Raw genomic sequence first — 72,089 nt, 5'->3', positions numbered from 1 at the left:
TGTTTCTATGAGTTGGACCTTTTAAGATTCCATTTGAGAGTGATTTGTGGTCCTTGTCTTTCTGTGATTAGCTTATTTCACTTAACAGAATGTCTTCTAGTTCCCTGCATGTTGCCATAAACAACATAAATTTATCCTTTTAATGGCCAACTAGTATTCTTTTTTTAGTTTGACATAATTTCTTTATTGAATCTTTGGGGATTTCACATCATGCACCCTAATTCTGCCCATCTCCCAGTCCCTCTATACTCTCCCATCATGCATGCAGTGCCCCCCAAAAGAAAATTTAAAAAAATGCCAAACAAAACAAAAAGAAAAATGAAAAAACAAAACAAATAAAAAACAAAACAAAAAACCGTCTTCGCTTCTCCATCTTTCCTGCCTCTTCAACACCTCTTCATTTGTTCTGTTAGCATTGGGAGCCCCAATGATACATATCACTTTGTATATCCTTTTGTCCAGTCAACTTTACTTGTAAATGTTAGTTGCAATGACTTAGTTGCATTGGTCTGGTTCAAGACCTCTGGTTTCTGGTACACCATCATTCCTGGATCCTCACCAAAACTTGAATATCCTGTGGCCACCCCAGCCAGTCCCTTCATGAGCTCCAGCAGGTCCTAGAAGGAGTATATGTTAGGGTGGACCAGCCCCAGGCCCAGCTGTGGGAATGGGTGGTAGTAGTTGAGTTGGTCAGTTCAGGCCACTGAAGCTGTCCCCCTCAGGTGAGGGACAGGAAACCCACTTCCCTATACCCATGCCATCAGGGTCAGTTCTCCCTTGCCCATGATGAAGGGTGGGGCCATATCTCCCAAATGCAGGGTGGGTGGATAGCTCTCCCATGAGGGTTGGGGCCAGCTCTCTTGCTACCATGTTCAGCGAGGGGCAGAGCCAGCTCAGCATGGCCCCTTGATTTCATCACACATAGTTCCTATGGCCCCTGATATGGGCCACAGACCCCAGGTGCAGCAGGACCATAGACTTGGACATGGCCCTAGGCAGCAGCTTGGGCCAGGATGACATCCTGGCTTCAGGTATAAGCACAGGCCACTCAGATTAGGATGTCTCTGGTAGCATGGCCCTGGGCTTCCATGTAACCTTTGGTGGCAACACAGGTCCCTGGCTATGGTAGGATCACAGAACCAGACGTGGTCTTCAGCAGCAACTGGGTCTGGATGTAACCATTGCCCCAGGTGGCAGTGCAGGCCACTCAGATTGGCATGGCCTCAGCGACACTGTGGCCCCCTTGGACAGTAATATGGCCCCAGATCTTGAACATCCACATAGCCTTGGATGGTAACAGGAACCTCGGACAAATACACAGACTCTGGGTGCAATAGGGCCACAGACACAGACATGGCCTTTAGCTGCAGGTCTGGCCCAGATGTCACCATGGTATTGGGTAGCAGCACAGACCACGGAGATCTGCATGGCCCCTGTTGCAGTATGGCCCTCAGCCACCAACATGGATTCAGATGACTTACCTGATGCCAGGCATCCACACTGCCCTCTGTGGCAACATGAGCCTTCAACACAGATCCAGACTGTGGTAGGACCATTGACCCAAACATGGTAATTGGCAGTAGCCTGGATCTGGATGTCACCATGGCCTCACGTGGTGGCTCCAACTTGTATACTAATGTGCATATGTACTAAAGTTTTCTTATTCATACATGTGCTAATGGACCATGGCTCACCTCTATTTGTTTTGTTTGATGATGGGAATGGGACTCAGGGACTAATGCAGGCCAGAGACAAATGTTCTTCTACTGAGCTACACTCCTGTGAATAACTATACTCCCAGCAGGGAACATGGGAGTATAGTTATCTTTTTGACATGCTGATTTTTGTATTCTTTGAAAATATACCCAATAGCAAGATTGCTAGATTATATGATAGTTTCAGTTGCTTGAGAAACTTCCATGCTGTTGTCTAATTTACTTTCCAATAAGAGTACACAAGGTTTTCCCCATATCCCTATGAACATTTATCTTTCAACATTAAAAAATAATTAGCAACTCTGACAGATGTGAGGCATTAACACTTAGGGCTTTTATTTGTATTTCCCTAATTAGAGGTGTTTATCATTTTGTCATATGCTATTGTTCATTTATGTGTCTATTGAGAAATTTTTATTCAGGTTCTTTGCCTAAACTAAAAATTTTAAGTGTCAAGTTGTTATTTTTCCTAATATATTTTGGTTATTATTCTATTATGGTTTACAAATTATTAGTATGGTTTATGAATCTATCTCCCATTGCATAGAGTGTTTCTTCACTTAGGTGATTGTTTGGGTATCCATCCCTTTGGCATATTGATTTTGTGTCTTTTGGATATTAACTGTCTATTCTGTCCCATTGGTCAATGTGTTTATTTTTATTCAGTATCTGTTTTGTTTATTATGTCTTTGTATTTGATTTAATATCAGATAGTGTAGTGCCTCTGGTTGTGTTTTTTGCTTAATATTACTTAGGCTATTTGATGTTTTTTTTTGTGTGTGATTTACAAAGTTTAGAATTTCTGTTTCTAATTCTAATAGAAATTAAACTTAAATCTCTAGATTGCTCAAGATCATATAGTTTTGTTTTGTTTTTTTGTTTGTTTTTAGATAAAGTTTCTCTGTGTAGCCCTGGCTATCTTGGAACTCACCCTGTAGACCAGGCTGGCCTCAAACTCAGAGATCCACCTGCCTCTGCCTTCCAAGTACTAGAATTAAAGGCATCCACCACCACCACCTGGCTAGATATTTTGTCAGTATTCTTTGAATGAAGAGTATCTTTTTATTGATTGATTGATTGATTGCATTTTTCCTGCATAATTTTAAGTGTACTATCTTTCATTTCTTTGTTTAAGTTCATTCCTAATTTATTTTTTGTAACAAATGGGATTGTTTTCTTGATTTCTTCTTCAGATAATCCATTGTTAGCATATGTAAATGGTACTGATTTTTAAAAGTTATTTTTGATATTTTTAATTAAATGTATGTTTGTGGGTGTGAGTATGATGAGTGCAGATATCCCCAGAGGGCAGAGGTTTTGGATCCCTCTAGAGTTGGAGTTACAGATGGTTATGAGATGCCCAATTTGGGTGCTTGGAAGTGAACTTGAGTCCCCTGGAATAACAGTGTATGTTCTTTAACTATTGAGCTGTTTCTCCAGCCCCTAAATGGTACTGATTTTGGTGAAGTTTTGTTGTTGTTGTTTTGTTTTGCTTTTCTGAGATGAGATCTCATTAGGTAGCCCGGGTTGGCCTTGAACTCATGGCAGTCCTCCTGCTTCAGCCTCTCAAGTGCCTCACATATAGACATATCATCATGTTTGTCTCTGATTTTTATAACTTGTAATTAAAAAAATAGGTTTTTAGTAATCTGTAACTTTCTTCTTGTGTAGCACTTGTTTTCTTTGTGTGTTCCTACATGTGTGTGCATATGAATGTGGAGGCTAGAGGTCAGTGTCCAGTATGGTTCCTTAATTACTTTCCATCTTACTTTTTTTTTTTCTAAAGATTTATTTATTATGGTCACAGTGTTCTGTCTGCATGTACACCTGCAGGCCAGAAGAGGGCACCAGATCTCATTACAGATGGTTGTCAGCCACCATGTGGTTGCTGGGAATTGAACTCAGGACCTTTGGAAGAGCAATCAGTGCTCTTAACCTTTGAGCCATCTTCTCCAGACCCCATCTTACTTTTTGAGACAAGATTTCTCATTGGCTTGAAGCCTGCTGATTTGACTAAGCTGCCTGGGCAGTGAGCTCGAGGAATCCTCCTGTTTCTGCCTCTCCAGTGACAGGATTACAAACATTTGCCATTACACTCAGTTTTTAAAGTGGCTTTTTTTTTTTTTTTTACTCTTTTGGCTCTTGAGGGCCTGCCACTCAGCTCTCAAATCACACAGAGGCTTATTCTTTCTTATGAATGCCTGGGCTTAGCTAGGCTTGTTTCTAGCCAGCTTTTTTTTTTTTTTTTTTTTTTTTTTTTGGTTTTTCGAGACAGGGTTTCTCTGCATAGCTTTGCGCCTTTCCTGGAGCTCACTTGGTAGCCCAGGCTGGCCTCGAACTCACAGAGATCCGCCTGGCTCTGCCTCCCGAGTGCTGGGATTAAAGGCGTGCGCCACCACTGCCCAGCTCTAGCCAGCTTTTTAAAAATCATCCCATCTATCTTTTGCCTCTGGGGTTTTATCTTTCTTATTCTATATACTGTGGTGGTATTATGTTCCCCAAAATATTGTGTACCTTAATAAACTTATCTGGGGTCAGAGAACAGAAAAGCCACTAGTTAGGCAGTGATAGCACATGCCTTTAATCCTAGCATTTCAGAGGTAGAAATCTCTCTGGATCTCTGTGAGTTCAAGGCCACATTGGAAACAGCCAAGCATGGTGACACACGCCTTTAATCCCAGGGAGTGATAGTAGAAGGCAGAACGATATATAAGGCTTGAGGACCAGGAACTAGAAGCAGTAAATCCTTCGTCCCAGGTAGCAGCATCACTGCAGTCACCAACACGATGAGAAGGAGCTGGCAACGTGGAGCAGTAGCCACTGCTTCCATGGTCCCACCACTGTTTGTGGCTCAGTCCGGGCCGAAGCTTCTTCCAAGCCTCTCAGGCTGGCCTCAAACTCGGGATCCTCCTGCCTCTGCCTCCTTCAATATACCTTTCTTTACTTCTTACATCATGGCTTGCTGTATAGTTGTGGCTGCCCCCTGGTGTTCTCTCTCCTTTTCTTGTTCCCTGATCTCTCTTCCCAGATTTCTCCTTCTATTTATTCTCTCTGCATGCCAGCCCCACCTATCCTTTTTCCTGCCTTGCCATTGGCCATTCAGTTCTTTATCAGACCAATCAGATGTTTTAGACAGGCACAGTAACACAGCTTTACAGAGTTAAACAAATGCAACATAAAAGAATGCAACACATCTTTGCATCATTGAACAAATAGTCCACAGCATAAACAAATGTAACACATCTTTAACTAATATTCCACAACAGTGGGTTGTGGAATTGAACTCAGTTCCACACGCTTGTTGAATAAGCATTCTATTGACTGAACTATCTCCCCAGTGTCTTGTCTGGATTTTTCTTTTAAAAATCAGGGTAATTCTGGCCTTTTAATAAAAATAAGTTGATAACTATCCATTTCTTGTCAAGTTTTTGAATAGTTTGAGGTGATATTAGTTCCTTTTTAAATGTTTGCTTTATTTCAGCAGTGAAGTTCTCAGGTCCTGGATTTCTTTGGTGGGAGATGCCTTTTTACTGATGCAATATTCCTTATTTTTGTTCTGTTATGGTTTTTCTTTCCCCTTTCCCTTTCTTATTTTCTTCACCCTTGCAGTTTCCCTTCTTTATCCCATCTGTATATTGACACAAGCTGGCTTGGAACTCCTGGGCTCCTTTGATCCTCCTGCTTCAGTGTTTCCAAGTAGCTGTAAGCATACTGTGCTCATGTTTTCTATTTCTCAGGATTTCATATGTTTCTGGGTTTCTTTATCCTTTTCTCTCTGTGTAATTATTCATATTAATATCTTATGATTGTTTCTATTTGATTTCATTTGTAAAGTCTTTCATTTTATTTTATTTGTGTCTTTCTAACTATTCATTTCTGGTGTGATATTTTCTTTGTACTAATGTTGGGCTTAATTTGTTCTTGTTTTTTTAACGTCTTTTAGATAATGATATTAAGTTATTTATTAGACATCTTTGTCTTTTTTTTTCATCTTTGTCTTTAAATACACTCATTATTGCTAGAAATCTCCCTCCTCTTAGAAATGATTTTTCCTGTAGTCTGTAAATTTTGGCATATTGTATTTCAAGGTGTTTTAAGTGTCCCTTTTAATTTTTTTCTCTCTTAATTTACTTGTTGGTGGTTTATAAGCACATTGTTTATTTACACATATTTGTTAGTTTTCTGAATTTCATTTTACCATTTTCAGCTTTAATACTCTGTAGCCAGAAAAGATAGTTTATATAATTTCAGTGTGCTTACATTTGTTGATTTGTTTGAGGACTAATATAAGGTCTAGAGAATATTTCTTTTTTTTATTAAGAAATTTTCTATTCACTTTACATACTAACCACAGATTTCCTCCCCTTCTTCCTTCTTCCCACCCCCAACCTTCCCCCCCAACCCATCCCCTATCCCCACATTTCCCAAGCCTGGCACACACAGCTGAGGCAGGTCCAAGCCCCTCCCCACTGCACCAAGGCTGTATAAGGTGTCACACCCTAGGCACTGGGCTCTAAAAAGCCTGCCAATGCACCAGGGGTGGATCCTGATCCCCCTGCCTGTCTCCACTCCCCCCAAATAGTTCAAGCTAAAAACCATTTCCCATATCCAGGGGCCTAGTCCAGTCCTATGGGGGCTCCACAGCTATTAGTCCACAGTTCATGGGTTTCCACTAGTGTGGCTGGTCATCTCTGCATGTTTTCCCATCATGATCTCGATGTCCCCTGCCTGAGAATATTTCATATGAACTTCACAGGCATGTCTGTTCTGTTGCTATTGGATAAGATATTCTGTAAATGTTTGTTGGGACTATTTGATGTAAGGTATGACTCAAGTTCAATGCTTCTTTATTCATTTTATGCCTGGATTGTGTCCATTTTTGAAGTTGAGATACCAAAGTATTCTAATATTAATGTATCATGTAGTCTTTTTCTATTCATATGTTGATATTTGCTTTGTATATTTATGTGCTCTGATTTTGAGTGCATATATATGTAGCTATATCTCTTACAGCTATATCTCTTGATGACACAATCTTTTTTCATTATATAATTACCTTTGCCTTAATTTACAATTTTTTAAAGTTATTTGACATAACTATAGCTATCTGCTGTATTAAACTTCAGCTTTTTTTAAAAAGTTGAGTCTTTTGAGATAGTATCTTATATCTTATATTTATGGATATTGTTATTTTTATTGCAGTTCTTGGGGATTGAGTCCAGGGCCTTAAGCATGTTAGGCAAGTGCCCTTCTACAGACCTACATCCCCAGTCCTGGTCTTGTTTTTTTTTTTTTTTTTTTTTTTTTTTTTCTCCGAGACAGGGTTTCTCTGTGTAGCTTTGCACCTTTCCTGGAACTCACTTGGTAGCCCAGGCTGGCCTCAAACTCACAGAGATCCGCCTGGCTCTGCCTCCCGAGTGCTGGGATTAAAGGTGCGTGCCGCCACCGCCACCACCACCCGGCTCTGGTCTTGTTTTTTATAAATCTATTCAGCCACTGCTTTGATTAGAGAATGTGTATGTGTATATATATGCATATGTATGTGGATGTTCCATATAACCCAGGGTTTCTACCTTCATGCTAAGCAGGCACTTAACTACATGCTAAATAGATGCTGAACTACTTCTCCAGCCTCTGGTTCAGTAATTTACATTTACATTCAATGTAGTTATTGAAAGGGAAGGACCTCCCACCACTATTTTGTATTTTGTTAAATGCTTTCTGGATGTTTTATAAGTCTCTTCCTTTCCTTTCCTCGCTCCCTTTCTCTTGTCGTGTGTGTGTGTGTGTGTGTGTGTGTGTGTGTGTGTGTGTGCGTGTGTGTGTGAGAGAGAGAGAGAGAGAGAGAGAGAGAGAGAGAGAGAGAAGGTGATCTCGATCTGTATGCATTAATTTGTTATTTCTTATCCTTTGTGTATTTAGCCTTTTTGTGAAGGTCTCAATCGTACTGGATTTGAGTCCCCACCTTGTACCCATATAACCTCATTATAGCTAATTATACCTGCAGTGATCTTATTTCTAATAATATATATTATTTTCAATAAGATCATATTTACAATTGCAAGGAATAGGACTTCAACATACTATGACAACACAATTTAACCCATAATAGTTGGTGTATAACTTATAGGCTGTTTACATGTGTTAAATTGTAGTATTATGGTGATTTGAATGAGAAATATCTCTTAATGGCTCAAATATTTGATTGCTTGGTTCCTTGATGTTATTGTTTGGGTAGGTTATGGAACTTTTAGGTCCTGTAGCCTTGCTGGAGGAAGCACATCTGTGCTATTGTATTCCCCCAAATATTGTGCATGCTAATAAATTTATCTGGGGTCAGAGACAGAGCAGCCACAATATTAAACATAGAGGATAGGTAGTGGTAGCACATGCCTTTAATCCCAGCACTTGGGAGGCAGATCTAGGCAGAAATCCATGTGTTCAAGGATACAGCCAAGCCTGGTGACTCACGCCTTTAATCCCAAAAAGCCAGCCTTTAATCCTAGGGAGTGATGGTAGAAAGCAGAAAGGTATATAAGGCGTGAGGACCAGAAACTAGAAGCATGTGGCTGGTTAAGCATTCGGCTGGTTAAGCTTTCAGGCTTTGAAGCAGCACAGTTCAGCTGGGATTCATTCTGGATGAGGACTCAGGCTTCCAGTCTGAGGAAACAGGACCAGCTGAGGAACTGGTGAGGTGAGATAGCTGTGGCTTGTTCTGTCTCTCTGACCTTCCAGTATTCACCCCAATAACTGGCCTCGGATTTGATTTTATTAATAAGAACTTTTAAGATTCCTGCTACATCTGGCACCCAATGTTCGTGTTATGAATTCATGAAAAAGCTGTTTGCCTGTGGCCTTGTGAGCCCCAGCTCAGGCCCAAGCTACACTCAGCCGGTGGTGGTGGTGGTGGTGGCGGTGGCGGTGGCGCACGCTGGTAGGATTTGCTGAAGGAGACAGAGGCAGGAGGATCCCGAGTTTGAGGCCGGCGTAGGAGGCTTGGGAGAAGCTTCGGCCCAGCCTGAGCCACAAACAGTGGTGGGACCATGGAAGCAGTGGCTACTGCTCCACGTTGCCAGCTCCTTCTCATCGTGTTGGTGACTGCGGTGATGCTGCTACCTAGGACGAAGGGTTTACTGCTGCTAGTTCAGAGAAGAATTGCCAGGACCATCGTGTTACAAGAAAGCATCGGCAAAGGTCAGTTTGGAAAAGTTTGGCAAGACAAATGGTGGGGAGAAATTGTTGTGAAGATTTTCTGTTCTAGGGAAGAATGTTCATGGTTCCGAGAGACAGACATTTATCAGACTATGATTGCTCCAAACCACAACAGAGGAGGCAAAAAAAAAAAAAAAAAGTCTAGCATTTGTTGTTGGTTATTTTGTTTATCTTTGTCATTCTGTCTGCATGGGATCAAATCTCAGAGCTTTTTTTTTTGTTTTTTGCTTGCTTTTTATGTTTGTTTATTTGTTTGAGACAGGGTCTCTCCATTATGTAGCTCTGGCTGTCCTGGAACTCACTCTGTAGACCAAGCTGGCCTTAAAGTCACAGGGATCTGCCTGCCTCTGCCTCTGAAGTGCTAGGATTACTCAGTTTTTTTATTTGCATTTTCCTAATTGCTATGGATGATGAACATTTTTTAGAGAATTTCTTAGCCTTTTTTTCTTTTGAGAACTCCCTGTTCAGAATACAGGCCAATATTTTTAATGGGTCACATTTTTATTCTGTTTTTTGGATTCTTCATTTATTCTGCATTTGATTGTCGGATGCATAGCTGGCAAAGAGGATTCTCCCCCATTTTGTGGTATACTTCTTCACCCAGCTGATTGTTTCTTAACTGTATAGAAACCTTTTAATCTTATGAAGTACCATTAGTCAATTGTTAACCTTAAGTTTTGGACAACTGGTGTCCTATACCAATATGAGTACTACTTATGTTTTCTTCTAGTAGTTTCAGTGTTTCATGTTTCACTTTTTGGTCTTTGATGTGTGACTCCCTAAACATGACCTGAACAAAGACAATAACAATAGACATGCTAACATGGTTGGGGGAAAGCTCATAAGGCCTCAATTCCAGACAGAACTACAGGCAACTAAGAAATTCTGAGAGTGGGAGAAATAGTCTTTCCCCAGGGAAGAGCACACCAATTGGTTATCCAATACCAAATGGTCATCCCTAAAAACATATACATATAAGTAACATTATACAGAGGGAATAGGTTGTATTTGTGTGTGTGTGTGTGTGTGTGTGTGTGTGTGTGTGTACGTACATTTGAGAGAAAGCAAGGAAGGGAGTACATGGAAAGTTTCTAGGGAATAAAGGGAAGGGGAAATGATGTAATTATATTATAGTCTCAAAAAATGTAGTCTTGAACGCTTTGGCATAGGAGATCACTTCCTAAATGTAACACCAGTAGCACAGACACTGAGAGAAACAATCAATCAATGGGACATCTTGACACAGAAGCTTTTGTAGAGCAAAGGATATGGTCAACAAGGCAAAGCAACAGCCTACAGAATGGGAAAAGGTCTTCACCAACCCCACATCTGACAGAGGGCTGATATCCAGAATATATAAAGAACCCAAGAAATTAGACATCAAAATGCCCAACAGTCCAATTAAGAAATGGGCTATAGAACTAAACAGAGAATTCTCAATAGAGGAAACTCAAATGGCTGAAAGACATTGAAGGAACTGCTCAACATCCCTAATCATCAGGGAAATGCAAATCAAAACGACTCTCAGATACCACCTTACACCTGTCAGAATGGCTAAGATCAAAAACACTGAAGACAGCTTATGCTGGAGAGGATATGGAGCTAAGGGAACTCTCCTCCACTGCTGGTGGGAATGCAAGCTTGTACAACCACTTTGGAAATCAATATGGTGCTTTCTCAGAAAATTGGGAATCAATCTCCCCCAAGACCCAGCTATACCACTCTTGGGCATATACCCAAGGAATGCTCAATCATACCACATGGGCACTTGCTCAGCTATGTTCATATCAGCATTGTTTGTAATAGCCAAAACCTGGAAACAACCTAGATGCCCTTCAACTGAAGAATGGATAAATAAATTGTGGCACATATACACAATGGAATACTACTCAGCAGAGAAAAACAATGACATCATGAGGTTTGCAGGCAAAAGAATGGATCTAGAAAAAATCATCCTGAGTGAGGTAACCAAGACTTAGAAAGACAAACATGGTATGTACTCACTCATAGGAGGATACTAGATGTGGAACAAGGATGACTGGACTGCTACTCACATCACCAGGGAGGCTACCTGGAAAACAGGACCCCAAGAAAGACACAAGGATCACCCAATGACGGAGAAATGGCTGAGATCTACATGACCAATCTGGACATGAGTGGGAGTAATGAAGGGCGAGGGTTGAGGGAAAGAAAGTGGGAGATCCCAGCTGGATCAAGAACAGAGTGGGAGAACAAGGAATAGGAGACCATGGTAAATGAAGACCACATGAGAAAAGGAAGAAACAAAGTGCTAAAGAGGCCCACAGAAATCCACAAAGATACCCCCACAAAAGACTGCTGGCAATGGTCGAGAGACAGCCAGGATTGACCTACTCTGGTGATGGGATGGCCAAACACCCTAATAGTTGTGCCAGAAACCCATCCAAGGACTGAGGAATCTGGATGCAGACATCCACAGCTAGGCCCAGGGTGGAGCGCTGGGAGTCTAATTAGCGAGAAAGAGAAGGGTTTATATAAGGGAGAATTGTTGAAACCAAGTTTGGATAAAGCACAGGGACAAATAGCCAAATGAGTGGAAACACATGAACTACGAACCAAAGGCTGAGGGGCCCCCAACTGGATCAGACCCTCTGAATAGTTGAGACAGTTAATTGGCTTGATCTGTTTGGGAGACATCTAGGCAGTGGTACCAGGTCCTGTGCTCATTGCATGAGTTAGCTGTTTGAAACCTGGGACTTATGCAGAGATGCTTGGCTCAATCTGGGAGGAGGGGACTGGACCTGCCTGGACTGAGTCTACCAGGTCGATCTCAGTCCTCGGGGGAGGCTTTGCCCTGGAGGAGGTGGGAATGGGGGGAAGGGGAGGGGGCAGGAAGGGGAGAACAAGGGAATCTGTGTCTGTTATGTAAAACTGAATGGTATTGTAAAATAAAATAAAAGGAAAAAATAAATAAATGAATAAGACAAAAAAAGAATGGATAAAGTGTGGTACATATACACAATGGAATACTACTCAGCAGAGAAAAACAATGACATCATGAGGTTTGCAGGCAAATGGATGGATCTAGAAAAAATCATCCTGAGTGAGGTAACCCAGACTCAGAAAGACAAACATGGTATGTACTCACTCATAGGAGGATACTAGATGTAAAACAAAGATGACTAGACTGCTACTCACAACTCCAGGGAGGCTACCTAGAAAACAGTACCATAAGAAAGACACAGGGATCGCACAGTGACAGAGAAATGGATGAGATCTACATGAACAACCTGGCCGTGAGTGGGGGTAATGAAAGGCAAGGTTCCAGGGAAAGAGAGCTTCGGGGAGCAGGAGATCCCAGCTGGATCAAAAACAGAGAGGGAGAACAAGAAATAAGAGACCATGATAAATGAAGACCATATGAGAATAGGAAGAAGCAAAGTGCTAGAGAGGTCCACAGAAATCCACAAAGATACCTTCACAATAGACTACTGGCAATGGGTGAGAGAAAGCCCGAACTGACCTACTCTGGTGATAGGATGGCCAAACACCCTAATTGTCATGCTAGAAACCTCATCCAATGACTGAGGGAACTGGATGCAGAGATCCACGGCCAGGTCCCAGGTGGAGCTCCAGGAGAAAGAGGAGGGTTTGTATGAGCGAGAATTGTTGAGACCAAGATTGGAAAAAGCACAGGGACAAATAGCCAGACGAATGGAAACACATGAACTATGAACCAATAGCTGAGGAGTCCCCAACTGGATCAGGCCCTCTGCATAAGTGAGACAGTTGATTAGCTTGAACTGTTTGGGAGGCATCCAGGCAGTGGGACCAGGACCTGTCCTTAGGGCATGAGCTGGCTGTTTGGAACCTGGGGCCTATGCAGGGACACTTTGCTTAGCCTGGGAGGAGGGGACTGGACCTGCCTGAACTGAATCTACCAGATTGAACTGAATCCCCAGGGGAGTCTTTGCCCTGGAGGAGATGGGAATGGGGGGTGGGCTGGGGGGAAGGCGGGGGTGGGGGGGAGGGAATCTGTGGCTGATATGTAAAATTAAATTATAAAATAAAAAAATTATTCTATGATAATTCCACATATTTGTACAATGTATTTAGATCAAATCCACCTTCACTCCTGATTCCACTCCTTCCAGAACAAGATAGCCAGGAGACATGTGTTCCTCCCAATTTTATGTACTTTTCTTTTTAAAAACTGAGTCTCTTTAATTAATACTTCCAATATATGCATAGGTATAGGGCCATCCACTGGAGTGTGGTCAATCTATGAGGGACAGCATCTCTGAAGAACACTGACTCTCCCTTCTCTAGGAGTCATCAACTGCAATAGCTCCTCAATGGGGATGAGACTTTGTGAGCTCCTTCCCAATTCATGATGGATTTGAGACCTGAAACTGGAACTGACTTGAAAGCTTCTTCCTACTGGCTAGCTCTTATAACACTATAAGGTGCATGCTGGGGAAGAATTGGCATCAACAGTCTCACCCAGGTGTGAATGAATTCTTCATATCTTAACATAATTCTTTCTTCTGAAATTCTCTCCAATTGTCACCTTCATTCCTCCTCTTCTCAAAGAAAATATCTTGACATTGTAATCACTTGGTTTTAACATACCAGTCTCTGCTTTCTTGGAATATGCCTCCTACCACAGGACTTTTCTATTTGCTATTCATAAAAGTATGTCTGCAGGAACTCATAGATATCTACATGGCTTACTCTTCAACTTACAGCTCTCAAATATAATTTATTATATATCCTTCACATGGTCAGCAGATGCAAATTGGCAGACTATTCCTCTCCCAACATAGACATATATCATTGGCTCTTTCCTTTGCTTGATTTTCCCCTTAGTAGTTTTAGGGTAATAGTATGCCATGCTGTTGTAGAGGAGATAACACACATTCATATTTTAGAATCACTTAACAAACCACAACAGGGTTTTGGGTATCCCAAGCTGGCTTACACTACATGATTAGCCTACTTACTAATATTAGCATGCTGTATATTTCATTTTAATTATATGTTCACCCTAAAATGTTAAGTTCCAAGAGTAGAAATTTTTGTGCAATTCTTCACCTATCTCTAGTACCTAGAACAATGCTTGGCAAATAGTATCCTAATACTACTTGCATGAATGAAACATTGTTTTAAAACTCTAATAAAATATGCCCAAATACAAAGGAGTGAGTCTGACTGCCTCATGGAGAGTATATGAGGACAAATGCCACTGAAGTTGCTATGGGTATGAGAAAAATACTTAAGAAATTGCTGTTGAAAACTATAGAAATCTAAGTGTTGAAGTTTGAAAGTTTCTCTGAAACATGCTTCATTCTGCCCTAAGGGAAAAAAAATAAGCTTTATTAAATTCAAAATTAACTCTTTCCATTTTGCCATTTTTTTGTCAGTACCTCCTTGAAATAAAATTCATTTTTTAGGGTTTCAGTTCTGTTTCCTCCTCCAATTAAGACTTAAGTTTCTACCTCTAAGGAACTTTTGGTATGGTTTTTTTTTTTTATTGTTTTGTTCTTGAGAAAGGTTCTCACTATGTAGCCCTGGCTAGCCTGGAATTTGCTTTGTGTTGCAGCCTTGAACTCACAGAGATTCACCTGCCTCTGCCTCCTAAGTGCTGGGTTTAAAGATATGCACCATAATGTCTGGTAGAACTCATGTTTTTATAAGAAAATCAAATGTACAGTAGATACAGTTATGTCATTTGATATAATATATGTTTATGGTCTGTATACAATCTCCACAATGCAAAGATATCTTAATGTTGCTTAAATAAGGTAGAGAAATTTTCTAAGAGATGATATTTGAGTTGTACACTAGTAGATTGAACTTTACTTTAACATTAGTCGAAGAAAATCACTTGGGTTCCAAGCTGTAAAAGAAAATTATACTTTTAGTGAAATTTAGGAAATAAGAATGTATCTTTTTCTTCTGTGTTTTCCTATTAATGTTTATCATGTATAGTGTTTGGACTATTTATCTTCATATTATTGCATTTTGAGAATCATTTATATATTCTAGTTATAAATTTTTAGTCAGATATTGCAAATATTTCATCCAGGTCAGTGACTTGCCTTTCCATTATCTAAAGAGTCATTTGAAAACTAGTTTTTATTTTTTCTGTCTTTTTGTGTGCAGGTGTTTATATCTGTAGTATATATACACATTTGTGCAGGTGTACATGCATGTGTGTGGGTATTCAAGTGGAAGCCAGGAGATAACCTCAGGTGTCATTCCTCAAGTGTTATCAACCTTGCTTTTTCTGAGACAAAGTCTTACAATTGCCTAGAGTTAATGAATTAGGCTAGGCTGGGTGGGCAATGAGCCATGGAGATCTGTTTGTCTTTTTATTCCCAGCACCTTAGGTTCTAGTGATTGAACTCAGGTTCTAGTGCTTTCAAGACAAGCATTTTATCAACTAAACCATTTCCCCAGTGTAACACAAATCTTAAAAGATGTTATTAATAAAAACAAACCCACAGCCAGGTATTGGGGTGAATGCTGGAAGATCAGAGAAGCAGAACAGGCCACAGCTATCTCACCTTGCCAATTCCTCAGCTGATCCTGTTTCCTCAGACTGGAAGCCTCTGTGTCCTCATCCAGAATGAATCTCTGCTGAACTGTTGCCCAAAAGCCTAAAAACTTAACCAGCTCTAGTTCCTGGTCCTTGTACCTTATATACCTCTCTGCTTCCTGCCATCACTTCCTGAATTAAAGGCATGAGTCACCATGCCTGGCTGTTTCCAATGTGGTTTGAACTTACAGAGATCCAGAGAGATCTCTGCCTCTGGAATGCTAGTATTAAAGGCATGTGCTACCACTGCCTAACGTTTAATATTATGGCTGTTCTGTTTTCTGACCCCCAGATAAGTTTATTGGGCTGCACAATATATCAACCACACCCCAGCCCCTCAATTTTGATTAAGTTATACTTATTAGTTTTTAAAACTGTCTAGTATGTTTCCTTTATTTACATTTCAATTTCTCACTGGAAATGTAGTTTAGTGCTAGATTGTTTGCCTAGTGTATATGAGGCCTGGATTTTATTCCCAGAACCACAATAAATAAACTAAATGTCTTTATATATCCCTATTTGGTTTATTATCTCTTCTCTCTCTACCAACCCCTCAGTTTTTGAGACAGTGTCATGTATTCTAGGCTGGCTTTAAACTTACTGTGTAGCTGAGACTGACCTTAAACTCTAGATCTTCCTGCTTCCATCTCTCAAGTGCTGGAATTGTAGGCATGCCCCAAGATGTCAAGTTTTCTATTTAGGTAGGAAGGAGGGGACTGGACCTGCCTCAACTGAATCTACCAGGATGAGCTGAATCCCCAGGGGAGTCCTTGCCTTGGAGGAGGTGGGAATTGGGGGAGGGTTGGGAGGGAAGGCTGGAAGGTGGGAGGAGGGAGGACAGGGGAATCCGTGGCTGATATGTAAAATTAAATTAATTATAAAATAAAATAAGAAGTTTTTATCTTAGCTCTTTAGTTCTTATTCAATTTCTGTGTATGCTATGAAGTAAAAGTCAAAGTTCATTTATTTGCAAAAACATTCTCAATTCTTCCAGCATTATTTTTGTTGTGGTTTTGTTTTTTGTTTTTTAGACAAGGTCTCTATTTGGCCCTGGATGTCCTGAAATTCTCTCCTTAGACCAGGCTGGCCTCAAATTAATAAAATCCCACCTGTCTCTCCCTCTTGAGTGCTGGGATTAAAGGCATGTACCACTACACCCAACTTTCAGTGCCACTTATTAAAAGTATTATCCTTAAATAAAACATGTATCAGCAAAAAATGGGGTTGATAGAAGAATAAATTTGGGCTAGAATCTTAGATCTTGAGTTTTCATTGCTATCTTATTAGGGTTTCTATTGCTGTGATGAGACACCATGACCCTGATACCTCTTATAAAAGAAAACATGTAATTGGTTCTGGCTTACAGGTTCAGGGTTTTAGTCCATTGTCATCATGGCAGGAAGCATGGAGGCATGCAGGCAGGAACGGTGCTGGAGAAGGAGCTAAGAGATCTACATCTGGATCATAGGCAGACAGCAGGAAGAGAGAGAGCCACTGGGCCTGGCTTGGGCATTTGAAACCTGAAATCCCACCCCTAGTGACACACTTCCTCTAACAAGGCCATACCTCCTAATGCCACTCCCTCAGCAATCAAATATGAGTCTATGGGGGTCATTCTTATTCAAACCACCACAATTGCTAAAAATATATAGTATTATTTTCTTCCAGTAATAGCTGAATGTTCCATCAAATATTTTAGAAAATTTAAGTCAAATATTTTTATTAAAACAACTTGCAATTTTGGTGTTCAATGTACAGCGCAACTTCCAATAATGAAAATTCTCTTTCATATGTTACATTTAGATCTACAAATATTAAAATTTCAGAACATGAATTGTTTAATACTAAAAAATACTATCTTTTCTGCTAATCTCTGTCAATTTTAATGTGGAGGCATGCAAATTTAATGTAGAGGATTTAATGTAGAAGATTTCACTGTGTCTTTTTCACTGAGTAAAGACAAATTATATGGAGCAATGTTGCAGAATATTTGTTTACACTGTAAAGATGTCGTTTTGCCAAGGTGCTTTCTAATTGGTTTAATAAAGATCTGAATGGTCAATAGCTATGCAGGAGATATAGGTGGGAATTTCCTGGGCAAGAGAGGAAGAGTAGGATGAATCTAAGCACATGGGAGAGACATCAGGAGACACAGAACAAGCAGGACGTACAGGAGAAGAGGTAACAACCATGAGCCATGTGGTAGAACATAGATTAATAAAAAATATGGGCTAAGTTACAAGAGCTAGTGAGACAAGCCTAAGCTAATGGCCAAGCTTTCATAACTAATAAATCTCTGTTGTTATTTGGGAGCTGGCTGGGGGGACAGAGAAAGATTGTTACAGAGCAAATATTTGAGACATTGAAAAGAAAATATCAGTGAAGTATCATGAGAGAGCAAGAGAATCCCCAGTACTTTGGAACTTTGCTGTGAGCTTCCCACTTTTTCTTTTGGTCTTTCTATCATGTGGCAACCTGACATGTCATGGCACAACCAGGTAACTAAAGTTCTGGATATTTTTTTTTTCTGGAGTTCCCAAAGGAAGCCTAAGGAAAATGGAGACTACCAGGGAAGGGAACATTGGGAGAAAGTCCGGAAAATGACCCCATTGTAGCTAGAGTTTTCCTGCCTGGCCCACAGTCAGGACAAATCTCTCTAACCTGCCAGTCCCACAGCCACTCAGACCCAAACAAGTAAACAGAGACTTATATTGCTTACAGACAGTATGGCCGTGGCAGGCTTCTTGCTAACTGTTCTTATATCTTGAATTAATCCATTTTTATAAATCTATACCTTACCACGTGGCTCGTGGCTTACAGGTGTCTTCACATGCTGCTTGTCATGGTGGCGGCTGGCAGTGTCTCCTCTGCCTTCCTGTTCTCTCAAATCTCCTCTCTGTTAGTCCCACCTATACTTCCTGCCTGGCCACTGGCCAATCAGTGTTTTATTTATTGACTAATCAGAGCATTTAACATACAGACCATCCCACAGCACCCCATAGTGTTGATTTTGAACTCTCAGGCTCCTGTCTGCACTATAAAAGTTTAACTCTATTTCTAGATTCTAAGAACTAAACCAAAAGATAGACTACTGCCCAGTTCCCAGACTGGCCACCTGATGGTGAGCCAACACAGGGAAGAGCTGAGTGGCTTTGAAAGTTGAACTGGCATTGGAATCACAACCCACAAAGGATCTAGAAGACTTAAATAAGAATCATAATCACATAATATGAATACATTATATTTAAATGTATGGAGTATAATAAAAAGTGCTTGGCATATGAAGAACCACAGAAATATATGAGTTTATGTAAGTAACATAAAAATAAATTATAATTCAGGAAAAGCAAAACTGTTAAGACCAAGAGCTGGTTCTTTGAAATTATTAATTAAAAATAAGTAAACCTTTAACAATGCTGAATTATAAAAACACAAATGAACAACATGAAAATGAAAGAAATTTCTATCTACTCAATTTATTTTAATTACACAAAGTATAACTGTACACCACATTTGAAAATTTACCTGAAGTAGATGATTTTCAAGGATGATATATATTACTAAAATTTACTCATGAGAATATATGCATTGACAGGCTACATAATGCTTTTGTAATCATTCCCAATCCTAGTGACCACATGCCCACTCCAAGCCAAGAGTGTCTTTGCTTTTTGTTAACTTCAGAATCCATGTTTCTGCTAGAAAACCAGTTAGCTGGGGAATTGTCAGCCTACATTGAAGCCTGCCTCATAGGAGAGGTAATCCTACTCCAGGGAAGAGGAATGAATATATGTGAAAAACAAAATGTTATCTTATTATTGAAAACTGATATTCTATAAAATACAGCTTTTGCCACAGAAGTTGAAGAGATGCTCTATAAAATTGCATGTAGATGGGGAGCTCCAATCTAAAATAGTGTGGTCCTACAGAATACTATTCACTCTGTTTAAACTATGTTTTTCCAAATTTATTTACTTGTGCAAGCCTCCCCTACGATTTCTCTTAGTTGCCATGGACTACATTGCTGGAAATACTGTTATGAACCAGTCACAAACATGACTATAAATGTAAATATCATAAATGTTATTGAATAAAAATCAGGCAGTATTTTGAAAAGGCATCATGACTTTGTAAGAAGTGTGCAGTCTAAGAATGTGAAGAAATGTTTTGTTTTGGTTTGGTTTTTGGTTTTACAAGACAGGGTTTCTCTGTGTATAGCCTTGGCTGTCCTGGAACTTGCTCTGTAGACCAGGCTGGCCTAAAACTCAGAGATCCTCCTGCCTCTGCCTCCCAAGTGCTGGGACCACTTCCCAACAAAGAAATGTGTTTTAACATGAACAACTTTACTGAAATAATTACATTGACAGGTTAATGGTTAAAAGCCACTTGGTCCTCTCAATGAATAACAGAAATACAATTGAAAACCTCAACATAAAGTCTTCTTCCAAATACTTAGTAGAATAGTAATATGGTAAATATATATATATATATATATATATATATATATATATATCATAATAATATAATTCAAGGTTAAAATGAGAGAAGCAGGAGAAAAGACAAAGACATCCACCATCACTGCTGTTACCATGTTAGTTTGATTTTAATCAGTGTAAATAAGAAAAAATGAAATGTAGATATTAGAGAAAGAAAACATGTATGGATTATAATGTCTGCCTAAAAAGTAGAAGAAAACCATTGAAAAATTAGTTAAATAATAGAGAGTTTAATAAGGATTTTGTTATAAGCTATAAATATAAACAAATCTACAAATTTCCTACATGCTAGAAATGATCAGTTAGAACAATTGGAACCAGTATAATGACACAATCCATTTAGAACTTAAAAAAACAACAACCTTGGAATAAACAAAAAATGGCTAAAAATGAGAAAACAATAAACAGTTACTAACGGACACAAAACATTAGATGACATATTATGTAAAGTTTGCAAAGATAAAGTGTGCCTAACCATCTAGCATTGTTACTGAGTGAAATTAGTTTCGATCAAAATCCCAACCCTGTCTCAGGGAAAAGTTGACACATTTATGCTCAAGTTCTAATATCCCGCATAAAAGTAACAAAGACAAATTTGAGGAGACAAAAAGTAATTTGAAAAATCTGACTGAGTTACTCAAACTAAAAGAATGTAGTATTCGCCTAGGAGTAGAAAAATAGATCAATGGCCAGACATGATGTTTCCCAAAGAAATCTGAAATCCATTATAGGGATGGAGATGTTTTCTAGGTTTTAGGCAGAGAAGACCTATCTGCACCAAACATTATTGCTACAAAATATCAAGACAAAATACTGTGTAAGAAATATTACGTAAATTACATGATACAAAAATCAAGGCACATGGGGGAGGGGGGCTAGAGAGATGGCTAACTGGTTAAGAGCACTTGCCGCTTTCAGAGGACTGGAGTTCAGTTTCCCCAACCCATATCAGGTGATTCACAACAGCATGTAGCTCCAGCTCCAGGGGATGCAACACCCTTTCTTGGCTTCCATGGGCACTGGCACAAACGTATGTATGTATGTATGTACATGTACACACACATACACAATTAAAAAAAACAAAAACAGATATTTACAAAAATCTTTAAAATTAAAAGATATAAACTCTTATCCAGTGGAAAGTAATTCTTACTCCCAGCATGTCTTCCAGCTATTTGGTTCATCAATTCTGAGACAAAGGTTGTTTCCAGTTTCTTACAGATAATAGATTTTATTGCTAAATATTAGAGACTTCTGTATTACCAAACACCAGAATTTTTTTAATTAAAATTTTTTTTGCCACATATGTAAAGCAGAGAAGAAATTTCTGTGTATAAGGCAGTTTTACTGATAAGAAAAAGGTCAGCACTCTTATTAGTTGGAACTACTTTTAACTTCAAGCACGGAAATTCAATAATCAAAGATATGCACATTTAAAAATATTGGTGTGAGGCAGGAGAATTTCCATGAGTTTGAGATCAGCCTGTATTATATAGTGAGTTTCAGGGCAGCTTGGGCTACGGAGAGAGACTCTATGTCACCTGTCTCTCACTAAAAATTAAAATGTTGATATATTATTAACCTCTCAGAGTTAAAAATTATAGTAACACTTAATATAGATATTACCATACACTGTTCATGAATGTTCAGTAAAACATTTCTAGAAAATAATTTAATGAATTATAAAAATTTTAAGTAAGCATCATAAATTTCATTTCTAAGGATTTTAACTTGGCATAGTCAAATATACAAGATATATGTACATATATTTAATGAGACGTGATTAAATAAAATATCACGTGTTCATGCAGTGGAATGTTATTGTGCCACTTAGGAGACTTTCAACTATAAGAGTGGGTGAAAGGCATAAACCAAAAAGAGATTTATTATCTAATGTTTCAAAGAATCTTAATACAGGGTGGCTCCAGTGTAGGGAAATCTATGATTAAATTATATTGTCAAGGACCCAGGTTTCTTGAGTCTCTGCTCTGCCATGTTTTAACTATCTCTTCTTTTGATCACATTCAATAAATACGTACTTGCACTGATTGACTGTAGTTATATAGTAATTATCAAAGCTGGACATAGTTTTTGCCCTCATGTAGTTCCAGAAAATATACTGTATAAGAAAAAAATAAAAAAAACCAGAACAGTGTGTTACATGATACCACTTGTGCAAGAGATTCATTTATGTGCAAATATGATACTCATCATCTTATGACTATTATGACCAAGTGCTTCTTTATGGATTGTCTCATTTCATCCTTACCACAACATTATGAGTTAAATATCATCATTCAATTTTATATATGTATAAAGTGGGACTCAGAGATAATGAATTACACTTAATTTCTGGCAGAGTCAGAATCTGAATTTGTTTGTCTCAATAAATAAAATCCATACTCTTACTCTTTTGTTAAACAACATTTGGAAAAGCAAATTTAAAAAGTCTCAAATGAAATAAACAAAAAAAATAAACATTTTTCTTTAGGAATTGATAATTAAATGCAGTTGACTACAAGAGCCAAGAAAAGGAGGAAGAAAAAGGCCTATATTGATACACTAGTAGTGCACTATGGTTGATTGCCTAAAGTCATAACAGAATTTTAAAACAGGCCTTGTAGGAGACAGTGACAACCAGATCTTATAATCAGATAATTCCAGAGGCTACAGAGCAGCAGGATCATGTGTGTGTTTTCTGGAAGAGTTAAGTTTATTGGATTAAATTAGGACAAGAAAATCATTTAAATATTTACTAATTATTCAAGTATATATCTGCTCTATAGGTTGGAGAAACTCTGGTGAAGAAAGTAAGATTACTATTTTTATAGAACTCACAACTGGACATACCAGATGATGGAGAGCCTTGTGGCCATGTTACAAAATCTAAGATTTATTTCAATTTTGTTAAAATGTGAAGAAAAATCATTCTTTTGCTTGATGCTTAAAAGAATGGGCTAAATTACTTTGCAAAACAGAGAGTATTTGAAGTTATGGGAGTAGATTAGATTGTCCGGGAAGGAGAGATTTTGAAGAGCAAAGGAAGAGTATTGTCTTTCCACATAATTTCCTGAGAGGCTTAGTGAATGCAGAAGCTATTCTACACACAAATCCTACGAGTACAATTTGTTTGTTTCTTTCTTTTTTCTAAATCCACTGCTGCATTATGACATTACCACCTACTCTCCAGGATTTCCATGATCTCCTTTTAGGTCAGTGGTTCTGAACCTTCCTAATGCTGTGACTCTTTAGTACAGTTCCTCATGCTGTGGTGACCCCCAAGCATAAAACTATTTTCATTGCTACTTCATAACTGTAATTTCACTACTATTACAAAACATAATACAAATATCTGTTTTCTGATGATCTTAGGCAACCCCTGTGAAAGGGTTGTTCGACCCCCAAAGGGGTCACTGCTGTTTTACGTTTTTTTTTTCCTTTTCAGTATTACAAAATCTTTGTTGTTCCACAGGCAAGGCTAAAGAGCAGGACTCTGGCCTGTCTGTCAGCAATGATATCTGGATAGATGTGTTCCCTAGTATCTGTAAGTTATTCAAAGATTTGGGAAGCTGCTTGTCCTATAACTTGATGGACATGAAAAGCAATCCATGCAGCTGTCTTAGAAAGGAATTACAAATAAGTGTAGAGCAAGCACAAAAGCCCCAAGGTGGGAATGCTCTTGGAATGTTTGAAGAGCAAAATAGGAGGGGCTGGAGAGATGGCTCAGCAATTAGCAGCACATACTGCTCTTGCAGAGGAACTGAATGCAGTTGCCATATCATGTGGATCACAACTTCCTGTAACTCCAGCTCCAAGTGATCTGTCCACCTCTTCTGGCTTCTGAGGAACAGAACACATACCCACACATAGACTCACATGTATATACATAATTAGGAATGAAAAATAATTTAAAAGAACAAGAAAGGAAACTATAACTGGTATGAGATGAACAAGAGGTCAGCTGTAAGAAATGAGGTTGCAGAGATGATGGGATGGAATTCATTTTTAATGATTCTTCTGCAGACTATTGGAAGGACTTTGTGCTTTAAGTTGAGTGAAATTGATAACCACCAGGAAATTATGAGTAGGTCTTTGTTTTCAACTCATGCTTCATCAGGCTCCCTTGGGCTGCTATGTGGATAATAGACTGTAGTAGGGGAGGGGTAGCAAGAATGGCTGTAGGGAGACAAGTTTTATTACAATAACTAAGGTGATAAGTAACATTGGACATCAATGTGGTAACATTGAAAGTGTTGAAAAGTTGTCAGATTGTTGTTTTACTCTTATGCCAACATAATTTTCAGATGGCTCAAATGTGGAGTAAAAAAGAGAAGGAAAGAATGACTAAGCTTTTGTCAGGAATACATAGGAGAAAGTTACCATTTACCCAGGAGAAGGTTATGTCATGGTTTGAAGTAGAAGATCAGGAGCCTGATTTGGGACATTTAAACTTGAGGCACTAATGAACAATCAAATGAAGACAATAGGTAAGTAGTTGGTTATAAAAGTCTGAGTCCATGGGTAATAAATGGAGCTGGACATATCAGTTAAGGGCTTACTGGCTCACATATGGCTCTTAAAACCACAGAATGGCTGATGTCACCAAGGTATATAAATGAATAAAAGATGACTAAGCCTAGAGAAAGTTTTAAGAGAGTGGAAAATTCTATGAAATGCTGCTTCATTGTTAATTTTTTATTTCTTCTTTCTCACTCCCCTACTTAATTTACTTGACTGCAAAAGTGGTAAAGCTGTGCTGAGATTAGCCTGTGTATACCTAGATGTAGAATCAAAGATTTCTCTTGTGTTTCTCTCAGATATGTACTATCCACCTTAGAAAATGTGCTACATGACCATGTTCCAATCTGGTCTGCACACTTGCAATGTTCCTCACATTATACAGTGTGCTACAGTCGTTTTGAAAAAAAAAAAAACAAAAAAAAACCAAACAAAAACAGGGCAATTTATCTTGGAAAAGACTTTCCAGTGAAGACAATAGTTGTAATTAACCACTTGCCTGGTGAAAGAATTATAGCTCTTGATTAAAAATTATAATGCTGAAGTTTTAGGCTTCAGATTCAACTTTTTACATAGTGGTTGGGGCTGAAAATGAAGTAATGAGATTTCTGTGGTTTTCAACATGAGAATCATATGCTTTTAAGAAATTGTGTCCTCTCTTTGGCTTTCAGATACTGATGACTCTGTTTACACAAAGTAGGTCATATCATATTAGTATACACTACAGTATCTGATTGGTATCTTACTGGTATCCTTGTTTGCTACAATGAAAGGACACATTCTAGAAATAGCTACAACACACATGTGGAATCTCACAGTCACATAATCAACCATTTTACTAAATACAAGCATTTTCATTCACATACAGCTAAATAAAGAATTTTTCACATTTCATTACAGTGCACAACAAAGTGAGGCAAGGTATACAGTACATTTTGTTCTGGAATATAAGACAATCTAATCCAACATGCAGTTGTGATCATTGTTACAAGTTAATCTTTTCTTTACCTATGTAGTAAAATAGCTTCTAACGCTTTATCCTCAGTATTCTATTTCACACTTATTTTCTAAAACCCACTTATTGCAGTGACAACAGGACTGAATTCTACTAAAATGATTTTTAAGATTTTTCTAGAACTTATTTAAGCAGTTAAGTTCAGCCACCTCTGCTGCATCTATGCTGGGTGTTTTGAAACCCACGTTAAAAAGCCAGGAATGAGAAAGTATATAATGTATTTTAGTCAAGAAAACTGTAGACATGTTTTATTTCTATGCGCCCCCTTTTGAGTTGACACGAATCTAGTCAACTCTTATTTATCCATGGGATAATCTTGGCTTTGGAACCATCTAGACATGAGTATAGTTGTTGAAATTTTGTGTTAACCCATAAAAAGGTTGTCTTCTACAACCAAGAAGCTGACAATTTAAACTGTATGAAATGAATATAGAATAAATGATCACTTCACCTGCAGTTGATGATGTGAAGTGGTCCAAGATGATTTGCTTATCCAAGTTGGAGCAAAGGTGGCAGAAGGGTCTTCTATAATTTTTATTATTTGGTTTATTTTAGCTGAAACAAATTCCCAGATTTTCTGATTCAAGCATATTCATACTGAACTTGAACAGGATATTGCAAAAACAATTTGCCAATCTTTCTACCACAATGGATATGAGAAATTTGACTCTAATCGGAATAGTTTTCTTACTGTGAAAAGTATGGCTTTTGCCTAGCTGAACTGGCTACAATCCAAAAAGTAATTTAAAGCATCACTTCTTTTCAAGAAGATAATGAAATTTTCATGTCAGCCATTCTAATTTGCTGATGTGGTTAGCTGTCTGTTCACCTGAGAATTAAAAGCTGACTCTCTTGGGTAGACAGGAGCCAAGTGTAGGTACATAGCAGACAGGTAGCCAAGGTCATTGTGGTGTGAGTACTTTATCCCTATCCCACTCCCTATTGTTGTATTTGGTTCCTTTCAATAAAATGTTCATAGTGTTTGTGAGACAAACACTTAGAAACCCACACAGTTTTAATGTTTTTTCAGTTGTGTAGTTAATCCCTTATTTAATGCCCTCCTGTCAATAATAACTGAATGGGCTTTACCTTTGATTCATTCCTAGATTCCTGCAGGGTTATAGCTGAGCTGTAAAACAACAAGGAAAACATATCCTATCATGTAGAGAACATTAATTTATAATCACATGACTTCCAAAGTTACAAATTATTTATTCATGTGACAACATTATGATCCAGTGAAAAAAGTTAGGAATCAGGTAGACTTGGTTCTTGCTTTCTTATTCTGTAAAATGGGGTAAAAAATCTCACAGGCCTATTATGGTGATCAAATAGGTAAAGTAAATTAATATGCACAATTTTTAAGGGTTTCAGGGCCACATGTTGAACAAATATTCAGCACAGAACCAATGATCAAGGGCTTGATTAAGGGTTTTCTGTAGACAATCTCTATGTTGTCACCATCAGGTACCTAAAGAAGCAGGCAGTATGCTTACTTCCAGATTGTGGTTCGCTGATGCAGTGAAAGCCAGGTATAGTTAGAGGACAAAGAACATGGCCTTTGAGTTACAATGTTTCTTTCTTCTCCTCACATGGTCATTTTACATGGGACAGTTTCTTTCACACAGTTGGTAACTCTATCATGAGAGTGTACACTTTCTCAAATGTGATTAATAACAAGGTGTGAATGACTTCCCTTTTAATATTCACAGCATTTTTACTAGAATGCTCGACCTTGAAAGGGCCTTACCAAATAGCTGATTCATATGGGCCTTTCATTTTACAGTTGAACTGTTAGAAGTGAATTAGTGTGTTTGTACCAAACTCAGAACACATCTGGCATGGTATTATCATTGAATAAATTGATACCATACTCTTTTTTCAGTTATCTTAATTGTCCCCAATTTGATACTTGATTTCCTTCTACATGTTCTTTATGGTCACCACCTCTGAAAAGTTGAAATATCAAGGAACAGTTTTTTCTCTGTAGGTATGTTTTCCTGGAACCTAACCTCCAAAACCCCACACCCTTAATATGTGGTCCACAAAGGGCACACAAAGCAATCATTGCTGAGCCTGGGCCACAAAACAATGTCTGATCTAGCCCATGTTAGCAATTTAGTCCCTTAATCACAGCACCCAGGCTCCTTATCTACCCACACAAGAGCCTGTCAGAGCTCCACCCCTAGGAAGAAGGCTCACTCATTTGTTATCCAAAGGTTGAGTTCTCTTCAGTCACATAAGGATTCTACTTATTTCGATAACTTTTAAGTTCAAGTGGGAGAGTATGTTTTGAAAATGGAAGGGTTGACTAGCACAAACATCTCCTCTCTGATTTGATAACCTCTTCTGAAGAGTGAACCACATTTGGTACAAATCCACTCTTCACCCCTTCCCAACCCTCCTGGATTGTAATCTCCCCCCTTTTAACCAGCTCATATATGTCTCTTGTCAGGTCTGTGAAGGCTTTCTCCACATTAATGGCATCTCGGGCTGACGTCTCAATGTACTTCATGCCGTATGCAGCAGCCAGTTTCTCGGCCTCGTGGCGAGTCACTTGCCTCTGTGTATCCAGGTCACACTTGTGACCCACCAGAACAAATACAATTTGGTAGGGCTGAACGTGTACTTTGGTCTCTTCTAACCACTCATGGACATTCTGGAAGGACCTGCGGTTGGTAATGTCAAATAAGAGAAGACCACCTACTGAATTCCTGTAGTAGGCGCGAGTGATGGATCTAAAACACAAGAAAGAAGTAAAGAATAAAGTTCGTGCCCAAACTCCTTCACTCCAATGAACTCAGTGTATGCTAGTGTTCCTGATTACTGACAGTCCTTCAGTAAATATAAATGCCATTCTATAACAATAATGATAAATTTTCAATTGGCTAAAATGTTAAGATGGCCCTTCCTAGAAATGAATGGTCATAAAGTTTCAGGTGTTTTCCCTTGATCCAGCATGGAAAGAACCCTTAGGAGATGATTGAGTTCTATTTTCCACCACAGCTAACTCTCCCACTCCAAGTCTCAACAACTAAAACACAATTCCTCTTCTGCAAAATAAGACATCTGAGTTACAGAGTAACCATAAAGCAAAACAAAATAATAGGCAATAAAGTGTTTTTTTTTGACATGGCAAATTCATTGCAAGTGCTAGTAGTTTAAAAGAATTTTCAGGAATAAGATGATTTTATTATAATCAATAGAGATTATAAATATAATTGACAACAGCAGAAAAATATCTTGTAAAATATTTCATTTTTTCATTTCTTTGTTTCCATTATTGCTGTTTTTTTTTCAAGCAGGGGCCATCAGTCACTTTTGTGAAAAGAAAACACAATCTTGTTTTGTATTTCCTAAGCTACATGGGAATGGGAAAATGGGGATGGTACAATGTTCTGGGCCAGGGATGCAGAGATGGCTCAGTAGTTAAGAGCACTGACTGCTCTTCTAGAGGACTAGAACTTGATTTCTATCACCCACATGGTAGCTCACAACTGTCTTTAACTCCAGTTCCAGGGGATTTGACATACTCTTCTGGCCTCCATGGTCATCAGGCACTCACATGATTCATAGACACATATACAGCCAAAACACCCATACACATAAAATAAAATAGTAAATTTAAAAATGTTATGGAGAAAAATGCCTATCATCTCTACTCATTGACAAAATCCAAAGGGAGTGGCTGAGGAAGCACTAGCTGGGAGAATCTGCCAAAATAGTCAAAGCATTCCCATCAAGTTATATTATTTAATTTGATTCATGTAATTAGGTTATTTCTAAAGCCTACTTGTACATTTATTGTACTCAAACAGAAGAAACATCACATATTTTAATTTCCTGAGTTTAATACATATTATAAATATGTATTATGGTACTTTGCTTAAGAATATAGGAGCTTATGAAAGGATGTAGAACAATTTGCCCATATAATCACTTGCTTTAGACTACAATTTTTGAAATATATGTCTATTTTTAGGATTTCTGTCTTCTCAGATGGGTATGATAAATAATGAAGAGATCTATAGCTGAAAATTTAAGGGAAAATGGCCAAGTGTTAATGGTGAAATGTCTAGGGAGTTGCAGCCCAAGCTAAAGGATGGTATGGGTAGGCCTTACAAATGAGTTCAAGTTCTCCAGAACTAGGGAGATTAGCCCTGGGGAACAAAAATATTCCTAAGTCTTTTATGTTTGAAGATTCATGGAGAATGATAGTTATATCAGAAAATGTTCTATTTTGTGAAACTGTTGATTTGAGAAATCAATGAGCAATCTATCAAAGCTCTAGAATATATTTATGCATTAGTGGTTTATATTTAGCACAGAAAGTGTCAAAATATTTTAAGCATAACATAAAGCTACATAGAAGTAGAAATCTTCCCCAGATAAAAAGAAATCTTAACATTAAAAGATTAATGACAAACTGGGGAAATATTTTACAACATATATGACATAAAAGGGTTAATTTTTTTTTATTAGACAGAAGTCCAGGTTGGCCTTCAACTACTCATCATCCTCTTGCTTCAGCATTCAGAGGGCTGAATAAATGTGTGCCACCACTGTTGGTGTTGGGGTTATTATTTTTAATATGTAAAGAAGTCCTACAAATCAATACTGCATAATACATAATGAGTAGTAAGTATGAACAAGCTGTTCAAACAAAGACCCCAGCAAACATATACAAGATACTATTATTTATTTATGAGAACTTGTATAAAGTATTTGCCAAAGCTTTGTACAAGTGGTAAGTTAGAGGCAACTTAAGTTTGTATTTATTACCTGTATCCTTCTTCAACGACCTAACCAGTATCTTCTATGCTCAACTAATGTTCACTGGAGAATGAATAAAAGTTCATAAATACGGGGTATAGAGGTCTTTTGTTCTGGTTCCTGCTGCTCTACCATACTTTAGTTCAAACTGTTCTCTGCAAAGTTTTTATGTAATTTTGTTTCTGTCACTTCTGTTTTTATTCATGCTGTTTCCCATCTCTGGGCATTTCCTATCTTTGCTTGAGCTTCATCTTCTCCAGTTAAACTTCTCTCCTCTGTATCCATACATAAAATCACAAATACATACTAAAAGGAAGAACAAAGGATTGTGAGAGAAAAATAAACATACTCACTGATTACCCAATAAGTGCCCAGTGGTACAGTAGGGAGTGGCATATAAATACAAACAACAAAACACTCTTTTGTGTGTTGGCTCTGTATGTGTTTCTTCCGACCATACTAGTACTGAAGTTCCAAGAGGTCAGGGGCTCTGTCTATTTAAATTATATGGCATTCTCTTTGTGAGTAACATCACACTGTTTCCTCGGAAACAATTCTACTCTCTGGCAACTGAATGTATGGGGGTTCCAAGAGAGAATCAATTAATCAGTCTCTAGTTCCTTTATATTAGGGCATACTTCTCTCTCTCTCTCTCTCTCTCTCTCTCTCTCTCTCTCTCTCTCTCTCTCTCTCCTCTCTCTTTCAATATAAACAGAGATATAGCAAGAAGTCAATATATATCTATCTAGTTTATCTACTTACCTACCTACCTATAACTTCCAGTTACATTAAGATGACTGGGAAATATCTTTTTTTTAACTATGGAACATAGGCTCTGATTTTGATGAATTATATAGTAGTCAATTCCAGATGATTTATTGGCTATCAAAAAGCAGGTTGATGGAGTTGTGGTGCAAACAATGTGTTAATGAATGGCCTTCCCCTGCCTGGGCGGTTCTTTTCCTGCACTGAACTCCTAGCTAGCTTAAAGTGAGCTTGAGCAAAAGCCCCAGACCCTTGTTTGTCACCTGGGTGGCATCACGAAAAAGAACCAAGGAAGTCCTTTTTTCCCCAGGGACCGGATAAGCCCCAAAGACCCTCCCACTGCTCGCGCGGGCCCGTGCTGCACTCCCACCTGAACCTCTCTTGACCCGCTGTATCCCAGATCTGGAGCTTGATGCGTTTTCCTGGCTCGATCTCCACCAAGCGGGAGAAAAAATCTACCCCGACGGTGGGGTCTGAAACCTGAGCAAAGCGGCCCTCGGTGAAGCGGCGGATCAGGCAGGACTTGCCCACCGTGGAATCGCCGATGACAATGAGCCGGAACTGGTACAGCCAGATGGCCTCCATGGCCGTGGCCTGGCAGGACTCTTCGGCCCGGGCCTGGGGAGGCGGAAGGGGGCGCCCCACCAAGGCCTTAGCTCCGATCAGCCCTTATCTGGCTCAGCCGTGAGCTCATCACTGGCCTGGTAGACTGAAGCAAGGTAGGCCCAGGCGCTGGGGGAGCAGAGGGATGGATGCCGTGCTCGCAAAGGTGATGAAATGGCAGCAGCATCAGCACCACGCACTCTGACTCATCACCAAAAAACCGGGTTACTGTAATTCTTCGCGTAGATGCGACACTATCTCCACCACACTGTTTGTAAGAGGAGCGCATACAAAAACGTACAGGAAACTAGAGTATTCCCTTCTTAATTACATAAAATACTCTCTTAATTTAAATATTTCTCTGCATTAAAATTGCAAATACAATTCATTTTCATTAAATCTAGAAAAACAATACAAAAAAGTCCGTAATTAAATAATTGTCTACATGTTTCTATGCTCAAACCTGCAAAAATTATTATTCATGCATATTCATGTGCATTTATTACTATTTCTTTCTTAAAAAACAGAAAAAAATTTACTTTTAATTTGATACTTTTTGTGCAAATAACAAAGTATCATAGACATCTCTCCATTTCCAACTCATTTTTTAAAAACCATCCACACTGTTTTCCCTAATAGCTCTCCTAATTTAAACTGTAACCAACAGGGTGCAAGGGTTCCCCTTTCTCTACATCGGCACAGGCACTTGTTATCTTTAGTTTTGTTCTACCCCTCCCTCCCCTCCCCACTATGGAAGAATGTGAACTCAGTGCTCTCATTACCGCAAATCATTACCACAAATTATGCAGTTGAGTTTCCCTGCATTTGAGGAAATCACAGGGGGTCAGCACATCCTGAGTGCAGTTGATAAGCCTCATCTGGGTAGACCCCCATAGTGATCATGGTATCTCCTCTGCCATGTAAGTATCTCTTTATCTTTTTGATAATAGTACTTCCTATCTTGATGAGGTGATATTCTGTTGTGATTTGCGTTTTCTTCGTGATTAATGATATTGAATATTTTTCATATTCCTTTCATGACCATTTGCATACATTTTGAGACACATCTGTTGGATTTAATGCTTATTTTTGAGTAGTTTTTTTATTTTTCTACTGAGTTTTTGAAATTCCTCCTGTGTTTTGAATATCAACTCTTTGTCAGATGTATGCATTATAAATATTTTTTCTATTCTACATGCTGTCTTTGCACTCTGTTGAATGTTTCCTTTCTTATGAACACTTTTTAATTTTACATAACTGTTTTGTCTGTTTTTATTTTTATTTTCTGTTCTTTTGGAGGCTTTAAAGAAAAACATTGTTCACTGCAATATTCTGAAGCATTTTCCTTGTATTTTCTTCAAGGAGATTAATAATTTCACGTGCTTCATGTCAGTATTTAATACATCTCTGTAACATGTAAGGAACTGGAGACCAGCTTCATTCTTTTTCATTTGAATATCTAATATTTCAGCACTAGTTATTGGGAAAAAAAACTTTTTTTTCCCAGTGTGTGTCCTTACCATCTTTGTCAAAATCATTTGGCTTCAGATGCATGGGTTTACATCTCAGTTCTCTTTTGTTCTATTGCTATATGTGTTTGTATTTAAGACAATACCATGGTGTTTTAATCATTATAACTTTTCAAAGTCAGGTAGCATTACACTTCCTGCTTTGTTCCTTTTGCAAAAAGTTATTTGTCCTATTCTTTTTGTGGTTCCATATAAAATTTAGATATTTTTTGAAATTTGTGAAGAATGTCATTGGTATTTTAATTTTTTCTTTATGTGTATATGTTTATCTCTGAGAGTGAATGACACATGTGTGTATGTGCTCAAGGAGGCTGAAAGCTCCTTAGGAGCTGGAGTAACAGGCACCCAATGTGGGTTCTTGGAACTGAAATTCAAGTCCTTTGGGAGAGCAGCAAGTACTCTTAACCACTGGGTCATCTCTTCAGATACTTAGAATGGCATTAGTATTTTGATGAAGATTACATTCAATCTGTAAATCTCTTTGGTTAATGTAAACATTTTAACAATACTGATTCTTTCAATCCAGGAAGGTAAGATGGATTTCCGTGTGTTTTGTGTTCCGTATCAACTTCTTTCACTAATGTTTTATAATTTTCAGTTTAGAGCTCTTTTACCTAAATTTGTTACTAGGTATTTTACTTTGTGTAGATGTTGTAAATAAGATTTCTTTCTTGATTTCTATTTCAAGCAATTTACCATTAGTATGTGATAATTTTGATTGTCAATTAGATTGGGTTGAGAATTGCCTAGGAGATTAATGAAACATATTTTAGAGTAAGATTAATGAAACATATTTTAGAGTAAGTTAGAAGGGTATTTTCAGGCAGGGCTAACTAGGAGAAAAGCCAGCCCTGAATGCGGACAGTACTACTCAATGGTTGATGATAAACAGAAGATCTTCTAATAGAAAATTTCATCTCAATTGCTAAAGCTGAGGAGGTCACAGAGAAAGGGCATGGTAGGGAGCTCTCTGGGTCAGAAAAGGGCCATGAAGCCTCAAGACTTGTGGGCTTTGTGCCTTATTGTTTCCCATGGAAACCATTCTGAGGAAGTTCAGGAGAAAAGCATTTCAGAGCTTGCAACTTTTCCTGTTTAGGAACCAACCCACATAGTATGAGCTCTAATAATTTGTACCTTCTTTTAGAGGGAAGAACTTGCCCAAATGCTTCTTTGAGTCTTTCCAAAGTATTTTGAAAGCTGAATGAGATGGCTTCAAGTGCTTGTTTCTCAATGTCAAATGTATTGATTGGCTCTCATTCAGTTCAGCCATTTTCTGCAGTGTCTGGATGGTCCATCTTTGTGAGTTACAGGGTTTATGGATGCCTCTGTAAGTTATGTTTTTCTTGTGTACTGAATTTTAGCATCTGAGTGATGGAGATGATTGAAGAGCCCCATCCATCATTGAAGATTTTGCTTTTCTTCATTAGTTCTTCTTTACTGCTGCTTCAGCACAGGCTTTGTAGTGTTTTAGAGTGCTGCGAACAAATTATATATCATTTTGATATTTAAATCAATGAATTTAAACTACTGCATAATGATTGCTTTCAATTTGCCTTCACTTGAGAAAGATGATGTAATTAAAAATGTTCATTTGATCAGGTCTTAAAAAATGAACCCATACATTTGCACTATCTCCCTATGAAATAAATTAATTCTCTTGAGATTTTTATTATTTATTGTGGTGCTACTTACCAAATACAAGGACTTACATATCCTAGGCACTCTACCACTGGCCTACAACCCTAGCACATTTTGACCTTTAAAACCATTGGAAGAAGCTATCAATTGTGACTAAGAAAATGATTTTCCTACTATTCTCATATCATCCTTTCTTTAAACTTTCTTCCATTTTTATACTTCTTTTGTTATCTTTATCCTTACATCTACTTTCCACTCCCATGTCAAGAATGCTGCTAAATGTGAGAATAAAACATTAAATAACTAAAAAAAAGAAAGGAAGAAAGAAAGAAAGAAAGAAAGAAAGAAAGAAAGAAAGAAAGAAAGGAAGGAAGGAAGAAAGAAAGAAAATTTCATCTCTTCTCTGTCTCCTCACATTCCCCTTCTCCTCTTCTCTTCTCATCTCTTTTCTCTCTAATTTTCCTGGTCATTTCAATGTGATGTGAGCTGCTCTGCACTGCCACCCCACCCCCAACATGATGGAATGGAGAAACTTCTGTAACTATGAGACAGAATAAATCTTTCCTCCCCCTTTTCTTCCATCAGATAGTTGTTAAAGCACTGAAAAGTGTGACTAACACTATATAACAACACTACCATTTTTGTATACTGATTTTATATCCTACAACTGTAGGATATAAACAGCTTATTGGAGGTTCCTTGTTTGTGTATCCTGCTTTTGGTGTAAACAGCTAGGATGCAAGAATGTAAAACATCTGTAGAGAACTTCTGCCCTCCAGGGTTCTCCCACTGTGCTATAAGCCTGTATTTAAGGCCTCCTCCCTCCTTTAATAAACGGCATTCGGCATTCTACTGAGATGAATGACCCACTGTCTTGTCTCTGTTTTTAATCCTCAGCCCCTCACTGGGACATGGTGAACATGGTAGTGCGGGTGCTACATACAACTTTGATGAATTCGCCGGTAGCGCACGCCTTTAATCCCAGCACTCGGGAGGCAGAGGCAGGCGGATCTCTGTGAGTTCGAGGCCAGCCTGGACTACCAAGTGAGTTCCAGGAAAGGTGCAAAGCTACACAGAAAAACCCTGTCTCGAAAAAAACAAACAAACAAAAAAAAAACTTTGATGAATTCATTTATTGCTTATTGGATGACACCCCCTATTCCTGATTGATCTGGCTAGGCCTTCAAGCACTATGCTGAATAAAAGTGAAAGTAGGTATTTTTGTTTTGTTCCAGGTCTCATAAAGAAAGCTTTCAACTTTTTTCCAATTCAATGTAATATTAACTGTTGGCTTGTTCTAAAATGGCCCTAATCATGTTAAAGTATATTACTTGTATACCTAATTTGTTCAACAGTTTTATAATGAAGATGTTGAATTTTATTGGGTAACTTTTCAATTGAGATGAGCATGTAGTTTTTTATTTTCAATCTGTGGATGTTATTTTTGTGTTCATTGATCTGTATATATTGGACCCTCCTTGCATTTTTGGATGAATCCTATTTAGTTATGGTGAATAATCTTTAAATTCAGTCCACAAGGCTGGATGTCTCAGCTGGTCTTCAGTATATACCAGAATCCCAAAGAAGTAGGCTCCAATACCAGTAAATGAATGGACTTGCTATCTAGAGTAAGGGCAAGCAGAAAAAGGACAAAGAATTTCCTTCTTCTATATCCTCTATATAAGTGTGGCCCAGATTAAATGTGGATCTTCCCACCTCAAAAGATACAGTTTCAAGGTGGGTTTTCTTATTTCAAATTATTTAATTAAAAAAATCCCTCACAGGTGTTCCCAGATGTTTAGATTTTAGTTAATTCCAGATGTAGTCAAATTGACACCAAGAATAGGCATCACACCTTCATTGAGTTCCTTCCATGCTCCCCCACTCTCAAAGTTGTAGCCTCTTTTGTTATTATTGTTACACATATACAAATACAACTTGCTTAGTCCATTTTTGTTGTTTGTGTTTATGATTTCAGGTCTGACCACTTTATGTTGGATAAACAACAAGAAGGCTCAGTCCTGGGAGAAGCTAGTTCTTCCATGCCCAGCAGTCATTAGTTGTCTATAGTTCTTTGTCTAAAGGTGCGATGCCACGAAAATTTCCTCCTTCCAAATTAGGATGTCTATTGATATTATCACTGTTCTATTCATGTTTATGCAGCCAATTGTAGGAGAGTCTGTTCTACATTAGACTTCCTAGTATTCTGGCAGTTTTTTTTGTTCGCTTGTTTTTTTTTAAGGTTTCTGGTAATCTATATTTTTAAAAAATTAATATACTTTTTATTTAATATTTTATACAATATTTATTTGTCATATTTTTTCCTTCCCCAGATCCTCCCCACCTCCCCAACCAACTTCAGCATCTCCCCCACTCTGTCTCCAAAACAAAATAAAAATTCAAAACAAACAAAAACCCTAAACAAAGAAACTGAGAAACAAAACACCCAATAAGACAAAAAATACCAAAGCAAAATAAAAGCACACCAAAAGCCATGGAGTGCGTTTTGTTTTGGCCAAATTCTCTTTGGCATGGATCCTTCCCTGGAGTATGGTTGATATACCCAGTGACATTCCATTGGAGACAACTAATTTTCCTTTCCCAGCAGGTATCAATTGCAAACACCTTCTTGGTTAGGCATGGAACTTTGTTTCATGTCCCCTTCTCAGTGCTGAGATTTTGTCTACTTTGAACTCATGCAGGTTTTGTTCATGCTGTAGCAGTTGGTATATATGAGTTCGTATATATGTATATACATATGCTGTGTTGTGGCTGGATGATGATGTTTCCTTGTAGTCATCCACCACCTCTGGTTCTCATAGTCTTTCCACCTCCTTCTGTATAGATTCCTGAGTCTGGAGGGGAAGGGTTTGATAAAGGCATCCAACTTTAGAATGACCACTCCAAAGTCTCTCATTTGCTTTACATTGTCCAGTTGTGGGTCTCTTTATTAATTACCATCTACTCCATAAAGACACTTCTCTGATGTGGAATGAGGGAGGTACTGATCTGTGAGCATGGCAATATGTCATTAGGGATTATTTATTGCTGTATTCTGTTATCAGACTAATAGTGCTAGGTTTTCCCTTAGTCCAATGACTCATCTGGTCTCAGATTCTTGGCCACTTTAACAGTGTTAGGTATGGGTTCCATCTCATAAAATGGGTCTTAAGTTCAATAAAAAGTAGTTAGTTGCTGTGGGATGTTCTATATGCCAAATGTGTTGCTCTGATTGGTCAATAAATGAAATACTGATTGGTCAGTGGCTAGGCAGGAAGTATAGGCGGGACTAACAGAGAGGAGAAAAGAAAGAACAGAAAGGCAGAAGGAGTCACTGCCAGCTGCTGCCAGGACAAGCAGCATGTGAAGATGTCGGTAAGCTATGAGCTACGTGGCAAGGTATAGATTATGGAAATGGATTAATTTAAGCTATAAGAACAGTGAGTAAGAAGCCTGCCACGGCCATACAGTTTGTAAGCAATATAAGTCTCTGTGTTTACTTGGTTGGGTCTGAGCGACTGTGGGACTGGTGGGTGACAAAGATTTGTCCTGACTGTGGGCAAGGCAGGAAAACCCTAGCTACAGTTAGTTACTCCCATAAATAATGTTTGTGCCACTGTTACACCAGTATATCTTGCAGACAGGTTGTTGCTGTAGGTTGCAACGTTGATACTGATGATTACCTTTCTCCTCTGGTAGCATGCAGAGTACCTTCCAGCATCATGAACTCTAATCAGTAGAAGTGAAGCTTCTAGTTAGGTACCAGCTCAACTTCGCTGTGTTTGATGACATAAGTGTTGTCATCTTTAGCAGTAGGGCATTACCATCAGGTTGTGAAGAGCAACCAACACCTTTGGACATAGCCTGTAATAGTTGGGGGTTCTATGGGACCCCTTTGACCTACAACTCAACAAGATGTAACCCATCCTATCACTAGAGGTTTTATTAGTTGGGGCATTCTTTCCCCCATTGTGAGAGGTCCCTGCAGGCTTTATAGCTGGCAGGGAAAATGATCCAAGTGAGGGAAGAATGAAACTTGGTTCAGCCTGATTTAGGTAACTGGTGGTGAGGCAAGACTTCTTGCAGTCAGACATCAGTTCATTTATTTTTGCACATTTAAACATACCACAGTTTTGGAAAAAAGTTTTCAGATAACAATTAACTCTGTCCCATGAGTACAACAAAGCTTAAGACATGTTTACATTGAAGCTCTTTACAAAGTATATGTGGCTTCATCCATAAGATGGGTTGTTGTTGACTTAGAAACAACGCTCAATATAAGGGTCTAGGGAGAATTACTGAGGTAAACATAATCCCTGTGGGAGTCAGGATTTGGCCTGGTCCTAAAATAACAAAGAAGTCACTTAGGCTGATGTAAAGTACAAATGACATCTCTCACAAGGATGAGTTTTATGGACTAGAAGTAATGCTCAAGGTTTTAGGGGAAAGGGGTCTGAAGAAGTAAAACAAATTCTGGAAGATATAGGTGGAGCCTGGTTCATCAGACAGCAAGGGATCACCAGGTTGTAATCTACATCCATTCCCAGCATTGTAACACGAATCTTAAAATGGACTTTTAATAAAAAAAAAAAAAAACTGGAGCCTGATATTTGGGTAAATGCTGAAAGATCAGAGGGACAAAGGAACAAGCCACTTACCTTTAGGACTCCTCAACCCGAAAAGCCTCTAGTTCCTGTCTCCTCATGCCTTATATACCTTTCTCTGCTCAACCATCACTTCCTGGGATTAAAGGCCTGTGTGCTTCCCAAGCAAAGGCATGAGATCTCAAGTGCTGGGATTAAAGGTGTGTGCCACCACTGCCTGGCTCTGTTTCTCTCCTAGACTGACTCAATCTTATGTAGTCCAGGGTGGCTTTGAACTCACAGAGATCCAGACGAATCTCTGCCTCCCGAGTGCTAGGATTAAAGGTGTGTGCCACTACTGCCGGCTTCTATGTTTAATCTAGTGGCTTGTTCTGTTCTCTGATCTTCAGGCAAGCTTTATTTGTTATATAATATATCACCACACAGCATTCCAGGAGGAGTACAGGTTAAATATCTCTTTCCTTTGAAGGATGCCTGCTAGTTTAATATTCCTTGCTTCTCCAGTGCTTATCTGTGTACACAAGAACTTTTTGACCTCTACACTCCATATATTCTGACTCCATTTAAATAAATTTCATATATGTATATAGTTCAGGAAGCTTCTATGAGTTCCATATGGCTTTTCAAAAGGCCTTTAGTGTTAGTTATCCCTCCACATATTCCCTCTTTTACTCTTCTTTCCCAACCCTTCCCCATTTAATCCTCACATTGTAGTTTCCCCTTTATCTCTTTATACAGTAGATTCTATTTTCCATTCTTGGGAAGATTCCCCCACTGCCACCAGTCCCTTACTGGCTGACTAACCTCTGCAGTTATTTGGATTGAAACGTTCATATCTAAATCATAAAAAGCTAGCATCCATATATAATAGAAAATATGTAATATTTGTCTTTTGGGGCCTGAGTTACCTCACTCAGGATGATTCTATCTAGTCCCATACACTTACCTGCAAGTTTTATTGTTTGTAACAGATGCACAATGTTGCATTGTGTAAATGTACCACATTTTCATTATCCATTCATCAGATGAGGGATATTTATATCACTTTCAATTTCTGGCTATTATGAATAGAGCAACAATGAACATGGATAAGCAAATATCTCTGTAGTAAGATGTAGAGTCGTTTCAATATATGCCCAAGAGTGTGTAGCTGTATCTTGCTGTAGATGGATTTTCTGCTTTTTGAGGAACCCCTTGACTGATTTCTATAGCAGTTGTACCAATTTGTACTCCTACCAGCAAAGAATAAGTGTCCCATTTTCCTATAACCTTGCCAGCATGTGTTGTCATTGGTTTTACTGATCTTGGCCAATCTGACAGGGGTAAGATGAAATCTTAAAGTGGTTTTAATTTGATTTTCGTAATGGCTGAGCATGTTGAACAATTTTTAAGTGTTTCTTAGCCATTTATATTTCATCTTTTTAAGAATTCTCTGTTTAATTCTATATCCAATTTTTAATTGGGCTATTTGTTTTCCTGATGGTCAGTTCCTTTAGTTCTTTATATATTCTAGATGCTAACACTTTATCAGATATATGATTGGTAACCTTTTTTTTATTTATTTTTATTTTTTTTAACCACTGTGCATGTTCCTGCTTTGCTCACATTTTGGTATCCTTTGCTATATAGAAGCTTTTTAGTTTCATGAGATCACATTTATTAATTGTTAATCTTAATGCTTGTATTATTGGTGTTTAGTTCAAAAAGTCCTTTTTTATGTCAATGAGTTCAAGCATATCCCTTACTTTCTCTTCTATTTCATTCAGGGTATCTTGGCCTTATGTTGAGGTCCTTTATGCATTTGGAGTTTGTTTTTTCTCCAGGGAGATAGATGTAGGTCTCCTTTTATTCTTCTATATGCAGCCATTCAGTTTGATCAGTGCCATTTGTTGAAAATGCCATTTTTCCTCGTGTGTGTGTGTGTGTGTGTGTGTGTGTGTGTGTGTGTGTGTGTGTGTAGTGTTGTTCCTTCTTTGTCAAAAAGTCAGGGATCTGAAAGTGTGTGGGATTATGTATGGGTTCTTCATTTCTATTCTATTGACCACTGTGTTTGCTTTTATATCAATACCATGCTATTTTTATTAATAAATCTCTGTAATACAACTTGAAATCTGGAATGATCGATCATTCCTCTAGCAGTTCTTTTATTATTTGGGATTGTTCTAGATATCATCCTGTTTTGTTTGTTTGTTTTTGTTTCCAGGTGAAGTTGAAGATTGTCCTTTTTTTAATTTTTGTGAAGAATTGTGTTGGAATTTTGATTGTATTGAATCTGTAGATTGTTTTTGGTAGTATGGTCATTTTGACAATATTCATTCTACTGACCTATGAGCATAGGAGATCTTTCCATCTTCTGGTGTCTTCTTTAACTTTTCTTCAATGTCTTAAAGTTTTTTGTTACAAAAGTATTTCACTTGCTAGGTTAGAGAGTTATCTTAAGATATTTTATATTTTTGAGACTACTGTGAAAGTTACTGTTTCCATGACTTCTTTCTTAATATGTTTATTATGTCTATACAGGAAGGATACTGATTTTTGTACTAATTTCATATCCTGCTACTTTGCTGAAGGTGTTCATCAGCTATAGAATTTTCCTGGTGGAGTCATTAGTGTCTTTTATGCATAAAGCCATATCACCTGAAAATAAAGATACTTGGACTTCTTCTTTTCCTATTTGAATACACTTGATATCCTTCAGTTGCCTTATTGTTCCAGCTAAGACTTCACATACTATGTTGAGTAGGTATGGAGAGGGTTGACCCTCTTGTCTCATTCCTGATTTTAGTGGAAATGCTTTGAATTTGTCTCAGTTTAGAGTGATGTTGGCTGTGGGCTTGTTGTAAGTTGCCTTTATTACATTGAGGTATTTCTCTTATATTTCTTGTCTCTCCAGGACTTTTTTTTTTATTAAGAGATTTTCTATTCATTTTACATATCAATCACAGATTCCCCTGTCCTCCCTCCTCCCACCCCCCCAGCTTCCCCCCTAACCCCCCCCCCATTCCCACCTCCTCCAAGGCAAGATCTTCCATGGGGAGTCAGTAGAGCCTGGTACATTCAGTTGAGGCAGGTCTAAGCTCCTCCTCCCTGCACCAAGGCTGCACAGAGTGACTCACCATAGGCACTAGGATCCAAAAAGCTGGCTCATACACTAGGAACAGGTCCCGGTCTCAATGCCTGGGGGCCCCCTAAACAGTTCAAGCTAAACAACTGTCTCACTTATCCAGAGGGCCTAGTCCAGCACCATGGGGGCTCCTCAGCTATTGGTCCACAGTTCATGTGTTTCCACTAGTTTGGCTAGTTGTCTTTGTACTTTTTCCAATCATGGTCTCGATATCTCTTGCTCATAGATAGAATCCCTCCTCTCTCGGTTGGACTCCTGGAGCTCTGCCTGGGATCTGGCCATGGATCTCTGCATCTGCTTCCATCAGTCACTGGATGATGGTTCTATGATGTCAGTTAGGGTATTCAGCCATCCAATCACTAGAGTTGGTCAGCTCAGGCACCTTCTCAACCTTTGCCAGTAGTCTATGGTGGAGTCATCTTTGTGGATTCTTGGGAACCTCCCTAGTAGGACTTTTATCATGAAGAGTTGTTGGAGTTTGCTGTGGGATATTCTGTATGTCCTGTGGGAACCCGTTCTTGGGTTCCTCATGGTTTTACCCAGCAGGTCCGCATAGAGGATGATTAGGACCATGGGCCTGAGTGCAGGTGTCTGAGATGGTCTGCACTTGGCTGTGCTGGGGGATGGTCTGTATGTCAAATTGCTCTGATTGGCCAATAAGTAAAACCTGATTGGCCGTGGCTAGGCAGGAGGTATAGGCAGGACTAACAGAAAGGAGAAATAAGAGAACAGGAAGGCAGAAGGAGTCACTGCCTGCAGCCATCGCCAGGACAAGGAAGATGTAAAGTACCGGTAAGCCACGAGCCACATGGCAGGGTATAGATTTGTAGAAATGGATTAATTTAAGCTATAAGAGCAGTTAGTAAGAAGCCTGCCATGGCCATACAGTTTGTAACCAATATAAGTCTCTGTGTTTACTTGGTTGGGTCTGAGCGGCTGTGGGACTGGCGGGTGATAAAGATTTGTCCTGACTGTGGGCAAGGGAGGAAAACTCTAGCTACAGGAGTTTATTGAAGGCTTTTTAGAAATCTAATGAGTTGATCATATGGTTTTTATTTTTAGTCTGTTTATGTGGTGGATTAATTTTATGGATTTATGTATGTTGGACCATGTCTGCATCTCTGAAATGAAACCAACTTGTTCCTGGTGGATAATTTATGATATGTTCTTGAACTCAGTTTGTATGTGTTTTATTGAGAAGTTTTTCATCTCTATTCATAAGAAATATTGTTTTATAATTTTCTTTTTTATGTGGTATTATTTGTGTGGTTTTGATAACAGTGGCTTGGTAAAAAGAACTAGGGAATGTTCCCTCAGTTTCTATTTTGTGGAACAATTTGAGGAGTATTGGTGTTAGTTCTTTGATGTTCTGGTAGAATTCTATGCTGAATCTATATGGCCAACGCCTTGTTTTGGTTGGGAGAATTTTAATTAATTCCCCTATTTCAGTGGGGGTTATTAGTCTGTTCATCTTGTTTATTTCATCTTGACTCAGTTTTGATATGTCACATATATCAATAAATTCATCCATTCCTGTTAGATTTTCCAGTTTGGTGGAATACAGATTTGTAAAGCATGTCCCTATGAGTCTCTCTCCTACTTTTGGTTAGTTTTTTTTTTTGTTGATTTTCTCAAAAAATCAACTATTCATTTCATTGATTCTTTGTACTTTTTGTTCTTGTTTGTTTGTTTCTGTTTCATTGATTTCAGCACTGAGTCTGAATATTTATTCCCATCCACTCTTTTGGGGCATTATTTTATCTTATTTTTCTAGAGCTTTCAAGTATGTTACTTAGTTATCAGTGTGAGATTTCTCCAGGGTTTTTTTTTTTTTTGTATTGTTGTTGTTTGTTTTTGTGTAAGCATTTAGTGCTACAAACTTGCTTCTTAGAACTGCTTTCATTGTGCCCCATGGGTTTGGGTATGTTGTGTTTTCATTTTAATTAAATTCTAAAAAGTTTTTAATTTACTTCTTGATTTCTGTCTTGACCAAATTTTCATTCAGTGGTGCGTTTTTCAACTTCCTGAGTTTGCATATTTTCTACCATTTATATTGTTGTTGGTATCCAGCTTTATTCCATGGTACTTATACAAGGTTCAGGGTGTTATTTCAATTTTCTTATTTCTGTTGAGACTTGCTTTGTATCCTAATATGCAGTCAATTTTGGAGAAAGTTCCATGAACTCCTGAGAAGATAGTTTATTCTTTAGTTTGGGGGTAGTTCTGTAGATGCCCATTAGGTTCATTTTATTTAAGTGGCTGTTTAACTTCAGCATTTCTTTGTTTAGTTTTTGCCTGGATACCTATCTATTGACTATAGAATGGGTTATTAAAGTCACCCACTATCATTGTGTTAGTGTCAATATGTGAATTTTAGCTGTAGTAGTCTTTCTTTTATTAACTTGGGTACCCTTGTGTTTGATACATGAATATTTAGAATTGCAATATTCTAGTGGTGAATTTTTCCTTTAATGAATATATAGTGTCCTTCCCTATCTCTTTTTATTAGTTTTGATTTGAAGTCTATTTTGTCAGGTATTAAAATAGCCACAATGGCTTGCTTCTTGGTTCTTCTTCATTTGCTTAGAATTCCTTTTGCATCCTTTTACCCTGAGGTGATGTCTATTCCTGATAGTAAGGTGTGTTTCTTGGATGCAGCAGAAAGATGGACTTTGTTTTCTGATCCAGTCTGTTAGTCTGTGTCATTATTGGGGAATTAAGAATATTAATATTGAGTTATTATTGAGCAGTGCTTATAAATTCATGGTTTTTATTGTTATGGTGTGTGTTTCCTCCACTGTTTTGATTAAATATTTTGGGATTATTTATTTCTTGTGTATCTTTGGGTATCATTAACCTTCTCTTCAGACTGAAGTTTTTCTTCTAGTGCCATCTAGTCTGGAGTGGTAGGCATAAATTGCTTAAATGTGTTTTATTGTAAAGTACTTTTCTTTCTCTGTTGATTGTGATAGATAGTTTTGCTATGCATAGTATTCTGGGCTGGCATCTGTGGTCTTTCAAAGTTTGTAGAACATCTGTCCCTACCCTTCTGGCTCCTACAGTCTCCATTGAAAAGTCAGGTGTTATTCTAATGGGCCTGCCTTTATATGTGGCTTGGTGTTTTCCCCCTGTGGCACTTTTATTATCCTTTCTTTGTTCTTTATACTTAGTATTTGATTATTATGTGTTGTGGGAAAGTTTCTTTCTGGTCCTGTCTATTTGGTGTTCTTTATACCTCTTGCACCTTGATAGGCATCTCTTTAGATTGGAGATTTTTTTCTTCTGTGATTTTATTAAACATATTTTCTGTGCCTTTAACCTGGGTTTCTTCTCCTTCCTCTATACCTATTATTTGTAGGTCTGTCCTTTTGGCAGTGTCTCAGATTTCCTGAAGCTTTTATACCTGTGTCTTTTAAAAAAGGATTTAACATTTCCTTTGATTGTGCTATCCCTTTCTTCTTCCTTTGAATTTTGTCTTCTACTTCTTTTTTGTTAGACTTACTTCTAAGCTTTTTGACTTCCTGAATTTTTCATTTCCAGTTTTATTTCAGTTTAGCTTTTCTTTAGTGATTCTATTTCTTTGCTAAATTCTATTTTCATATCTTGAATTGTTTTCATTATTTTACTCAACTATTAGTTTTTGTTTTAATGATCTTCAAAGAAGCATTTATTCATATCCTCTTTAAGATCCTTGAGCATATTCATAAGTGCTATTTTGAAGTTGTTTTCTTGGACTTTAGCTAAATTGCCTTTCTCAGGGCCTATTACAATAAGGTTGCTGACTTCTAGAGGAGGTTGTTCGTGGTTTTGTTTGTTCTGTGATCTAGGTAATGGAGCTATGATGTTTAAAGTGTTTATTGATGTCGATATCTGTTCCAGTATTATTTGGATGGGTATTCATTCTATTCTTGGTTGCTGTTGCCCACTCTGGGTCTTCACCAAGTGTGGCAGCAGTGGAATCCCAGAGTCCCAGCCAAATGTGGTAGCTGTGGGGTCCCTGGTAGAAAGCTGTTCTGCCAGTTGGCAGAACAAAGGAATGGAGATGGGCTAGAAGAAAAGTCTAAGAGAGGTGGTGGGAAAGAGTTAAAGAGGCCCTGGGTTGTAGGGAAAAGGGGCCAGCCAAAGAAATCCACCCTGGTCCTGAAACCGGGGCTAGTGAGAGAAACACACCCTGGCCCTGAGACCCGAACCAGTGAAAGAAACACTTTATCCCTGAACCCAGAACCAAAGAAACATGCCCTGACCATGAAACCAGAGCCAAAGAAACACACTTTGTCCCTAGAATCAGAGCCAGTGAAAGAAATATGTCCTGGCCCTAAAACTAAAGCCAAAAAGCTAAGAAGGGCCAGGGAAAGAAACACAGTTTGGCCCTGAAATCAGACTCTGTCCTGACCAACAAAACTAACCAATCCCTGAACAGGAAAACTAATCAATCCCTGAGCAGAAAATCTTCTCCCTGGAGAAATTCAGCCCCTAAGAAGCCCTCTATAAGTCCCTATGCCTGTTCAGTTCTTGGCTGTGCTTTCCCACCCTGGCAGAAGAAGCCACTCTCCTGGACTCCTTCCTAAATAAATCTCTTTCTTAAAAGAGTTTTGGGTGAAGATCTTCATTTGCCGGCAGAAGTGAAGAACAGAAAAAACCTTAGGGGGCTGAGCAAGGTAGTAACAACTTATCACTGGAGTCTGAGGAGATTGCTACATTTCTGCAGAGGTTACCCCTTTAGCCGAGTGCAGTGGAAGAAGCAACATCATTGGGCCAGAGAGAAGAAGCAGAGCTCTACTGAGAAACTCCCTTAAGGCGTGGAAGGGCGGAGCAAAGCTCAGCTGTAATGGCTCTGTCTAGGAGAGGAGCAGGATTGCTATATCCTGTGGGAAGACCATCCCCAACCACAACCCAGCTTCAGGTATTGCCTGGCTTCCTGACAAGTCACGATACTGAGTTTACTGAGATTTATATTGCTTACAAACTGTATGGCTGTAGCTAGAGTTTTCCCGCCTTGTCCACAGTCAGGACAAATCTCTGTCACCCACCAGACCCACAGCCGCTCAGACCCAACCAAGTAAACACAGAGACTTACATTGCTTACAAACTGTATGGCCATGGCAGGCTTCTTGCTAACTGTTCTTACAGCTTAACTTAATCCATTTCCATAAATCTATACCTTGCCACGTTGCTTGTGGCTTACCAGTGTCTTCACATGGTTCTTGTCATGGTGGCGGCTGGCAGTGACTCCTTCCACCTTCCTGTTCTTTCTTTTCTCCCCTGTTAGTCCTGCCTATACTTCCTGCCTAGCCCCTAGCCAATCAGTGTTTTATTTATTGACCAATCAGAGCAACAGATTTGACATACAGACCATCTCATAGCATATAGCCATGGCAGGCTTCTTGCTAACTGTTCTTATATCTTAAATTAATCCATTTCTATAAATCTATACCTTGCCACATGGCTCGTGGCTTACCGGCATCTTCACATGCTGCTTGTCATGGCACTGGCTGACAGTGTCTCTCTCACTCAGCCTTCCACCTCCCACAATTCTCTTCTCTGTTAGTCCTGCCTATACTTCCTGCCTGGCCACTGGCCAATCAGTGTTTTATTTATTAATCAATCCACAAAGAATGGATAAAGAAAATGTAATATACACAATGGAATATTACTCAGCTGTAAAAAAAAACACAATGACATCATGAAATTTGCAGGCAAATGGATGGAACTAGAAAATATCATCCTGAGTGGGGTAATCTAGACTCAGAAGGACAAACATGGTATGTACTCACTCTTAAGTGGATACTAGATGTAAAGCAAAGGATAACCAGATCACAACCCACTGCTCCAGAGAAGGTAGCTAAAAAAGAGAACCCTAATAGTGATGCATGGATCACCTTAGGAAGGAGAAATAGGTGAGATCTCCTGAGTAAACTGGAGGTGATGGGGGTTAGTAGATGGTAGGGGATGGGTCATGAGAACAGAAAGGAATGAGATGGTCAAGCTGGAACAGGGATGGAGTGAGAGACCAAGGAATGAATACCATGATAGAGGGAGACATCATGGGGATAGTGAGAAACAGGGTGCTAAGGAAGTTCCCAAGAACCTACCTTAGACTATTTGCAATAGTGGAGAGGGTGCCTGAACTGGCCTACCCTGGTAATCAGCTTGGTGAATACCCTGTCATCATAGAGCCTTCATCCAGTAACTGATGGAAGCAGATACAGAGATCTACAGCCAAGCACCAGGCCAAGCTCCAGGAGTCCAGCCAAAGAGAGAGAGAGAGAGAGAGAGAGAGAGAGAGAGAGAGAGAGAGAGAGAGAGAGAGAGAGAGAGAGAGAAGTGGGATTCTGTGAGCAAGAGGCATCAAGATCATGATGGGGAAATGTACAGACAATGAAACCAAACTAGTGGGAACTCATGAACTGTGGACCAATAGTTGTGGAGTTCCCATGGCACTAGACTAGGCCCTCTGCATAGGTGAGACAGTTGTGTAGCTTGACTTGCTTAAGGGGCCTCCTGGCAGTGGGATCAGGATCTGTCCCTGGTTCATGAGCTAGCTTTTTGGAACCTAGTGCCTATGGTGAGACACCTTACACAGCCTTGTTGCAGGGAGGAGGGGCTTGGACCTGCCTCAACTGAATGTACCAGGCTCTGCTGACTCCCCATGGGATGCCTTGCCTTGGATGAGGTGGGTATGGGGGGAGGGTTGGGGGTGGGAGGAGGGAGGAGAGGGGGATTTGTGGTTGATATGTAAAATGAATAGAAAATTTCTTAATAGGAAAAGAAGGAGTAGAAGTTCTTTTAGAAAGTATAAAATATATTGATTTATTAATCTTTGCTCCATATATTTTAATTTTATGACATCCTCAGAAAGAGCATAGTCTTCTCATGATTATAAGCATATTTCACCATACTACTTTCATAATTTCACTTGTCATATTCAGTTTATTATTTCTCTGTTTAATAGTAAGACACCTGTTTTAGTTTTTCAAGTATTTAAACTAATACATTTATTAAGAAAAATTAATCTTTTCACCAAGTAGTCAGAAAGACTACTTTATCAGATAGGAAGTTTTGACACTTATCTCTATGTATACATTCTCTATTTTATGACTCTGAAATTTTCTGCTGAGATTCTTTTTTAATAAATTTACCTTCCTTTCATTAAAAAAAGGGTGACTTTAATGAACAAGGAAATCCTTTCCCATATTGAGTAATTTAAAACAAGAAGGAAAAGGTTTCTGGAACTAATTTAATCCTGGACCATGATTTGAAGTCATGTGTCTGCCTACATTGGTCAAAGTGTGTAGGAGACTTATTTACCTGGCCATGAAAATGCATATCTTAAAATTTTCATAGAATTTGTATTATTCAGACTGTATGACTGTTGGAGCCAAACCTAGGTTTCCTAGTGACTTTACCTAGCAGGACTGCATTAAGAGGATGATTGGACCATGGGCCTGACTACTAGGAGCTTGGAAGGGTCTGTACTTGCCCCTCCCCTTGGCATTGTTATAAAAGCCCTTTGTAATAAAGTTTTGGGCTGGTAGGTTTTGACCCAGGCACTCCTGAGGCTATCCTGTGTTTCTGTCTTTCCTCTCGTCATCTAGGTATCTCTTTCTATCTAATATTTCTCATTTCTCCCTACTTAAGAGTACCCTGGGTCATAAAAGTGGGGGCTAGTCCACCACATATGACCAAGTGGAGCTTGTTTGAGATCACACTAAGGGAACACAAAGGAATGTAGTTCTAGTATGTAACCTTATACCTATATTTTCATAATGTATAATGCATTTGTTGGAAGTGCATAGCTAATTGGCTGACTCCATTATTGAACTATTCATTTTGGGGGAATAGGTACTATTTTTCAAGTTTGAGGCAGAATATTTTTATGACTAAATATATGGGATCAAATCATAAATCTGCCATTTAATAGATGAATAGGGTAAAAGTGGGCTAGATATGTGACTGTAGATGGATGAATCTCTCCTGCCTGCCTGTTCCTGAATAACCAGTCAGAGGCTTATTAATTACAAACTGTTTGGTCTATGGCTCAGGCTTATTGCTAACTAGCTCTTTTATCTTAAAATTTTCAAAAAACCCATTTCTATTAATCTATATTTTGCCACATGGCTGTGGTATTACCAGTCTGCTGGCATCTTGTTCCTTGAGCAGTTGAATGGTGTCTGCCTCTGACTCCACCCTTCTCCCTCTACCTGGCTATAACCTGTCTTGCCATAGGCCAGAGAGCCTTCCTTATTAACCAATGGTAGCAACACATATTCACAGCATGCAGAAAGACCATCCCACAGCATATGACTTCTATGAACTTCAGTCTTTTTACTAATAAAAATAAAATAATAATTATTAAACTACTGGGATTTTGTGATAATAGTTGATTTTGAAATAAAAAACAATTATCCTGAACCTAACAAAATAAAAATAATGCTATCAACATTTTGCTGTTACATTAAAGTATTTTCTGATAAAATTTATTCACTTATTGGAGAATCTAATTTTGTTGTCACAGCATATTTGACTAAATATCCACGATCACTAAAGATAAATAATTTAGAATCCTGTAAGGTTAGTACAGTAAATATGCAAGACTTGATTCTTGCAATTTTATAGCCACATGGAGAACTTAAACCTTAAGAGAAATATCTTACTGTTCTTCAGGAAGTTAGCCATCAGTTAGTAATCAGTTGTGAGTATCCCTTTTTTTGTCTGGTTTTTGGTTTTTCTTTTGAGACAGGGTCTCACTCTGTAGCCATGCCTGACTTGGAATTCATATATAGCTCATTCTGGCCTTGAGCTTGTGATCCTTCTGACTCAGTCTCCCAAGTACTAAGATAACATGTATGAGCCATCAAGCCTGGCTTAGCATTTCTCTTCTGACTGTTATCAATCTCTGATCCTCTGATTCTCTTCAGATGGGTAACTTATCTTCATATTAGTTTTCTTATAAGTAAATAATAGCATTTGAGAATTGTGTTTTATTTAATTCATAGATAACTGTACTTTTATATAATTCACAGAGTTTTTGTGGGGATTAAATAGCAAAATAATAACATAGTAAGCATTCATTAAATAGCTGCTGAATTGAGCCCTGTTAATATCATTTAAGAAGATAATAGACTGGGAAACTTCTAGGATCCACTTCAACTGGCCCCGAAAGCCCCAAACAGCCTAATGGCAAAAGATATTTTTTTTTTGTCTAAGAGTAGTTGGGTAACCACTTCCTTGTCATAAATTCCCATTCTGTTATATTCAGGATTTTACTTTATCACTAAGCTGTAAAAACAGTTTGAGCTAATAAATTTCAAGTTGTAACAGAAACTTTGTTGAGAAGATTTGTGCCTTAAAATCATAAATCTTAAACAAATTTACCTTTTGAAATCATATTAGTAAAAATGGAAATGTCAAATATGTCCAGAGAAGCCACAACTCCACCAGATTATAGGTGCAATTTATCAAATTAGAAGACTTCCAGTGAAGAAACAGCTTGACTTTATATAGTTACTTTGACTGATTATCAAAGACAGTACATTGTACCATTTATATGCCTAGACTTGATGCTGACTCCTAACTCACTGCCTCACTTTTCTTCAAATCTATTAAAACACTACGCCATTTAAATTTTATCTAAACTACATCCTGTTCAAAGCATATAATAACCATGTTTTTCTTTCTTGAAGCTTCCTATTTTCTTGTTTCTCCTTCAAAGGAGCAAGTTCAGCTTTTGTTGCTAGATTTGAATGATACATTGACATGTGACATACAAGGTATTTATGAATTTTAATATATATGGTACTTTTAAAAATTCAATAGAAAGCTTTATAATCATTTCCATCTACATTATAATTTAATTGATATTTCAAAAAACTTTGTTAACTAAGCTTCTTCATTTTCTTATTTATGTGAATGAAAGATCCAATTGACTTTGCAGCTTTGCTATGTATTTCCTCCTCATCTCTTTTTATAAAATTAAGTTTTCCCAAATGAATACCTGCTCATTTAATAAAATGCTCACAAAGGCCATAGTCTCATGTCTGTGATGTGATCATATTTCTAGGTATTGAGTGCTCTTATATGACTAATTGGTCTTGATCTCGTTAATGATTTTTATTTAGTTATTTATTTGAAACAGGGTCTCACTGTGTAGCTCTGACTATGTACTTGATATGAAGACCAGGCTGGCCTTAATCATAGAGATCTGCCTGCCTCTCTTCCCAAGAACTGGGATTAGAGAAAAATTCTACCATCCTGACCTGTTTAATAATTTTTAAGAAAAAAAATCATTGTTTTGGAATTCCTGTCTTTGAAGTGGTCCTGCTTTGATGTCAGTTTTCATTTCAGAAACAGACTAATGTATGTATTAACCAAATGTAAAGTAATTTAGATGGAATTTTTTCTAAGTAGCATTTAAATTGTGGCTCTACTTACATAATTTGGAACCTCGACATGTGTTTTATTTTCATTTCTTTTTTGGATTATACTGGCTATTATTACAACTCAAGAAAACTTTTCAAATCTTCTCATTTCCATTTTTTCACTTTTGGGACATAAACAATAAATGTTTTCTTCTTCTCTAATAATACACACTCATATTATTTTTATGTACAGTTACGTTAGAATGCATAAGAACACTAGGACTTATTTCATACCTAATTGTAACTTAATACCTATTGATCAAGTTTTTCACCATTTTTCTTTGTACTCTCCCAGCCTTTGATAAGTACTATCTTAGCTTCTGTGACATCAATTTTTGAGTTTACAAATGAGTGATATCATACAGTTTTTGCCAATCTTTACTTCATCCACATATGTTTTATCTCACTTGTTATGCATTTTAGGAACTCAAAAACAAAAGATGCTTTCCATGTTTTTAATATTCAATGATTTGTCATAGGAATAAGTGAAGTGAAAATATGACTATCTGTAAAATACAAAGAGGTCAGATTGTTTATGGCTAACTAGATAACAGAAAACTTAAAAGAGTTTTTTTCCCATTACTGAGTTGATTAGAGGAAATAGTATTTTACATGCTATTATTTCCAATAATATTTCCAATAAGGTACAAAGTGAAATTTGATAACAAAGAGAAGTTTTTCTCCTGAAAGAGTTGTCTTGTCTCTACTGTTTAGCCACACTTGCATACATATTTTCAATTTCTTTGTCTTCAGGACATATGTAGGCAAATTCTTCATGGGCATAGGCATTGTGGAGATAGCACCAGACTCCTGAGAATTCTGCTGGAATGTCAAAGTCACAGTACTTCTTGACAGTAACCTAGGGTTTTAGAAAAAAAAGGAAAAAGTTGATAGTAAAATATATCATTTATGTTCTCCTATGTAGAAACACACCTCAAAGGCCAAGTACTACAAAATAAAGTATAAAATAATCATAAAGAATAGTGGATTTACTGTTTTAATGTTTTGTCTAGAAATGTACAGACAGCCATATGTTTACCTTACTAGAAGGTCACTGTGATATATAGTACCAAGTCACAAACCCCTCACTCTATGCAGCCACTCATACTCAAACTTACTTTAATAATATTCAGTTTGGATAACAGACTGCAGTCAGCCAGTGTTAGTTGATCTCCATCCAAGAACAGACTTCTGGAAACTGTGTGCTTCCCAGCACTGTCTTGATCAATTTTGTCCAGAAGTGGAATATTTAAGTTGTCATTCAGATGTTTAAATTCTCTTAGCAGAGATTTTTTTTCAAAATTTGAGGCAATGAAGTAATAAGGTCACTTATAAATGTATTATCTTGATAACTAAATATGTTCTTAATAAGCTTTCATGGTGTACATGCTGCTTGAACTAGCTCTTTTCCACTAATACCCTGATGAGACAGAGTCAGCTCAAATGGTGAGTGAAATATCTTGGACATAAGGTCCAAGAGAGGAGACTATGTTTTTATGACTCAGAGGAAAACAAACCTATTCAAGAATGTTTATTGGAGATGCTAGGTCCTTGGGAATTGAACTCAGGACCTCTGGAAGAACAGTCAGTGCTCTTAACCTCTGAGCCATCTCTCCAGCCCCAGTTTAAAGAACTTCAAAGGCATAGTTCTTCAGCTAGTTCACAGCTAGTCAACAAATGTTCGATTTGTTTTTTTTCTTTTATATTATTATTAACTTTTAAAATTTATTTTACATACCAACCACAGTTTCCCCTCCCTCCTCTCATCCCATTTCCTCCCCCACCTCCTTTCAACCCCTTCCATCAACTCCTCAAAAAGGGTAAGGCATCCCATGGGCGTCAACAAAGCATGGCATATCAAGTTGAGGCAGAACCAAGTTTTCCCCTCCCTAGATCAAGGGTGAGCGAGGCATCCCAGCAGAGGGAGTAGGTTCCAAAAAGCCATGAATTCTGTATTTGAACTGTGTTGGTAATTAATATATTGAATCTTGGATTCTAAATATACTAAAACTCAATGCAAGCGAATTTCAGAGGACAGAACAGAAAATGAAGGGGGAAGTGGGCTGTTCCCTAAAATGCACTATATTTTTGTGAAAATTCTGTTTTAGTTGAGTGATGATGGGAGAATGAGCAAGTATCTGAGAAAAATAGAGTTTGAAAAAGAATTCTTACTCTTATTTGCTTTCTTTTTGTATATTCTTAATATATGCAGAAAACTTGGCAAAGAGATTATAGCCCATATCAAAAGATTCCTTGTACTTGGGACTCAGGTGAGGATATCTTAAAAAGGAATGCAGGTGACTATAATTCCCAAACTGTATCACAGATCCATAGTGTCCTAGACTTTACAAAGAATAGAAATTTTCTAAATTTCTAAATTGTACTGAAAATTTAAGGTATTCAGAAACCTCTCAGTAGAAATATATTTTTCCTCAAACTGAGAATATTTTAGTTTCTAAAATTCAGAGGAAATTATGGCCTGGGATTTAAACCTTATATACCTATAACAACGATGCTTTAGATTCTTGATTATGTTCCTATTTGGTGCAAGGAACAAAAGCAATACATTTTCAGAAAGTAGTTGGGAAACAAGCAGGTATAATGTCTTGCTTGTAGACTCAAGTACATAAAAGGCATGTTCATCTCATTAGGCACAGAAAAGACCTTTGACAAAAATCCAAATCCCTTCATTATTAAAGTCCTAGAGAGACTAGAGATAGAAAAGACATAACATAATAAAGGCAATTTACAGCAGCTCCATAACCAATATCACGCTAAATAGAAAAAAAACTCAGTATATAACAGTTTAATCCAGGCAGGATGACAAAGGGCATAGAACCTTTAGGAATGGAGGTATGGGTCACTGCTCCAGGAAAAGAACCAAGGTGTAGATGTAACCAACTGTCTTATTAAATAAGAAACACAGAACCAATGTAAAAGAGAAAGCCAAGAGGTCAGAGCTCAGAGCTAAAATCTCATCCTTCCTCCTGCCGTGGTCCTAGCTTCCCGAAAGTGAGCTACTTCCTGTGTGTACGTCTTTTCATAGTCTTTTTGTTCTGCCTTCTCATTGGTTGTAAACCCAAACACATGACTGCCTCATCACTGTCTGTATGTACAGTCCCCCAAGTCTTAAAGGCATATGTCTCCAATGCTGGCTCTATCCCTGAACACACAGAGATCTACCTAGATCTTCTACCAAGTGCTGGGATTAAAGGTGTGTGCCACCACCGCCACATTCTTGCTATGGCTCTAATAGCTCTGACCCCTGGGCAACTTTATTTATTAACATACAATCAAAATCACATTTCAGTACAATTAGAATACCACCACACCAAGACCTGCTGGGGTGCTTGCCAAGGGTGAAGGAAATACAGAATGGGGTAGTAGAGGAAGGTAGTTCTAAATACCAACTAAAGCTATGTGACCAGTTGCAGAAACAAGGATTAGAATGGACATGAGTGTTTCTTTCATATTTTGTTAAGGATATGTTTGCACAGATATTTGTGTTTTCTTTCCTCAATTGCCTTATCATGTAATGTAACATCAATTAAGAGAATACCAGTGATTATCATATTTAAATTTTGAGATACCAAAAGAATGTCCCTCAAGGGACATTGCCACTTATTCTAAAACTTATAATGTGTTGGTGGTTGTACGTGGGATAGTTATATCATGTTAGGTGTAATTATGACCTGGATATTGTTTTCATTTGAAAACAAAGCATGACATAAGAATATTGGTGAAATTATTAAGGCCACTCAACGTAGTTAAAAGGGAGGCTTATTTTGTGGGGTAACTTACAAGTGAATGGATAGTTTACAGAGTCTGGGAAAGGGGTAGCACAGTCTGGCGGTGTTCTTTCGAGAACTCCAGCGTCCAGGGTCCAGGAACCAAACAAGAGAGCTGGCGCATCTGGATCTCAGGTCTTCAGGCTCCTCTCTTGGCCCTGCCTTGTAGGCGTGACAGTTACCGAAGCTTCAATGGGGGTTGGAACTTCCAGATCAAAGCTGGAATGGCTACCCACTACATAAGAAGATATGATTGTGTGTCATGTTTACAAGAGGTGGACTTGTAATAGCTATTCTTGGTGTCAATTTGACTACATCTGGAATTAGGTAAAACCCAAGCAGCTCAGTACACCTGTGAGGGATTTTTCTTATTAAATCATTTGAAATGGGAAGACCCACCTTTAATCCAGATCCACTTTTAACCTGGGCCACACCTTCTGCTGACAGCCTATATAAAGGACACAGATGAAGGAAGCTTTTGCTTTTTTCCTACTTGTCCTCACTCTCACTGGTGAATTCACTCCTTCGCTGGCACAAGAGCTTACTCCTCCAGGATTCTGGCATATACTGAAAGTTAGCTGAAGCATCCAGCCTCATGGTCTAAAACCTACTGGATTCTTGGACTTTCCTTTGATATACAGCTATTGTTGCAGTAGTTGGACTACAGCCTGTAAGCCATGCTAACAAATCCCATATATTCTGTCACTTCTGTTCCTCTAGAGAACCCTAACTAATACACCCCTGAATAATCTATCTCTTTGCCTCTGTTAGCTCTTTCCTCTTAGCTAATGAATACATTCATGTCCTGTTAAACCTAAAATCATCTTCCCTTCCTCTCCAAATATCCTCTCTTAAAGTACCATTGGGTCTTATTCCTTTCTATGCTGCAAGTTTCTTCACAGGGGAACCCTCTCTTTTCTTGCTCTGCTTATTCTCCTAAGCTGATTCCATCCATTTGCACATCACCAACAATTGTGACATTCCTTTGTCATCTATTCCCAAGGTGCTTCCAACATCTCCAGTTTTATGCACATATACCAACCAAAGAGCATGGTGTTCCTCCATGAACCAGCTAGCCTTCCTCCTGTCCCTCTTCAATGCTGGATAATGCTGTCATAACATGCAATCTGCCACTATGCCTTTGCTCTACCATCATCAACTCTAACCCTCTGAACTGTAAGCCCAATTATATATGTTCTGTAATAAGTTGCCTAGGTAATGCCATTTTGTCACAATGGTAGAAAACTAATTAATATGGAGGACAGTTTCATATAGAGAGGGATGGATGAGGGATAAAAAAGAAATGATACTTGGAAAAGCCACTGGGGAAACCTATTATATTTATATTGTAAGATTACTTAGAAGTAGTTATTCTATGTGTTAGGGTAATGGTCTCCCCAGGAGTGATGGACTGTCGAACAAAAATGTCTGTGCTAGGCAGATGATTAATACTTCTCTTCAACTTGTTGGTCACAGGAGTCCAAAATACTCTCCTAAGCCAGATGACTAGCACTCATGAATTATACAGTGTTAGTACTCTGTCTCCTCACTCCCATCCCATGAGTTCTTTATTTCAAGTTTATAGAAAATTTCCTGTTTTGAAATATGCTATGAATTTAAAAAATCATTTGGATCATTCTATCTATTATGTATTTGAAGTTGAAGGAGGAGGTTTATGTATGTGTCTTATTGTAATCCCAGATTCCCAAACCACTTTCGAGTTAGCAAGAATCCACAATCTGGAACTGGTAAGATGGCTCAGTGTATACAGGTACTTGTCACTGAATCTGAGGACTCGAGTTTGATCCTTGGGACCCAATTGATGGAAGGAAATATCCGACACCCACAAGTTTTTCTCTAGTCTCCACACATGTGCTATGGCATGCATGTGCATGTGCACAAAAACATGCACACACACACACACATACACATCAATTAATCAATCAATAAGTGTAATTTTAAAGATGAGAAAAATCAATCTGGAATAAATAGACCAAAAATTACCATAAGCATAATAATATCCTATAACATGTTGTACCTTGGAGGAGCCAGTGTCTGCTCTAGAATTTCCTCATTTTTAATGAAGTCTGTTTTCAACTCCTTATTATATACCAAGAATGGAGGATTGGTACCTGGGGCTAAGTTCTTCAGTTCTTCAGATTTTCTATGATCATTGAGAATAAGAAGAGTTATATCTCTATCAAATACTATCAAATACCAACATTATATTGTTGTCTATCAATATCAAGCACTAGAATCCAATATATCCTGATTTATCTTACCTGGTCATGTCAATAGTAGTCACATTAAATTTAACTCCTTTAAGCCAGAGTATCATAAAAAGGCATTGGCAAAAGGGACAATTTCTGATACTTTCCCCATCACTTCCAGCCTAGTAAGATAAAGAAAGTCCTCAATGTACTCATTTTCTTATTACACAAGCATGTATTAAGTGCCTATTGAGAAATTGGAAGTGCTTAATCTCCTGGATTCTGATAGAGACAATAAATGAAATAATATAAAATTTTCAAATGTGATCTTATACTACCATAATTTATATAACAATTTTCCTACTGTGTATTTTAGCAAGAAACATGAGCATATAACTTGTCTCACTTTTGAGATTTAAGTAAAAATATACATTTTCTTATAGATCCTTTCTAATTTTCTTCTTGAAAAGATTCTTTCAATATTTCTAGTAACCATTTCATTTATTTTTTGTGTGAGTTATTTGTTCATAACATTTTTCCATTTTTCTTTTTTTTACAGCATAACATTTTTATTTTTTATTTTTTATTTTTTTGTCATTCAAGCAAGAGCACCAATTATCTTTCTTTATTGATACAATTTCAATGGATTGTATGAACACTTTTACAACCAGTTTTACTTCATTTTTCCCTTTTTCTATTAAGGTTATTTTTTCCAGATCAATAAGGAAAATATTATACACATGAATGAAACTGTACAGCAGCTAAATAAATAAAAATAATGTTATTTAAAATTTAAACTTACTCTATCATGGTATCTCTTTCATTGCTTTCCCACTCAATGCCTGTTCCAGCTCGACCATCCTGTTTCTTTATGTTCTCATCCCCTATCCCCTACCCTCTATTGCCCACCCCTCATGCCCAGTTTACTCATGGAGATCTCATCTATTTCCTGATAGAGGGAGATATCATGGGGATAGAGAGAAACCGGGTACTAGGGAAGTTCTCAGGAATCCACAAGGATGACCCCAGCTTGGACTACTAGAAATAGTGGAGAGGGTGCCTGAACTGAACCGGCTTACCCCAGTGACCAGATTGGTGAATATCCTGTCATCACAGAGCTTTTCTCCAGTGACTAATGGAAGCAGATGCAGAGATCCACAGCCAAACACCAGGCAGAGCTCCAGGAATCCAGTCAAAGAGGGAGAAGAGGGATTCTATGAGCAAGTACATCAAGAGTGTGATGGGGAAACCTGAGGAGATGAAAAAACCAAACTAGTGGGAACTGGTGAAATTTGAATCAACAGCTGTGGAACCTTCATGTGACTGGGCTGGCCTCTCTGCATAGTGAGACAGTTGTGTAGCTTGATCGGCTTAAAGGGGCCTCCTGGTGTAGGATCAGAATCCATCCCTGGTGCATGAGCAGGTTTTTGGAGCCCACTGCCTATGATGGGACACCTTACACAGCCTTGAGGCAGGGGGAGAGGCTTGGACTTGCCTCTTCTAAATGTAACTCTCCATGGGAGGCCTTACCTTTTTATAGGAGGTAATGGGAGGTGGGTTGGAAAGGGGAGGCTGGAGGGGCAGGAGGAGGGAAGAGGGGGATCTTTGATTGGTATGTAAAATGAATAAAATTTTTTCTTAGTAAAAAAATTTAAATTTACATAAAATTTATTATTATCTATTTCTATACAGCCTGTTTTCCTGATCTGCATATTGAAGATTTAAAAAACTTCATAGTCTTACCTTGTTTAACCATAAGTATCTTCTATGATATTTTCCTCTAGGAACTTTTATTGTTTAATTTTACATGTGCTTTATCTATTTAGAATTTTTGGTGTAAGGCATAGCGGGACTTCTGCTGTAGTTTTTTTAATTATTTTATATTTTTTAATACAATATATTTCAATTATATTCTTCCCCTCCCCCAAGATCTTCCCCACCTCCCTATATCCACTCAACTTTGTGTTACTTCTCTCAAAAACCTCCCAATCTCCCAAACTCCAATAAAACCAAGACTGAAAAGACAACAAACACCAAATCCTATCAAAAATAGGCACACACAAAATACATGGAGTTTGTTTTCTGTTGGTCAACCACTCCTGAGTATGAGCCTGCCCTGGAGTGTAGCTGATATACCCAGTGCCACTCCACCACAGAAAAATAAATTTTCCCTTTCCCATTAGGTATAAATTATAAACAGCTTCTTGGTTAGGGATGGGACTTTGAGCCCAGTTCCCCTTCTCCATCTGGGTATTTTTGTCTAGTTTGAACTTGTGCAGGTTTTGTGTGTACTGTCATAGTCTCTGTGAGTTCATATATGCACCAGCCCTATTGTGTCTGAAAGATGCTATTTCCTTAAAGTCATCCATTACTTCTGGTTCTTACAGTCTTTCTACCTCTTCTTCTGAGTAGATGTCTGAACCTTCAAATGAAGGGTTTGATAAGACATCCCATTTAGGATTGAGTTCTCCAAGGTTTCTCATTGCATGTTGGCCATTTGTGGATCTCTGTGTTAATTACCATTTATTGCAAGAAAAAGTTCTCTGGTGTGGGTTGAGTGATGACTGGTCTACATGTAAAGCAATATGTCATTAGAAGCCAGATTATTACTATGTTTCCTTAGCAGAATAACTGTAGCAGGAATTTTAAAAGTTCTTATTAATAAAATCAAATCCCGAGGTGAGTAATTGGGGTCCATGCTGGTAGATCAGAGAGACAGAACAAGCCACAGCTATCTCACCTCGCCGGATCCTCAGCTGGTCTTGTCTCCTCAGACTGGAGGCCTCTGAGTCCTCATCCGGAATGGGTCTCAGCTGAATTACTGCTCAAAAGCCTGAATGCTTAACCAGCCAAAATCTTAACCAGCCAAATGCCTCTAGTTTCTGGTCCTCACGCCTTATATATCTTTTTGCTTTCTAGCACCACTCCCTGGGATTAAAGGCTGGCTTTCTGGGATTAAAGGCGTGTGTCACCATGCTTGGCTATTTCCAATGTGGCCTTGAACTCACAGAGATCCAGAGGGATTTCTATCTCTGGAATGCTAGGATTAAAGGTGTGAGTGCCACCATTTTCTAGCCTTTGTATCTAGTGGCTGTCTGTTCTCTGACCCCAGATAAATTTATTAGAGTACACAATATTTTGGGGAACACAATACCACCACAGAATAACAGTATCAGGTTTTTCTCCAAGGCCCATAATCTATATAGTCTTCAGTGAAAGATGTGAGTTCCATCACACGGAGTGGTCCATAAAATTCAATTTTATTTGTTGTATTCTTTTTTCATTTTTTTATTATTAAGAAATCTTCAATTCATTTTACATACCAACCACAGATTCCCCCACTTTCTTCCCACCCCCAGCCTTCCCCCCCAAACCCTCCTCCCATTCCCACCTGCTCCAAGTCAAGGTCTCCCATGGGGAGTCAGCAGAGCCTGGTACATTCAGTTGAGGCAGGTCCAAGCCCCTACCCCTGCACCAAGGCTGCACAAGGTGTCACACCTTAGGCACTAGGCACTAAAAAGCCCACTCATGCATCAGGGACAGATCCCGATATCACTGCCTGGGGGCCCCCTCAAACAGTTCAAGCTAAACAACTGTCTCACGTATCCAGAGGGCTAGTCCAGTCCCATGGGGGCTCCACAGCTATTGGTCCAAAGTTCATGCATTTCCACTAGTTTGGCTGGCTGTCTCTGTACTTTTTCCAATCATGATCTCAATGTCCCTTGCTTATAGAATCACTTCTCTCTCTCTCTCTCTCTCTCTCTCTCTCTCTCTCTCTCTCTCTCTCTCTCTCTCTCTCTCTCTCTCTCTCTCTCTCATCAATTGAACCCCTGGAGCTCAGCCTGGCACCCGGCCATGGATCTCTGAATCTGCTTTCATCAGTAACTGGATGAAGGCCCTATGATGACAGTTAGGGTATTCATTAATCTGGTTACCAGAGTAGACCTGTTGAGACACCTTTCAAATATTGCCAGTAGTCTAAGGTGGGGTCATCCGTATGGATTCCTGGGAACTTCCCTAGCACTCTGTTTCTCCTTATTCCCGTGATGTCTTCATTTATCATGGTATCTCTTTCCTTGCTCTTCCACTCTGTCCCTGTTCTAGCTCGAACCTCCCATTTCCTTATGTTCTCATTCCCCATTCCTTGCCCTCCATTTACCCCCTCATCCCCCAGTTTTCTCATGTAGATCTCATCTATTTTTCCTGTGCTGTGCTACATGTTTCCCTCTTAGGGTCCTCCCTGTTAGTTAGCTTCTCCGGAGCTGTGGGCTATTGTCTGGCTATTCTTTGCTTTACATCTAGTATCTACTTATGAGTGAGTACACACAATATTTGTCCTTCTGAGTCTGGGTTACCTCACTCAGGATGATATTTTCTATTTCCAGCCATTTGCATGTAATTTTCATGATATCATTGTTGTTTTTTTTTTAACTGATGAGTATTACTCCATTCTGTATATGTGCCACATTTTCTTTATCCATATTTCAGTTGAGGGCATCCAGGTTGTTTCCAGGTTCTAGCTATTATGGATAATGCTGCTATGAAAATAGTTGAACATGTGTCGTTGTGGTATGATTGAGCATTCCTTGGGTATATGCCAAAGAGTGGTATAGCTGGGTCTTGAGGTAGGTTGATTCCCAATTTTCTGAGATACCACCATACTGATTTCCAGAGTGGCTGTACAAGTTTGCACTCCCACCAACAGTGGAGGAGTGTTCTCCTTGCTCCACATCCTCTCCAACATAACCTATCTTCTGTGTTTTTGATCTTAGCCATTCTGACAGGTGTAAGATGGTATCTCAAAGTTCTTTTGATTTGCATCTCCCTGATGACTAAGGATGTGGAGCAATTCCTTAAATGTCTTTCAGCCATTTAAGATTCTTCTGTTGAGAATTCTCTGTTTAGCTCTGTAGCCCACTTTTTACTTGGATTGTTTGGTATTTTGATGTCTAGTTTTTTGAATTATTTATATATTTTGTAGATCAGCCCTCTGTCAGATGTGGGGTTGGTGAAGATCTTTTTCCATTCTGTAGGCAGTCTTTTTGTTTTATTAACTGTGTGTTTTGCCCTACAAAAGCTTCTTAGTTTCAAGAGGTCCCATTTATTAATTGTAGCTCTCAGTGTCTGTGCTACTGGTGTTATATTTAGGAAGTGGTCTCCTGTGCCAATTCGTTCAAGGCTACTTCCTATTTTCTCTTCTATCAGGTTCAGTGTAACTGGATTTATGTTGAGGTCTTTGATCCACTTTGGCTTGAGTTTTGTACATGGTGACAGATATGGATCTATTTGCAATCTTCTACATGTTGACATCCAGTTATGCCAACAGCATTTGTTGAAGATGCTTTCTTTTCTCCATTGTACAGTTTTGGCTTCTCTGTCAAAAACCAGGTATTCATAAGTATGCAGATTAATGTCAGGTCTTCATTTTGATTCCATTGGTGCACATGTCGGATTTTATGCCGGTACCAAGCTGTTTTTGTTAAATAGCTCTATAGTAGAGCTTGAAGTCAGGGATGGTGATGCCTCAAGAAGTTGCTTTATTGTACAGGATTGTTTTAGCTATTCTGGGTTTTTTGTTTTTCCATATGAAGTTAAGTATTGTTCTTTCCAAGTCTGTGAAGAACTGTGTTCGTATTTTGATGGGGATTGCATTGAATCTATGGATTGCTTTTGGTAAGATTGCCATTTTACTATGTTAATTCTACCTATCCATGAGCATGAGAGATCTTTCCATTTTCTGATATCGTCTTCAATTTCTATCCTTGGAGACTTAAAGTTCTTATCATACAGGCCTTTCACTTGCTTAGTTAGAGTTACCACAAGGTGTTGTATATTACTTGTGGCTATTGTAAAGGGTGATGTTTCTCTGATTTCTTTCTCAGCCCATTTTTCATTTGTATATAGGAGGGCTACTGTTTTTTTTTTTTTTTTTTTTAGTTAATCTTGTATCCTGCCACATTGATGAAGAGTTTATGAGTTGTAGGAGTTCCATGGCAGAAATTTTGGGGCCACTTATGTATACAATCATATCATCTGCAAATAGCTAACATTTGACTTCTTTCTTTCAAATTTCTATCGACTTTATCTCTTTTTGTTGTCTTATTGCTCTAGCTGGAACTTTAAGTGCTATATTGAATAAATAAGGAGAGAGTGGACAGCCTTGTCTTGTTCCTGATTTTAGTGGAATCACTTTGAGTTTCTCTCCATTTAATTTAATGTTGAATCTCAGCTTGCTCTAAATTGCCTTGATTATGTTTAGGTATGTTCTTTGTATTCCTGATCTATCTAGAACCTTTATCATGAAGGTTTGTTGGATTTTGTCAAAGGCTTTTTCAGCATCTAATGAGATGATCACATGGATTTTTTTCAGTTTGTTTGTATGGTGTATTATATTGATAGATTTTCATATGTTGAACCAACCTTGTATCTCTGGGATGATGCCTACTTGATCATGGTGGATAATTTTTTGATGTGTTCTTAGATTTGGTTTGCCAATATTTTATTGATTATTTTTGCATCAATGTTCATGAGGAAGATTGGTCTGTAATTTTCTTTCTTTGTTGCATCTTTGTGTGATTTGGATATCAGGGTAACTGTAGCCTTATAAAAAGAGTTTGGGCCGGGCGTTGGTGGCGCACGCCTTTAATCCCAGCACTCGGGAGGCAGAGGCAGGCGGATCTCTGTGAGTTCGAGGCCAGCCTGGGCTACCAAGTGAGCTCCAGGAAAGGCGCAAAGCTACACAGAGAAACCCTGTCTCGAAAAACCAAAAAAAAAAAAAAAGAGTTTGGTAATGTTCCTTCTGTTTCTATTGTGTGGAACAATTTGAAGAGTGTTGGTATTAGTTCTTCTTTGAAATTCTGGTAGAATTCTGTGCTGAAACCATCTTGTGTTGGGCTTTTTTGGTTGGGACACTTTTAATGACTTTTTCTATTTCCTTAGGGGTTATTGTTCTATTTAAATAGTTTATCTGGTCTTTATTTAACTTTGGTATGTGGTACCTATCCAGAAAATTGTCTGTTTCTTTCAGATTTCCCAATTTTGTGGAATACATGTTTTTGAAGTATGATCTGATGATTCTTTGGATTTCCTCATTGTCTGTTGTTATGTCTCCCTTTTCATTTCTGATTTTGTTAATTTGGATGCTCTCTCTCTGCCTTTTGGTTAATTTGGAAAAGGGCTTGTCCATCTTGTTGATTTTATCAAAGAACCAACCCTTGGTTTCATTGATTCTTTGTATTGTTCTTCTTGTTTCTATTTTATTGATTTCAGCCCTCAATTTGATTATTTCCTGCCATCTATGCCTCCTGGGTGAGTTTGCTTCTTTTTGTTCTAGAGCTTTCAGTTGTACTGTGAAGTCACTAGTGTGAGACTTCTCCAACTTCTTTATGTTTGTGTTCAGTGCTATGAAATTTCCTCTTAGCACTGCTTTTATAGTGTCCCATATGTTTGGGTATATTGTACATTCAATTCTAGGAATTCTTTAATTTTTTTCCTTTATTTCTTCCTTGACCCAATGGTGATTCATTTGAACATTATTCAGTTTCCGTGAGATTGTAGGCTTTCTGTAATTTTTGTTGTTGTTGCAATCTAACTTTAAACTATGGTGGTCCAATAAGATACAGGTTATTTCAGTGTTTTTTATCTGTTGAGATTTGCTTTGTGACCAAATATGTGGTCGATTTTAGAGGAGGTTCCATAGGTTTCTGAGAAGAATGTATATTCTTTTTTGTTTATTCTGTAGATATCTATTAAGTCCATTTGAGTCATAATGTCTGTTACTTCTCTTATTTCTCTGTTAAGTTTCTGTCTGGCAGAACTGTCCATTGGTGAGATTGGAGTGTTGAAATCTCCCACTACTAGTGTATGGGGTTTGATGTGCAATTTAAGTTTTAGTATGTTTATTTTACAAATGTGGGTGCCCTTGTATTTGGGGAATAAATGTTCAGAATTGAGATTTCATCTTGGTGGATTTTCCCTGTGAGAAATATGTAATGTCATTCCCAATCTCTTTTGATTGATTTTAGTTTGAAGTCTATTTGATTAGATATTAGGATAACTATACCAGCTTGCTTCTTAATTTCATTTGATTGGAAAGTCTTTTCCCAGCCTTTTACTCTGAGGAAGTGTCTGTCTTTGAAGTTGAAGTGTGTTTCTTGTATGCCGCAGAAGGATGGATCCTGTTTTCATATCCATTCTGCTAGCCTGTGTCTTTTTTATAGGTGAATTGAGACCATTGATATTAATGGATATTAATGACCAGTGACTGTTAATTCCTGTTATTTTTTGGTGGTGGCGTTGTGTGTTTCCCTTCTTTTGTATTTGTTGGTTTGGGATTATCTATTGCCTGTGTTTTAATGGTTGCATCTAATATCCTTAGGTTGGATTTTTCCTTCTAGTGCTTTCTGTAAGGCTTGATTTATGAATAGGTATTGTTTAAATCTGGTTTTATCATGGAGTATTTTGTTTACTCTGTTTATGGTGATTGAGAGTTTTCCATGGTCTCTTAGTGTCTGCATAATGTCTGTCTAGGAATTTCTGGCTTCTAGAGTCTCCACTGCAAAGTCAGGTGTTCAATGACAGCCAATGTTGGAGAGGATGTGGAGCAAAGGGAACACTCCTCCACTGTTGGTGGGAATGTAAACTTGTACAACCACTGTGGAAATCAGTATGGCGGTTTCTCAGAAAATTAGGTATGGAACTACCTCAAGACCCAGCCATCCCACTCTTGGGCATATATCCAAGGAATGCTGATTCATACCATAAAGATACATGCTCAGCTATGTTCATAGCAGCACTATTTGTAATACCCAGAACCTGGAAACAACCTAGATGCCCATCAACGGAAGAATGGATGGAAAAAATGTGGTACATATACACAATGGAGTACTACTCAGCAGAGAAAAACAATGAAAGCATGAAATTTGCAGGCAAATGGATGGAACTAGAAAAAAATCATCCTGAGTGAGGTAACCCAAACCCAGAAAGACAGTCATGGTATGTACTCACTCATAAGTGGATTCTAGATATAAAATAAAGAACAATCAGACCACAACCTGTAGAACCATAGAGGCTATATATATATACCATGGAGGTCCCTAGGACGACTGTGGCTTATAATAAATTTTGGTTTTACTCAATTATTGAAAAACAACAGCCAAATGAATGGAAACACATGAACTATGAACCAAAGGCTGAGGGGCCCCCAACTGGATCAGGCCCTCTGAATAGGTGAGACAATTGATTGGCTTGATCAGTTTGGGAGGCAACTAGGCAGTGGAACCAAGTCCTGTGCTCATTGCATGAGTTGGCTGTTTGAAACCTGGAGCTTATGCAGGGACACTTGGCTCAGTCTGGGAGGAAGGGACTGGACCTGCCTGCACTGAGTCTATCAGGTTGATCGCAGTCCTCGGGGGAGGATTTGCCCTGGAGGAGGTGGGAATGGGGGGTAGGCTAGGAGGGAGGGGAAGGGTGTGGGAGGGGGGGAGAATAGGGGAACCCGTGGCTGATATGTAGAACTGAATGGTATTGTAAAATAAAATAAATAAAAAAAAAACAAAAAAAAAACCCACAAAAACAAACAAACAAAAAAGTCAGGTGTTATTCTGATGAGTCTGCTTTTATATGTTACTTGGCCTTTTTTTTTGCAGCTCCTAATATTTTTTCTTTATTCTGTATGTTTAGTGGTTTGATTATTATGTGGCAAGGGGACTTTTTTTGGGGGGGAGGGAATCAAGTCTATTTGTTGTTCTGTAAGCTTCTTGTATCTTTATAGGCATTTCCTTCTTTAGGTTCAGAAAATTTTCTTCTATGATTTTGTTTAATATATTTTCTGTGCCTTTGAGTAGGTATTCTTCTTCTATCCCTATTATTTTTATGTTTGGTCTTTTCATGGTGTCCCAAACCTCCTGGACGTTTTGTATTATGACTTTTGTGTGTTTTCTTTGACTGACGAATCTATTTCCTCTATTGTATCTTCAATGCCAGAGATTCTCTCTTCCATCTCTTGCATTGTGTTGGTTATGTTTGCATTTGTACTTCCTGTTCATTTACTCAGCTTTTCCATTTGCAGCATTCCCTCATTTTGTGTCTTCTTTATTGTCTTGATTTCAGTTTTCAAATCTTGAACTGTTTCCTTCACCTGTTTAATTGCTTTTTCATGGTTTTCTTGGCATTCTTTAAGGAATTTATTGATTTTGTTTATTTTTTTGTTTGTCTTTTCCTCAGTTTCTTTAAGGGAATTTTTCATTTCCTCTTTAAAGGCTTCTGTCATCTCCTTAAAGTAATTTTTAAGGTCAATTTCTTCTGTTTCTTTTGTGCTGGGATGTTCAGGTCTTGCTGATGTAGAGCCAGTAGGTTCTGATGGATCCATATTTGTCTTTATGTTGTTGACTGTATTTTTGCACTGGCATCTATCCATCTCTTTCTCCACTCCGTGCAAGTGGTTCTGTGTCTGAGGGAGCCTCTCTTGGTCCACTTGATACTTTTTGTCCAACGGGAGCTCTTGGTCTAATTAGGGATCTTGGTCTAATCAGTGCTGGATGGACTCTGTGTCTCAGGGAGCAGCTCTTAGTCTAATCGGTGCTGGGGGACTCTGTCTCAGGGAGCAGTTGCAGTTTCTGAGGGAGGGTAAGGTTTGTGGGAGGTGGGGCTTGAAGGTTACAGGGTCTGGTGGGGGATGGTAGTATTCTGACTTGTCTGCAGGTGACCTGCCTACTGACCTTAAACTGGGACTGCAATGGTAGGTGGTGTGGGGGTACAGGGTTGTTCCCCTGGGCCCAAAGTCTAGAGGCTGGGGTGTTTGGCAATGAGCACAAAGACTCCCCTCTTAGTCCAGTCAGTGCTCAAATTCAATTTTAAAAAGTGGTTGGTTACTCCCTTAACATTTGTGTCACTATCACACCAGTATACCTTGCAGGGAAGTCTTTGTTGTAGGTAAAGTGCTTCATAGCAGAGTGAGGATGTAGTGCTAATCCTAATTGGTCTTAATAAAATACCCAGAGGTGGATATAGGAGTAAATGTTGAAAGATCAGAGAGACAAATCCAGAAGCCACAGTCACCACCTCTTACTTGGCCAACTCCTCAGGTTGAAAGAGAGTGAGCTCCTGTCTCCTCCCACCTTATATTCCCCTCTCTACCAAACCATATCACTTCCTGTCTCCATCTTATTATAACTAATATAAGAAAAACTATATACAAAATACAATAACTATATGCAATATATACAGGCAATAAATATATCAACAATGTCTAGGCCATTTGCATTTGACAAATTCAGAGAAAATACTCCATTATCTATCCTCTCTTTGAGTCCAAAGTCTTTTACCTAATTTGCTTTCTATCTTAACTTGCATCACCATCTACTTTACTATCTTTTGGTGTCTCTCAACCTTATACATTTTACACCTCTTAGTGAGTTTTTTTTCTGAGTCTCATAAACAAAGAAAACTATAACTATATAACTATCTAGTCTTCCACTCCCTCAGAGATTTGAGAAGGAAATAATATTTACTGAGCAAGCAGGAAGTGCAAGCAAGTGACTTCAAAAAATGTGAGAAATGATAAAAACAACTGACTGCCTATTCAGTCACACAAGGCTCCTCTGTAATGTTGGGGCACCCATCTTCAGGCTACTGGCCTAGAATATCTGACAGACTTATCTGTGAAGTAGGATTATCTGAAGGGCTGTCCTACCATGTCCTGGCAAAGTTCAGCAGTCCTTTCTTTTGTGTCCTGCTTGTCCCATTTGAACAGCATATTGTCAGCAGTCAAGGCAAGGGCATTTTCTTGCCCAGTGACTAACTTTTGCCACAAAGAAAGTAAACTCCATATGGAGTTTCTTTAATGCCCATCATCTTCTCTGAAGTAGATTGGTGCTGCCAGGAGCAGACATGTCTCATTGTCATAAAAAAGCTTATGCTATTTAAACACCTTAAATACCATATTTTATAGATCTCTGAAGTGTTTGAAGATGACCTGTCTAGCTAAAATATATCTGTTCGTCCTTGAAAACATACCTAATATGACTACAAGTTCAATTGTAATAGGTGACTGATTGTTAACCTGCATTTCTTTATATCCTAATTAGTTGGTAATAATAACTTTCAAGGACTAGCAATTTGCATTACATTGTTAAATTAGCTGAACAGGTACAATACCTTGAACAAGATTAGAAATGTGTGTACAGTATGTTCTAAAAAATAATCTCAACTTTGTATCAATATACAAAGATCCACATCAATGTAAAATATTTAAAACAAGTAGTTGCTTTTTTAAAAGTAGAGTCAATAATCTACTCTTTTATCCTATCAGTTCTATATCTCCATTTTTCTTTTCAGAACAAGAACTCTGAAATTTATAATTTAATATTAAGCCCCCAAGTCAATTATTTGGGAAGTGGCTGCTGGGTATTTGGGAACGGGCAGACAGGAGAGAAACTTCCACCTACAGAGAGTGGTGGTTAATTTTCTCTTCTGGTAGTATGCAAAGGAACTTCTAGCACTATGGCTACTAGTCAGGAGGGGTAAAGCTTCTAGTTGGGCACAGGCTTGATTTCTCCATATTCAATAATGTAAGTAAGTGGTGTCTTTAGCAATTGGGCCTTACCTTCAGGTTGAAGAGGGCAAACAATGCCACTATTAATAGATTGTAATTTTGGAGGGAGTCTAGGGAACCTTTAAGGCCAACAACTCAAAAAGAAGTTGTTCTTATGCTGGAAGTTTTACTTGTAGCAGATGATGTTCAGTTGGGATATTGTCTGCACCATATGGTAACTTCATTTATATTCCTTTTATATATTTTAAAAAGAGTCTAAAGTAGTAAGTTAACAAACATGTGGGTTTTTAAAAGGCCAGTAGTGTTAGTTATCACTCTCCATCTTCCCTCTTTTACTATGGCTTCCGATCCTTCTCCCCATTTAATCCTCATAATCTAGTTTCCCTTTTATCTCTTTATAACACTATATTCTATTTCCCCTTCCTTTGAAGACTCCCTCTTTAACTCTGGTCCTTTATGAGCTAATAAACTCTGTGGATATTCTAAATGAAACACACATATTTATAGATTAAAAGCTAATATGCACAGAGAAGAGAAAATATGTCTTT

At 38.3% G+C, this 72,089-nt stretch overlaps 2 protein-coding genes and 1 non-coding gene across 3 annotated transcripts; all 3 read right to left on the bottom strand.

Annotated features, from left to right (window-relative positions):
* Positions 1-25,331: 25,331 nt before the first annotated feature.
* On the bottom strand, positions 25,332-31,888 carry Rab39b (RAB39B, member RAS oncogene family). The gene is made up of 2 exons (XM_006997487.3): positions 31,445-31,888; positions 25,332-28,274 (listed from the first exon to the last, which is right to left on the bottom strand). Exons 1-2 carry the CDS (start codon positions 31,657-31,659, stop codon positions 27,848-27,850), a joined length of 642 nt encoding a protein of 213 aa, XP_006997549.1. The 5' UTR covers positions 31,660-31,888; the 3' UTR covers positions 25,332-27,847.
* Positions 31,889-32,437: 549 nt separating this feature from the next.
* Positions 32,438-32,605, bottom strand: LOC121825966 (U1 spliceosomal RNA). The gene has a single exon (XR_006068325.1). It is a non-coding gene; the product is annotated as a U1 spliceosomal RNA (small nuclear RNA).
* An 18,551-nt stretch (positions 32,606-51,156) lies between these two features.
* Positions 51,157-61,471, bottom strand: Clic2 (chloride intracellular channel 2). The gene is made up of 7 exons (XM_076562288.1): positions 61,385-61,471; positions 60,068-60,202; positions 59,061-59,170; positions 58,817-58,942; positions 55,169-55,270; positions 54,109-54,298; positions 51,157-53,849 (listed from the first exon to the last, which is right to left on the bottom strand). The coding sequence occupies exons 1-7, from the start codon at positions 61,469-61,471 to the stop codon at positions 53,694-53,696; spliced, it is 906 nt and encodes a 301-aa protein (XP_076418403.1). The 3' UTR covers positions 51,157-53,693.
* Between the last annotated feature and the right edge of the window lie 10,618 nt (positions 61,472-72,089).

The sequence above is a fragment of the Peromyscus maniculatus genome, chromosome X, assembly GCF_049852395.1.
Source record: "Peromyscus maniculatus bairdii isolate BWxNUB_F1_BW_parent chromosome X, HU_Pman_BW_mat_3.1, whole genome shotgun sequence".
NCBI lineage: Eukaryota > Metazoa > Chordata > Mammalia > Rodentia > Cricetidae > Peromyscus > Peromyscus maniculatus.
Note: the sequence above shows the minus strand (reverse complement) of the source record. Positions and strands in the feature narration are given on the sequence as shown.

Bases quoted from the DNA above. Each gene is read 5' to 3' on its own strand.
- Rab39b (XM_006997487.3), bottom strand. From the start codon at position 31,659: ATGGAGGCCATCTGGCTGTACCAGTTCCGGCTCATTGTCATCGGCGAT. The intron at 28,275-31,444 runs GTGGGAGTGCAG...CTTGTGTTTTAG, and splicing joins GCGGGTCAAGAGAGGTTCAG to ATCCATCACTCGCGCCTACT.
- Clic2 (XM_076562288.1), bottom strand. From the start codon at position 61,471: ATGAGAAACCTTGGAGAACTCAATCCTAAATGGGATGTCTTATCAAAC. The intron at 60,203-61,384 runs GTAGAAAGACTG...ACTTGCTCATAG, and splicing joins ACATCTACTCAGAAGAAGAG to AATCCCTCTTCTCCCTCTTT. The intron at 58,943-59,060 runs GTAAGATAAATC...CAATGATCATAG, and splicing joins ACTACTATTGACATGACCAG to AAAATCTGAAGAACTGAAGA.